Consider the following 66,175-nt stretch of genomic DNA (forward strand, 5'->3'; position numbering starts at 1 on the left):
TATTTGTTTGTTTGTCTGTTTGTTTTTATTTGAGAGAGAGAAAGAGACAGACAGACAGACAGACACATGGGGCTCGATGTGTGGCTCGATCCCACAGCCCTGTGATCATTACCCGAGTCAAAATCAAGAGTCTGGCCACTTAACCAATTGAGCCATCCAGGCGCCCCAATGTAAACTATGTTTTAAACGTAGTTTAAAAAGTGAAACAGCGACTTGAGACAACAAAAAACAATTGCTCCTGGTCGATTCCAGCAGTAAACATTTTCCATTCTTTTAGCTCTTCTTGTAATTGCCTCCATGTTTCTGTGATATACTGTTCTTTTTTTGACTCATCAGTTGCAGATGATATTCAGTGACTTCTTATGATGTATGAGAGTGTTTACTTTCTTACATCCCCTATCCAACTTCCAAATATAGTAAAATCACAATTTTTGCTCGGATCCACATTTCACATTTTGGTTACCATGACTATGTAAATATTGTTCAAGGCTGATCCAATAGTATACAATGATTTTACTTCATCTCTTGTAAGTCTGTTTAGTTTTCCTGGAATTAATAATTAACTCAGTTTTAAAATAAACATTTCTATGTTAGAACAGTTTTAGATTTACAGAACTATTGCAAAAATATAACAGAGAGATCCCATAAAGCCCTCACCTCGTTTCCTTTATTATTAACAACTTACATTACTTACACTAGGGTGTAGTTGTCACAATTAATGAATCAGTAATGATGCATTAAACTTAATATTCTATTCAGTGTTCCTCAGTTTTTCCCTAATTTTCTTTTTCTGTTCCAGAATCCTGTATCCTTGGACTTCTCCTGGTCCTAAGAGCTTCACAGACCCTCCTTTTTATGAGTTCGACAGTTTTGAGGAACGCTAGCCAGTATTTTGTAGAAAACCATCAGTTAAGATTTGTCTTATGTTTTTATGATTAGGCCGGGGTAATTTATTTTGGGGAAGAAGACCATTCTCATCACATCATGCCAAGAGTATGTTATCATCAAGCATATCATGTTATTGATATGTTGGCATTAACCTTGATCCCCTGGCTTAAGGGAATATTTACCAGCTTTACCGCTATAACATTAACTCTTCCCCCCGCCCCATTTCTATATTGTACTCTTTGGAAGGAAGTCACTATGTTCAGCCCACACTTAATGAATGAGGAGTTAGCTTTACATAAATTATTTGGAATTCTTCTATATGGGAGATGTATCTATTCTCCCCATTTATTCAATCATTTATTTGTACAGTATGGACTCACAGATATATATTTTAAGTTTATTTATTTGTTTTGAAAGAGCCAAGCAGGCTCCCTGCTGTCAGCACAGGGCCACAAACTGTGGGATCATGACCCGAGCCAATATCAAGTGTCAGATGTGTAACTGACTAAACCACCCAGGGCCCCGTGGATATATATTTTTTATACTTTGGGTTATAATCCATTACAAGTTTTTTTTTTTTTCATTATTGTTTAAATTGTCCCAGCTTGGCCATTGGGAGTTCTGTTGGGTACCACCTGCATTCCTTTGACATATCTCCATCGTAGCAGGATTTTTTTTTTTTTAAAGCATTCTCTTACTTTCTGGCACTAGAAAATGCTACAGGCTCATATTGTGTTTTTCCTGCTCCAGTTCTGGAATCAGTCGTTTCCCTAACGAGTCCCGGCTCCTTCTACTGGAGAATAGTATTAGAAGCCGAGATCTGGATGCTTGGTGTGCTCACTGCCACTGGGGTGTCTTGCTTCTAGGCCCTCTCAGCTGACAGAGATAGGAGATACACATGGTGTACTAAACCATGTATACATACATATCTATAAATATTTTTATATGTAGCTATATAAACATGAGTTCATACCTATATAAACATGAGTTCATACCATCTCCAACTCTACCCTGTTACCACAGGGATCATTCTAGTTCTTCCCTTTGCTTATCTGTAAGCTCCTATTCTGACAAGGACAACATAGCTCTCACTATCAGCCATCCACTTACCTGCTGGTTCAATTCCAACACACACACAGTTTTTTTCAGAATGATTAACCTGGGAAGCAATTAGTTTATGTACAGTTCCTTTTGTCTTTAGTTTTACAGACTGCACTCATTTCCAAAGGTACTTAGGTCAGATCTTCATTCTCCCACCACCTTCAGAGAAGTTGCTTCATATATTTGCAATATATTTAGAATCGTTTGTTAGATTCTGCATTTTGTACTGGGTTCCCTCAATCTCCTAAGTGATATTTAAAATTTGCATGCATTAAACTTTATACTCTTTATGCTATAAAGTTCTATGGGCTTTTGAGAAAGTTCTACAGGTTTTAATGTCTTATATTCACCATTAGAGTATCATACAGAACAGTTTCATCACCCTAATAGCTTCATTCCCCTCCTCCTGAGCCCCTGACAGCCACCAATCTGGTTATCATTTCTGTAGTTCTGTCTTTTCCAGAATGTCATATAAATGGAATCATACAGTATTTAGTGTTTCCAGACTGGTTTCTTTCCCTTCTCAGTATGCATTAAGACTCACCCATGTCTTTTCATAGCTCATTTCTTTTAATTGTAATTAAATTATCCCACTGTATAGGTACACCCATTGTATAGGTACACAAATCTCATTTTTCATGCACTTAAATTTCTCTGAACTTACCATTAAATCTTGTAATACTCCTCAGTATTGAAATGTTTCTTTTTCTTTTTTTTAAGTTTGTTTATTTATTTTTGAGAGAGAGACAGAGAGAGTGAGTGGGGGAGGGGCAGAGAGAGGGAGAGAGAGAATCCCAAGCAGGCTCTGCACTGTCAGCACGGAGCTCGATGTGGGGCTCGAACTCATAACCCTCGAGATCATGACCTGAGCTGAAACCAATAGTCGGATGCTTAACTGACTGAGCCACCAAGGCACACCTGAAATGTTTCAGTAGAAGTTTAACATGGTCAAGTTTTTTAGATGATCTGTCTGTTACTTTTTTCCTGTTAGAGACGCCACACCAGCAGTTTTCCAGTCCTGCTCCAATCTAAACTAGCTGTCCTCAAAAGAGCTGCAGAATTGTCCTCCTGGGTTTGTCCTCTGACATCATGCTGGAAATTCCTTTGTCTCTTTCTACATAAACTTCTTGTTTTCTGCAACCAATGTCTTCTTTTTTCTTGGTTTACTCCTTTTAGTGAAACATATCCTCCGGCACCTTGCTGAGAAATAATGAATGGAAGGTATATCACTGAAAATTCTGGCTTCACTCATGATCAAGAGTCTGGATGTGTAAAGAATTGAACGTTGAAAACAAATGTTTACTCAGAAACGTCAAGGAATTGTTCCATTGTTGTTGTTTTAGCTTCCAGTGTTGTTAATGAGAAATCTAATAATGTTCCGATTCAGGGCTTGGAGTGGGGGTAGGTGACCTGTTTTTTTGTTAAAAGCTTTTAGAATGTTTTATCTATAGGATTCTAAAATTTCACAATGATATAATTTGGTAAGAGTTTCCTTTTTGTTCATGGTGCTAGGCATTTGGTGGTCTCTATCCATTTGAAGACTCATACCTTTTAGTCTGGAAAATATTTTTGTACTATCTCAATAACATTCTCCCTACCATTTTGCCTTTTTGGGTGGGGGGAGGACACTCAGTAGTACTTTTTAACCTGCTTGAATTCTCTGATTTTCTTACCTTTTCTCTCCTTATTGTCATCTATTTGTTTTTCTAGTTTCTGAGAGGTCTCCTTGATTTTATCTCTCAATTCTTCTGTTTTGTTTCTTTTTCTTCTTCTTTTTTTTAATGTTTGAGAGAGGGAGGGAGAGATTCAGAGTGTAAGTAGGGGAGGGGAAGAGAGAGGGAGACAGAGAATCTGAAGCAGGCTCCAGGCTCCGAGCTGTCAGCACAGAGCCTGACGCAGGGCTTGAACTTGTGAACCATGAGATCATGACCTGAGCAGAAGTCAGATACTTAACCGACTGAGCCACCCAGGTGCCCCATGTTTTGTTTCTTTAATTCTTACTATCATACTTTGAAGTTTCAAGAGTGTTCCTTTCTTAGGCGCCTGGGTAGCTCAGTCAGTTAGCTGCCACACTCTTGATCTCAGCTCATGTCTTGATCTCAGGGTCATGAGTTCAAGCCCCATGTTGGGCTCTGTGCTGGGCATGAAGCCTACTTAAAAAAAAAAAAAAAAAGTGTTCCTTTCCATGATTGTTTCATATATACACCATATATACATGCATGATCTCCTTCTTTCCTATTTATTTTCTTTAGTCTCCCTCTTTCTTGTTGGACATTTTCTTTAAACATCTGGCAGTTCTTGAAAGAATATCCAATGGAAAAAAGACAGTCTCTTTAACAAATGGTGCTAGGAGAACTGGACAGCAACATGCAGAAAAATGAAATTAGACTACTTTATTACACCACTCACAAAAATAAATTCAAAATGGATGAAGGACCTGAATGTGAGACAGGAAACCATCAAAACCCTAGAGGAGAAAGCAGGAATAAACCTCTCTGACCTCAGCCGCAGCAATTTCTTACTTGACACATTCCCAAAGGCAAGGGAATTAAAAGCAAAAATGAACTGTTGGGACCTCATCAAGATAAAAAGCTTCTGCACTGCAAAGGAAACAATCAACAAAACTAAAAGGCAACCGACGGAATGGGAAAAGATATTTGCAAATGACACATTGGACAAAGGGCTAGTAACCAAAATCTATAAAGAACTCACCAGCTCCACACCCGAAAAACAAATAATCCAGTGAAGAAATGGGCAGAAGGCATGGACAGACACTTTTCTAAAGAAGACATCCAGATGGCCAACAGGCACATGAAAACATGCTCAATGTCGTTCCTCATCAGGGAAATACAAATCAAAACCACACTCAGATACCACCTCACACCAGTCAGAGTGGCTAAAATGAACAAATCAGGAGACTATAGATGCTGGAGAGGATGTGGAGAAAGGGAACCCTCTTGCACTGCTGGTGGGAATGCAAACGGGTGCAGCCGCTCTGGAAAACAGTGTGGAGGTTCCTCAAAAAATTAAAAATAGATCTACCCTATGACCCAGCAATAGCACTGGTAGGAATTTACCCAAGGGACACAGGAATGCTGATGCATAGGGGCACTTGTACCCCAATGTTTATAGCAGCACTTTCAACAATAGCCAAATTAGGGTAAGAGCCTAAATGTCCATCAACTGACGAATGGATAAAGAAGATGTGGTTTACATATACAATGGAATACTACTTGGCAATGAGAAAGAATGAAATCTGGCCATTTGTAGCAACATGGATGGAACTGGAGAGTGTTATGCTAAGTGAAATAAGTCAAGCAGAGAAAGACAGATACCATATGTTTTCACTCTTATGTGGATCCTGAGAAACTCAACAGAAGACCAGGGGGGAGGAGAAGGGGGGGAAAAAAGTTACAGAGAGGGAAGGAGGCAAACCATAAGAGACTCTTAAATACTGAGAATAAACTGAGGGTTGATGGGGGGGGGGGTGGAGAGGAGGGGAAAGTGAGTGATGGGCATTGAGGAAGGCACCTGTTGGGATGAGCACTGGGTGTTGTATGGAAACCAATTTGACAATAAATTTCATATTAAAAGATAAATAAAAATAAATAAATAAACAAATAAACAAACAAACATCTGGGAGTTCTTGACTGGCCATTCATATTTATAAGTAGGCACCACATAGTTGACTGAAAGCAGCATATATATGGGTAGGACTTGACCGTAGGAAGAACTGGCTACAATTCTTCTGCTTTTGGTCAAATTGAAATTTTCCAGAGATTCTATCATGGTGTCAGCCTCTACCACCTACGAACATGGTACCCTGTTTCTCTTTCATGGGTTGTGTGAGGGAGTTTGGCTTGTGGTTCAGGTGCTTAGGTTTGCCCTTCTGGGACTCTACCAGTCTGCTGAGTCATCTACTGCCCCCTTCCATTTTCTATTTTCTACTTTTCCCACTTTCTACTTCCCTGGATGGCTTAAGGCCTCAGATGTCTTGTACGTTTTATCCAAGACTGATCTTGTATTTGGTCTTTATCCTCATGTTTTTTGAGATGAGAATGGGACCGAAATGTCCATACTGTACCGTCTGAAAATCTGGAGTCTTCTGGAATCCTGCTTGTTTAGAAAGGTTTAATATTTATGATTTTAATCTGAAAAGTTGAAGAGAATTTGGTTAATTTTCTACATGGAATTGTATAATTATTGGGTTGGTAAGGAGTGTTACGTTAGGAAATTTTGTTTTGTATTAGATTTTCATGATGGCCATAAGTGGCATATATGGGTACCATTCCCATCACACTTCTGCACCCAGGGTTCTGGGTTCAATGAATTATATCAATTAGATGTCCTGAAGCCCTAATACAACAAACCGTAAAACTTTCTGCTACAGACAACCATCTATTATCTAAACATCTATTATCAGCAGCAAAATAGCTACATAGTAATGTCCACACTGAAGGTCTCTGACCAGTTGCCAATGGAAATGATCCAGCTCTTCTCTCCCACTTCAATAATACTTACTGCACATGCTCAGTTGCTTATGGTTGGCATACCAGAAATTAAGCTGAAGGAGATGGAAGATTGGGATAATCAGTCAAAGCCAAGACATCAAAATGACAGTATCAAATGTCAATATACTGAATACCCAAGCATCAGTGTGTATTTACTGGGCAACCTCTTTGTGCCTGTGCTGCAGGCTGAAAAGAAGAAGGCATGACACCTTTCCTTTTGAGGGTTTCAATTTACTAGAAGGATCACGACCGACCCCTGAGTGACAACGACCAAGTAAGACAGAAGATAGAAGTGTGGCAAGGTCCATCTTCCTAATAGACACTTTGCAGTGTGTAGTGCTGGTAAAATCTGAGGTTGCCAGTGTCCAGTCTCTAGCTTCTCGAGTGTTGAGAAGCAGTTGCATCAGTGTCAGTCAGATAGCACAATTCAGTGACAAGGCAATGTGGTGGTGGCTACTATGACTTCCGAATGGCATCCTAGGCAGCATGCTGGATTTTTTGTGTCTCAGTAGTTCAGGTTCTGGCCTCCTCGTCTCCGCTTTCCTGATTGTGGCGGGGGAAGCAACATTCTTGATGGGTTCTGCAATGCTCGGGGAATCACACCAAGAGGTATGCCTTGAACCCACTCCTCCATTGCTCCCAACAATTTTGCAAGTACCTAATTTCCTGTATTTAACCCCTTTCTGCTTAAAACACCCAGAGTGTTTCAGTTTTCTGCACTGAATCCTAACTGATGTAGGAGTAACATTAGGAATCTGAAGGGTTGGAGAGAATCAGTTAGATTAAATATGTAATTACTTTAATTTCTTTAATGTTTTCTTTATTCTTGAGAGAGAATGTGTGAGTAGGGGAGGGGAAGAGAGAGAGGAAACAGAGAATCCCAAGCAGGGTCCACACTGTCAGCACAGAGCCCGACGTGGGGCTTGAACTCACAAACCATGAGATCATGACCTGAGCCAAAGCTGGACGCTCAGCTGACTGAGCCACCCAGGCACCTCGATATATAATTACTTTAAAAGTTGATGAACTACTTATTTAGCATGCAAAATGTTGAGGATTTTATCTTTTAAATATAAATATTAATTGAATGTTAGTCATAGAATAAGTAAAAATAATGGATGTTATCAACCTAAGGTTGATCTTAAAGACTCAAGAAAAACTAAACTTTGAAACTTAAGAATTTTGGGGGGCGCCTGCATGGCTCAGTCAGGTAAGCGTCCGACTTCGGCTCAGGTCATGATCTTACACTTCATGGGTTTGAGTCCCACATTGGGCTGTATGCTGACAGCTCGGAGCCTGGAGCCTGCTTGGGATTCCATCTCCCTCTGTCTCTACCCCTCCCCTGCTCACGCTCTGTCTTTCTCTCCCTCAAATAAACATTAAAAACATTTAAAAATAAAAAAATAAGGGGCGCCTGGGTGGCTCAGTCGGTCAAGCGTCCGACTTCAGCTCAGGTCATGATCTCATGGTCCGTGAGTTGGAGCCCCGCGTCGGGCTCTGTGCTCTCAGTTCAGAGCCTGGAGCTTGCTTCGGAGTCTGTCTCCCTCTCTCTCTGCCCCTCCCCCAGTCACTCTCAGTCTCTATCAAAAAATGAATAAATGGTAAAAAATATATATATATTAAAAATTAAAAAAACTTAAGAATTTTAATATGTTGAATATCAACTGAAACGTAAGTGAGTATGAATAGTAACCCCTTCCAACAGAAATCTCCCCTCAGATGTTAAAAACAACATTTAGCACTATCTCTCCGGTCCCTCAGAATCTAATATTGGAGAGTGTTCAATGAAATCTGTTGAGAGAATAAACGAGCAACAATAACATGATACAGATTTCATCGCCACGATTTTCATGATGAAGAAAGTGAAGTTCAACTATGTCTCTTCCTCTGTGGGCTCAAACCTAGTTTGTGGGGACAGGGCTAAACGCACCAAGAAGGTCGGAATCACTGGTAAATACGGGCCCTGTTACGGTGTCTCCCTCGCAAGGGAAAATGGTGAAGAAGAATGAAATAGCATAGCTATTGCTATAGCAATAGCTATAGCACAGCATAGCAGAGCATAGCTCGTTCTGCGCCAAAACCAAGGTGAAAAGTTGAGCTGCAGGGACCTGGCATTGTGGTTCCTGTATTAAAATGGTAGCCAGTGGGGCCTGGACCTACCCCGCTACTACTGCCGTCACAGTCAAGTCCCCCATCAGAGGACTGAAGGCACTGAAAGGCCAGTAGAAGCTGCACCACTTGAAGCACTTCTAGCCTACAGTAAATGGGTTCGTTTATGTAACAACAACAACAACAAAAAGTGAGGTTCAGAAAAGTTTATCACTAGACCAGTAGCCTTTATATTTGGGTGTATGCACCCAGACAGTATGTGATAAAATACTGTATTTAAAAAAATTTTTTTTAATGTTTATTCATTTTCGAGAGAGAGAGACAGAGCACGAGTGGGGGAAGGTCAGAGAGAGGGAGGGAGACATGGAATCCAAAGCAGGCTCCAGGCTCCGAGCTGTCAGCACAGAGCCCCACGCGGGGCTCGAACTCACAAACTGTGATATCATGACCTGAGCCGAAATCGGACACTTGACCAACTGAGCCACCCAGGCGGCCCAGTACTGTATGTTTTTTAATCAAATGTCTTATTATGTACACAATAGTGTAAAAGTCATGCATATAATATATAAAAACATACATACGTGAGAGATTTGTGCTCAAAAATGTTTTAATGATGGTGTGAGTGGTCAGGAAACTTTGTAGCCGTGGTAGACCAAAGGCACACTGTCAGGATAAGTGTCATGTACCCCTGAAGTCCAGCCTCGGGCCTGACAGAGTAAGGGTGTTCCATAAGTGTTCAGAATGAGAATGAATCCACGAACAGATGAATAAGTGAACAAAAGGACATTTATTTATTAGTCCAGATAATACAACTAGTAAGTGAAAGCGTCAGGATTCAAATTCAAATCTGCTCACCTCCAAAGTCCGTACTGTTATAAGAACATGTCACTGCTCAGAAACTGATCAGCAAGGACAAACCGAAGATGTTTTTCCAACTAGTTAGTTTTAAAACACACACACACATTGGGGCGCCTGGGTGGCTCAGTCGGTTAAGCATCCGACTTCAGCTCAGGTCACGATCTCGCGGTCCGTGAGTTCGAGCCCTGCGTCGGGCTCTGGGCTGATGGCTCAGAGCCTGGAGCCTGCTTCCGATTCTGTGTCTCCCTCTCTCTCTGCCCCTCCCCCATTCATGCTCTGTCTCTCTCTGTCCCAAAAATAAATAAACGTTTAAACAAAACAAAACAAAAAAAAAAAAAAAAACAAAACACACACACACACATACAAGCCCCGAGCAACAGAGAAAAGCATTACGTTAATCAGGAGGTTTTTATCATCCTGTCAGCTTTTCCACAAGGGAGACATTCTTCAGAAACATAGAAAGGCAAAAGAGCTACATCACATTCCCTCCAGTTATATATTTGGTTAGCACTAGAGGCTACATCCTGCATCTGACTAGAGGCCAGGGACACTTTTGTTTCCCTATGTGATATGTGGAGGGAATTTCAGAACTTTTTTTTTCCCCCCACAGGATAGGCCATATCTCCCCCCTGAAAACAAACAGAGAAATTTAATTAAGACAAGAACTTCAACCTACTTTCCACTAAGCTATATACCCACAATATCAAGTTAGTTGCAAAACAGAGTTGAGTTTCACTTATTCCTTCCCCAAAGAATAGTACAGGGGATCACCAACTGAACCACAAATGGTGATAATCCAAGGGCATAGGTCTTCAGAGCCTGAATAAGAACCCTGTAAAATTAGTGGGAACTTCTGTGTGAAGGGCATTCTACTGCTAGTTGACTTCTACATGCTATCACATTTAATCTTTACATCGACGCTGGGAAGTACTATTATTATCCCCATTTTATAGATGAAGAAACAGAGGCTTATGTTAAGGGACTTGTGCAAAATCACACAGCTAGTAAATAGTACAGGGGATTTCAACAGAAGCCCATCTTTCCACCACGCCAGAGTCCTGGATTCCAGAATAGGACACAGAGAGTAATACCACTGCCTGCCCATGGTTGCCATTACATAACAAGTGAGACCTTGGTTATTTTGTTAAGCCACTGAAATTTCTGGGACCGTTGTATTACTGCAGCCTTACCAAACAGAAGTTGGTTGAAGCATGTTTATTTACTGTTTGTTTATAGTGGTGTAAACTTTGGAAACTGATTTAATAACTTGGTACTGTGCAAATCATGCTTAGTGAGAGCCTCTGTTACTTTATACTATCCCCAAGTACCTCCTTTGATTTAGGAGAAAGGCTCAAAAATGATCGGCACTCCACAGGGAAGACTGAATCTGTGGCAGTATGGCTTTGGCATTCAAATAGTTGAATATAAATTGCTGCATCAACATCTAGATAAATAAATTGTTTGAAGGGCAATTAGAGTATTTGAAGAATACATTGTCACATGGAATTGTAACTGGAGCCCCAAATATTCCTATGTGTACTTGCAAACTAAGAGTTTATAAGAAACTTTCTGGAACTGTGACTTGAGAAAACAGTATTAGAAGAAATGCCTAGGGGCACCTGGGTGGCTCAGTCAGTAGAGCATAAGACTCTTGATCTCAGGGTTAAAGTTCAAGCTCCATGCTGGGTGTAGAAATTCCTTAGAAATAAACTTTTTTAAAGAAATTTCTACAATTTTTTTAAAACCTGGATTTAGTTGAGGCTTAAAAAAACCACGTTAGAGTGATAAGCAGTTATTGTATCCAAAAAGGTGAAAGATCTGAGTAATCTTTTAGACTGTTTCTTTTGTGTTAAGAAGCCTACCTAATGGGGCTTTCTAGTTGCACCAATTTAAAGCAACACCCACTTGCTCATTTTGAGAAAAACTATAAAGAAAGCTTTTTTCTAAATGCAGATATTTTAGACTGAGAAGCTGAAAATACTGCTTGGGCATATAAATTGTTTTCGGTGAATTCGTGCCATGCCTCTATAAAATTATTATACAGGCTTAGGAACGTATGGATAGAAATACTTCTTACCTCATTACTAATGTAGATATATTTTTGTGGGGATGGCTTGTTTAAGCTGTTGCTTGCACTGTCCAAACTGAGATCCAAAAGGTTACATAAAGGCTATTGAGACCTGTTTTTCAGCTCTTATTAGAGGAACCGGAAAAGGAAAAATGTACTGGACTATGTTGGGCTGGCAAGGTTCGTCCTTGCCTATGTACTGAGAGTGTCCTACATGTGGTTTAAATTGTGAACAATCCAGACTTCAGAAAATACATCAATGTCAGCCCATTATGACCTGATCAAATTTTCTGGTGGAGTTGGAGGGAGAGGTTATATTTCTGCAGAAAAGAGAGGAAGTTCCTCTAAAGGCAAACATTCTCATTCTCAATCATCTTATATAAAGACAGATTCCAAGACAGGAAATGCAGACTCTGAGCCAAGGGAAAGAATTTTTCTCCCCTGGAGTCTGGATTCTATGGAGAGTAGACAGTAACTTGGAAGAAATCGCAGCTGGTGAGGCAGAGTGGCTCCTGGACACATGCAAGCAGGTGTGAGCCAGACAAGGAAGAACCTCATGGGCATGGGTCTAGATTATAGACTACCCAGAAGTCCAGCATGATGGTACCAACACCAGCCTAAAAGCCGGTGGGATCCTAGAACTGTAGAAGACGATCTGCAACTTTTAGAAATTTCATCTGCAAACCCCACAGTGAGTGGACATTAACAGATACTTCCTTAGACCAAAGCCTGTTATGAACTCTTTGCAGGTCACATTACTTCCATGCAAGAATGGTTCCAAAGACCTGCACTCTTGCACTGGCAATCCTGAGTCCACTAGGCTACAAAAGAATGTAGCCCAAAGAAGCAGAGCAACAGCTCCTCTTCAAAGCTGGTCCAAATGGCAGGGCAGTTGGTTGCCAGCAGGTCTTGGTACCCTATCCCTAAACTGCAGTAATGGCTGATGAAGCGTGAGTAAACAATGAGTCACTTGAAAAGCGTACTACTTATGTTTACAAATATTAGCAATGTAAGTAAGATATTACCCATGACAAAAACACTATAGAGAGAGGGAGAGAGAGAGAGAGAGAGAGAGACCATGACAAAACTGAATTTTTGAATTAGGTTTAAGTATTAAAAAAAATAACAAAAGCAGGTTATTTTTCCTCTCAGTCAGAGGTTGGCAAACTTTTTCTGTAAAGAACCACATGGTAAATATTTTAGGCTTGTGGGCCACGGAGTCTATGTTGCAACTACTCCACTCTGCAAGTCTAGAAAAGTAATTCTAAGAGTTTTCAGCTAACCTGGAATATCTTTTAAAACAATAAAGAAAAAATAGTCATACTCTCAAAACTTCAAATAAAAAATTTTATTGAAATTATTTCAGGGCGCCTCGGTGGCTCCATCTGGTAAGCGTCCAACTTCAGCCCAGGTCATGATCTCATGTTTCATGGGTTTGAGCCCCACGTCAGGTTCTATGCTGACATCTCAGAGCCTGGAGCCCACCTTCAGATTCTGTGTCTCCCTCTCTCTCTCTCTCTCTCTCTCTCTCTGCCCCTCTCCCACTGGTGCTCTCTCAAAAATAAATAAATACACATTTTTTAAAAAGATACATTTTGGGGCACCTGGGTGGCTCAGTTAAACGTCCAACTTTGGCTCAGGTCATGATCTCAGGGTTTGTGAGTTTGAGCCCCACACTGGGTCTTGTTGACAGCTCAGACCCTGGAGCCTGCTTCGGATTCTGTGTCTCCCTCTCTCTCTGCCCCTCCCCAGCTCCCACTCTGTCTGTCTCTCTCTCAAAAATAAATATTAAAAAGAAATTTTAAAAAGAAATTATTTCCAATGCTTGGCAGCATTAACATATACTACTACTATTACTACTAATAATCATAGCTAATATTTACATAGGACTCACACTATTTGTCAAAAAAGGGTAGCATTTCTACCAAATAAAGCATATCTGCTATTTTTTAAAAGATTTTTTTACGTTTATTTATTTTGAGAGTGAGTGAGCAGGGGGAGGGGTAGAGAGAGAGGGAGAGAGAATCCTAATCAGGCTCAACCCCATCCGCACAGATGTGGGGCTTGAACCCATGAACCATGAGATCGTGACCTGAGCTGAAATCAAGAGCTGGACGCTTAACTGATTGAGCCACCCAGGTGCCCCTGAAGATTTTATTTTTAAGTAATCTCTATATCCAACACGGGGCTCAAACTCACAACCCCCAAATCAAGAATTGTGTGCTCTACCAACTGAGCAAGCCAGGTGCCCGTCGCCATATTTTTTTAACAAAATTCCTTAAAGAGCCAATTACCCCAATTAGGGAATGTACAACATGAATAGAGTTTTAATTTTTAAGAGAAAGAACTAAGCAGGAAAAGGGAGTAATAATAGTAACAGGAAGAAGAAGACGTGGTGAAAATATATCTTTGTAACAGACAATTTTAAGAGCTGTTTTCTGGCAAAATCATATTCTATTGTTATTAATAATGGGACCTTAAAGATGGGAAGAATTAGCCAAAAACAAAACAAGAAGAATCAAAGAATAAGGGAAGCCAGTCCTAAAATAAGATTACCAAGGGGCACCTGGGTGGCTCAATCAGTTAAGCACCAGACTTCGGCTCAGGTCAAGATCTCACGGCTCATGAGTTGAAGCCCCGTGTTGGGCTCTATGCTGACAGCTCAGAGCCTGGAGCCTCCTTCAGATTCTGTTCTCCCTCTCTCTTTGCTCCTCCCCAGCTTGCATTCTGTCTCTCTCTGTCTCTCAAGAATAATAAAAAATAAACAATTTTTTAAAAAAATAAGATTACCAAGACTGTATTATTAGATGACTTATTTGGGCCTGTAAAGTGGCCATCATTATTATGCTGTGAAATGAAAAATAATGCTTGTACCCATTGGGTCTACCCACTGGTAGCAACATGACGAGGTTTCCATAGAAACCTTCTCATCTAATTCTGCTCATCTAATGCCCCACCTCTTTCAAAAAGCAGTCAGCAAATGGTCAGTAATATTCATTTTAACAGAGATTTTACTGGTAGGAAGTTATAGTAGAAATCTGTCCTCAATATAGTTTATTAAAGAGGAGACAAATATAAATGAAATAAAAAGATATATACTATTTCTTCCTTTTTCAGAGAATATTTTTAATCACTGAAACAAGCGGAACAAGGGAAAAGAGTCATGCAAATGAACTGTTCCTGGAGGGAACTCCTATACACAGCAGAATCAAGTGCTCCTAATCTTTGGGTCTCTTCGCCCAGAAAAATAACAGTTATCCCCAAGGAAGACAGTAGGGATTGACACGTGTGTATGGAAAACAGGATTTCCAGATTTGGAAAGACGTATTTCAGTGCAAATTACTCTAGAACACTCCTAATCCCCAATGCCCTTAGAGAAATGGTACTAAAAAACTAAAAATGGTATTAAAAAAACACAATTTTATTGAGTTATAATTTACATACTATACAATTCATTTGCTTTGTGTACAATTCAATTATTTCTAGTATGTTTACAGAGTTTCATAACTATCACCATAGGTATAGAGATTTAAGTGTTTGGCAAATCACTGAAAACCTGCGTCTTGTAATTTCAACTTTCATGGTAATTAACTCTTTGAATTTTTCTTTTTTTTTTTCAAGTAATTATTTCCAGAATAAAATATAGTGCTGACGCTAGTATATACTTACTAAATTGAATCAAAAGGCTTGAAAATTTTTTGAGGAAGTTTTCATAAATAGCAACAGTGCTGAAAATAAGGCAGTTTCTGAGAATTAAGCTAGTAAAATCTATACTTAGTAGATTAGTTGGTTGTGGGAGCAATCCATAAAACTGCCAGTGAATGTGTAAGTGAGGAGTTTACAAACACTCTGAATCCTTAATTAAAATGAAGATGGGGGTGCCTGGGTGGCCCAACTCTTGATCTCAGCTCAGTCCATGATCTCAGGGTCCTGAGTTCAAGCCCCACACTGAGCTCTGCGCTGGGCATGAAGCCTACTTGAAAACAAACAAACAAAAAAGATGAGGATATAATCTCAGGAGGCAAGGTGGAAGTGGCTGTAATTTGGTCCACAGAAATCTAATCAATTGTCTAGTATACTGTTTAGACAAAGTTTATGTGCAGATTAGCCTACAGAAAGAGAATTGCCAATCTTTACCCAGCATTGTCCAGGAAACAGACCCACAAAACCCATGGGGGTATGAGTTTTCCTGTCTTTGAAGAGGCATACTCTGAGATGGGGCAGGGATTTTTTCAGGCCTCGCCATTGTCTGAATGAAATCTCTCAAAACAATTCGTCTCATTTTGCTTTGATTCCTCATTTACTAAGCAACTGTCTGATATGCTTTCCAGACCCGCCAAAACAGTTATCTTTGGTTTGTATAATTTGAGCATCCTGGCTACCAAAAATTAATCTGTCCCCAACAAATGAACAAATGACTTGGTTTATTTTCTTATTTTTTGCTCTTGTGGACTAAAATATGTTAATCAACTCTGGGACACTGATATTACTATCACACCCTGAACTGTAATAATCACCAAACTAATGTCATCCTGGGAAATCTCGATAAACGGCCAGACTTTTCCTGCTACATCCTGAACTCATCATGGACCCCAGAACCTATAATTTGGTTACGTTCAAATACAATAAAAGGAGCCAACAGAGGAACAAGAATGTCTCATTCACTCTATATTAAATTCTACTTGGGGCGCCTGGGTTGGCTCAGTCGGTTAAGCGTCAGGGTCATGTTCGGCTGGGGTCATGTCTCACCGTTTGCGGGTTCGGCCCCGCGTTGGGCTCTGTGCTGACAACTCGGAGCTTGGAGCCTGCTTTGGATTCTGTGTCTCCCTCTCTGTCTGCCCCTCCCCCACTCACACTCCGTGTCTCTCAAAAATAAATAAAATTTTTTAAAATTAAAAAAAAAAAATTCTACTTGTATTCCTCTGAACTGAACAAAATCAGAAATGACTGCATTAAATTGGAAAAGAATAAATCAAAGCCAATTCACAATTTTCTTATTTTTCTGGAACAAAAATGTCTTGAAATTAAAAGCAACTATGTTTAAATCACTTCAGTTATCATTAACATTATTCAACAGATGAACTTGAATAACTCTTAAGTGGAGGTATAAAATAACAAAGTGTGCTAACTAAATAACTATTGAACGAACCAATCAATACATGATATGCCTGCAACTTTTTAAAAAACTCTCATCTCTTCTGCTACTAACTGAATAGGACAGGGCTAGAAACTGAATCAATTTGTTGAAATAGTGTCTTTTTTGGTCAGCTTCTCATTTTAAAAACGATCAGGTTCTTTTGTTTTTATTAAAAGCTCACTGTCAAAAAATATCATTGAAGGATACTCAGTGAAGGATGCTCTGAAAGATAATCTGTCCTTCCCTCTAAAATTTTCAGAGGTTTCTTTTTCCCCTGTGAGAATCTAGACACCCCTTTAAGAATCTGATTACAATTTCAAATCCTCTTTGAAGAAAAAGTACATGCACATATACACAGAATTTTGGAAACCATCACAGAGAGTTCAAACACAACCAGAGATCCTCTATGGGTCCGTTGAGGATCAAATTGAATTTGTATTTTGGGATCACTCAGACGTTTGTAAAATGCACTGTCAACTTTTAGAACTAAGAAAACATGCCATTCTCCTAAACAACCTATTTATTTTCTAATTTCAAAGGCATTTAGACTTTTGAATATACTTGTGTTCCCTTCTTTATCATGACTTCCGGAATGAGCGGAGTGAGACTTGCAGTGCATCTTTAGGAACCGATCAGGATATTACTGCTGGCATTTTGTGTAGTAACCTCACCCTGATTTCACCTTAATCCCTCCCTGCTTATTTTCCCATTCGCCCTGAGTTCTTGGTCCAGTTCTAATAATGTGTTATGGTATCTCTGTAAATTGCCTCACACACATCCTTGGGGACTGTTGCAAACAAATACAGAATATGAAGAAAATCATCCTTACACACAGGGTGCAGATGTTTTAGCATATTTATGACTGCAGAGTTTTCTTAAAAATTGAACTCATTACTAATATTTTAAAATCCCAACACTTCACATAAAAATCCAGACTTCAGAGGTCTCTCTAAAAAAGTTCCTAACTCCCTGGGCCAGCAGGCAAGAGGGCTCAGTCCTGAGCAGCAACAGTGGTCTCCAGTGGTCACAGTTCTCACACATCCATTTTGCTCGTTTATATTACCTGAGAGGCCCGGAAGGAGTTCATAAAAGGGAACAAACTTCAAGATTTTGCATACACACACACGCTTTTCTCGTTCTTTCAAAGGGCTGGATACATAACAGGCACGTCACTCTTCAAGCCTTCACTGGACCTCTCCTCTGCGGTAGGGCTAGGCAATTAAAGAGAAGCTGAGGTCTGAGTCCTGGCTGACTGAATACAGCTCAAACCACCGCCACTACATCAAGGTGTGTTGAACTGAGCCATACAAAGTTAAGTTTTAAACCGACGGTGGAACGGTACTTGGTGCAAAGTATTTACCAAGGAGTCTAAGCTGGGTTGCCCTAAATTAGACGCTTATCTACGCAGCTCACCGCCTGAGCGCAGGAGAAGGGGCGGGAATACAAAGTCAAGCCTCGGCTCCTGATTGAATCACAAGCCTGAATCACAAGCGGCGGAACTCCTGGACTGGCCGCACTCTCCGAGAATGTCCGCGTTTCCGGAGCAACGGCCAGGTCCCTTCCCCTTTAACTCCGCCCCCGGCAGTCTTTCCCGCCAAAGGCCGTTAACGCCGCAGAGCATTGTGGGACACAGCTCAAGGCTAGGTTTCACCAAAGGCTTTCAAGGCGCGGACTTGTTTTTAAAAGGGACTCATTCCTGGGAAGGTTGACTATCCTTTAAGACTCGTCAGGGATTAGTAGCCCGTTTACCGATGGATCTGTGTTTAATTCTTACCAAACGACTGGTCACTTCACTGGCAAGCCACTCCGCAAATCGGGAACGCGGGGAACTTTTTTCTCCCTTCGCGCGGAGGGTGACGTCGCACGTGCGTGAGCGTACCTATCGCAGTACCCGTTACGCTCTTGCGCGTGCGTACTGAGATCGAATAGCTGCTTCCTCCCGCTTCTCTTCCTCCCTCCCCCCATATCCGTGCGCCGAGCTGATAAAGGCGCCATTTTGGAGGGGCCGCGGGAGACGTGGTGTCGCTGCGGGCTCGCTCTGCCGTGCGCTAGGCTTGGTGGGAAGGCCTGTTCTCGAGTCCGCGCTTTTCGTCGCCGCCATGTCGGGAGGTGGTGTGATTCGTGGCCCGGCAGGGAACAACGATTGCCGCATCTACGTGGGTAACTTACCTCCAGACATCCGAACCAAGGACATTGAGGACGTGTTCTACAAATACGGTGCTATCCGTGACATCGATCTCAAGAATCGCCGCGGAGGACCGCCCTTCGCCTTCGTTGAGTTCGAGGACCCTCGGTGAGGCGGCCCGGGGCTTGCGGCCTTGAGGCAATAAGTTGGGAGTAGTTGGGAAAGGCCTTGATACAAAGAATGGGGAGGTGGGCTCTTAGGTTGGGGGTAAGACGATGTCGCCCATGCAGGAGTCGAGTAAGGAGCCGAGTCGCTGTGGCTTCTCTGGTGACTGGGCCCATGGACGTCCCCAGAGCGGACTTTCGGTCTCGGAGCGGGAAACTGAGGCGCTGAGGGCTGGTGTAGTGGTCGGGAACCTGGCGTGCTTCTGGGTGGGGGAGGGGCCATTCCTATTATGCAGCGCATGTGGGCTCTTCCATGCTGGGTGCGCATGTGCGGGGGGCCGCTAGTTCCCGACTGAGTTAGCTGCCCCTCCCGGTCCTTTTTCTTACGCCTTTTGCTTTCTATGATCACGCAGAGACGCGGAAGACGCGGTATATGGTCGCGACGGCTATGATTACGATGGATACCGTCTGCGGGTGGAGTTTCCTCGAAGCGGCCGTGGCACCGGCCGAGGCGGCGGCGGGGGTGGAGGTGGCGGGGCTCCCCGAGGCCGCTATGGCCCCCCATCCAGGCGTTCTGAAAACAGAGTGGTTGTCTCTGGTGAGTTTACTGTTCGTGTGGGTTGTTGAGAAGGGACAGAAACCACTTTTAAGTTTTTCCTTGCGTGAGCAGTGTTGACAAATGCAAGTTTTTGTGATAGGTCTTAAATTAGTTGCTCGGGTAAATTTAGTAACAAGGAACACTGTAGTGGAGATATACCTGTTACCACGTAGTTATTTACTATTAGGTTGAGTACCTAGAATATGAAGATCTTTGCTTTGCAAGTAAGTTTGGACTCTGGATTCCAGGATCTTAGCAGCTCTTAACCTAGGATCTTGAGTCTAATTAATTTTAAAGTAGTTTTTGTTCTAGTGTAAATTTCAAGTTTAATGTGAAATATAGAGTGAGTGGTGTTGAAAAAATACCTTTTTAGGACTGCCTCCAAGTGGAAGCTGGCAGGATCTGAAGGATCACATGCGTGAAGCAGGTGATGTATGTTATGCTGATGTTTACCGAGATGGCACTGGTGTCGTGGAGTTTGTACGGAAAGAAGATATGACCTATGCAGTTCGAAAACTGGATAACACTAAGTTTAGATCCCATGAGGTAGGTTTTTTACACTTACTCTTTTCTTTGGCCAGAATTGGAAACAGTGGTCTTAACAGTGGAATTTGAAGGTAAGATTCAGGCAAGGGTGTCCAAGTAAAGTACCAGATTTCTGGTTTTAGTTACATTGTATTCGTTCAGCATGCCTGAAGACAGGTGAAAGCTTAGATCTTTCAATCGAAAGTTCTGTCTATTCAATAGGGAGAAACTGCCTACATCCGGGTTAAAGTTGATGGGCCCAGAAGTCCAAGTTATGGAAGATCACGATCTCGAAGCCGTAGTCGTAGCAGAAGCCGTAGCAGAAGCAACAGCAGGAGTCGCAGTTATTCCCCAAGGAGAAGCAGAGGATCACCACGCTATTCTCCCCGTCATAGCAGATCTCGCTCTCGTACATAAGATGATTGGTGACACTTTTTGTAGAACCCATGTTGTATACAGTTTTCCTTTACTCAGTACAATCTTTTCATTTTTTAATTCAAACTGTTTTGTTCAGAATGGGCTAAAGTGTTGAATTGCATTCTTGTGTAATATCCCCTTGCTCCTAACATCTACATTCCCCTCATGTCTGATAAAATGTATTTTAAGTGATGTCATAGACAGGATTGTTTAAATTTAGTTAACTCTCCATGCTCTTCAGACTGTGATATTGTGTAAATGTCTATTCTGCTCTGGTTTGTGTGAACTGGGGATGTTGGGGGGTGTTTGTGGTTATCTTACCTGGGGAAGTTCTTATGTTTATCTTGCTTTTCATGTGTCTTTCTGTAGACATATCTGAAGAGATGGATTAAGAATGCTTTGGATTAAGGATTGTGGAGCACATTTCAATCATTTTAGGATTGTCAAAAGGAGGATTGAGGAGGATCAGATCAATAATGGAGGCAATGGTATGACTCCAAGTGCTATTGTCACAGATGAAATTGGCAGTATTGACCTTATACTAAAAGGCAAGGGTTTAAAGTGATTATATACATCTACCTTAAAACACTTGCAAACATCTTATGCAGTTATCTTTAGCTACAATTGCTTTGCTCTTTAAACCTTGGCAATTGTGGCAAATGTTACATTGCCCATTTTGTAACAATTTATTTTGCTCCCTTCCCCCTTTTTTTGTTTTAATAGGGACTAATGTGGGAAGAACTGGCTAATTTGTCACAGTGCTTAGTTACAACTGTTAATGTGTGACCTGCTGTTGGTGTACATGTGGGTACAGGGTGTCTTTAATTCCAACCAGATAGAGTATAATATCAATACTGCTAAATCTGCATGTCCTCTGTGTGACTGATATAGCGTTGCTATTTCATTTTTTTAAGACAAAATGAAAGCAAAATAGAGAATTCCAATGTATTGGTGTAGATAATCTAGTTGGGAATACTTTTTAAGTCTCACCTTCCCCTTTTAACTAATATTCATAATTGACTCGTTTAAAACACTTTAATTTACAAATTAAATTGCAGATGGGAGCATTAGGTTTAGTTTAGACTTAGGGTGGGTAGCAATACCAGTAAACTTTTCAACTACATAACTTTTTGCAACCACAAAACCTGTAATACGCTGTACAGTAACAAGTGTTGGCATTATCAGTTGAACTGTAAATATAAAATGCTTCTTCCAATTAGTCTCTATGATGATTAAGTTTCTAAATTTATCTGAACACCATTCAGAAACTTGTTTTGGGGAATTTGATAGTTATTGATGTACATCTGTTAAACTGATGACAGACATAACTCATCATTCCCCAGAAACCTTTTTTGATTACAGTATCTAACATTTTGCCTCCTCTTTTTTGGTTTTGCTGGTTATAAAGGTTTGGATTGGAGAGGGCTCACTGGATCCCAATCCTTGGAGCTGGATCATTGGATTCAAATCATAATGTGGATAGGATAGGGAGGATGAATTACAAGGATTCATGGAGCGGGATCAGATTACCAGGAACATAGGAGTGGATTCCTGCCCCAACCAAACCGCATTCGTGTGGATTTTTTTTTTTTTTTTTTTTTATTCAACTTAATTGGCTATTCCAAAGATTTTTTTTTTTCCTATTTTTGACGATTGGAGCCCTTAAGATGCACGATGGAATTGTGTTTTGCATTTTTTGGTAAAAGGAGCAAAGCGAGGACCTGGAGATAATACGCTGGAGCAATCTCCTTGGAAGGATTCAGCACGAGTAGATGGTAAACATTTAAAGGGGAAAGGGGGGGTTTGTTTAAAATAGTAAATCAGTAAGTCACTTCTAAATTTAAAGAACAAAATTGGAGTTGAAGAATAAGTAGGTTTCCAATTGGCTATTGCCGTTTTTCTTTGAAAAAAAAATAAACATTTTTTAAAAAACTATGCATGGTTGTCCTTTTTCCTCTTCATGTAAAATTTTAAGTGGGTGACTATCCGTTAATACTTTGATAAGATACTGATTCTTGTGTTATGTATTAGTAAATTAAAGCTTCTTGAAAGGTAATCTCTAATAAATGGTATTAGCCATCTCTTAATGTTAATTGTGAAAGTCTTCAGGGAGATAAGAAGGAATTTGGTGTATATAATATGGTAAATGGGATGATCTAGTTTCTGAAAGATAAGTTTCCCGTACTTTGACAAAAATGATTAGAAATTTATAGATGTTTATTTTTTGGTGATAATCTAGACAGCATAGGTTTTTGTGCAAAATTTGGGTAGTGACTAGTTAATGTTAACTTGGGGATAGTGTTGGAGATTGTCAAGCTCTTCTCAAAAATTGGTAAGTATTAAATGTTCAATTCACGGATTAAAAACAAATTACTTTGTTTTGAAATGTGAATACTACACTAGAATATTAACTGCTTATATTTGAGTGAATTATTGTTAATAAAAAGCTGGGCTTTAAAATTTTGCCTGTGAACCCTTGTCAACCATAAGATTATTCTGTATCCAAAACCTACCAAAGCAGTGATTTATAGCTTAGTCTGCTATTTCTTGTATCTTTTTACTTGACAGCCCCTTGGTGCTAAATTTTCAGTGAATTGGGGAAGTAGATTTTTAGTTAAAATCCCTTATCTTTTTCTTTTGATTTCCTCATAGCTAGTCAAAAACCATCAAAACACATTTTTTGCACCCAAAAGAAATAACTAAATCTTAACATTTGCCTTGGATGCTAATCAGAGTTGGAAGCTGAATTTAAGACCACTATGCAGGTGACATAATTTCAGACCTAGAAAAAACTAGACCTGATCTTGGTGGTAGAGGAAATGGGCCCCGAGAGAGATTTGCATAAGGGCACCTAACCAAAACAAGTAGATGAGCCTTGTGGAATGTAGGGAGGAAGGGAAGGGATCTTAAGTTCAAAACAGATTCTTTATTTAAGTAAAGAACTTGGTATAGACTAAGAAAATTACTAGTTCTTATGCAAGAATTTAAAATCCAATGTTCAAGAAGTGGAAAGATTTTTACTATTAAAACTGACAAGTTCTGTTTTATGTGTAGAATATAAGTATTTTAAACAACTAATTTTGGGAAGGTTAATGTGAGCTAGGCTTAAGCCTGTGTTCATTGAATGTGTTGGAAATCAGACCAAGATGAAAATGCCTTCACTCAAGATTGAGTGCATTAAACCTGAGTTGAAAGATGTACTCTACTAAAAATCGTGGTAGTTCCAACCTCAGAATTGAAGTGAGATGAGAAATGTGTCATAAATAGGCTGTCTGAAGATGAGAGAACTTGACTGCATATTTATGAAAGATAGAGGGGTGTGGGTCCAGACCGCTGGAAGCTGTGAGGGGAGATGTAGGCTTTGTTGTTTTTGTTTTGTTTTGTTTTTTCCAGTCTTAGGAAATGAGTCCTAAACCTCTCCTGTTTTGGCAGCTACTAGAAGAAAGTCCTATTGTTTTAGAACTAAAAAAGCTGCCCTGTATTGTTCCCCTTTTCTCTCCCTATTTGTGTCTCCTTAGAATAGTGTAGGGAACCTATAATTAGTTTGTTATTTTCTAACCAAGGAAAAACTCCTCTAAGTCTTTCTAAGAAGCAATTATTTTTCATAACGTCAGATTGAATAACCCACCTTGCTGTTCAGCCCACATCCTTCTGGAAACAAAAGGTAAGAAACCCATTTTCTGATTCGTAATTGTTTGGGATCTGAATTTTATTTTAAAATTTTGTTCAATAATTTTTTTTAATTTTGTATAACGGAATTTCCTCATTTAAAATGTTTTTTCTCCTAAGTTTTATACTTTTATAAATTTTGAGTGTTCCCATGGACACTCATTGTAGTGTTTAAGTTGAATAAGATTGATTTAGAATTTCAGCTTTCTCAGTTTTATCTTTGAAACATCTTGCTCATTAGGGCTGACGGGTTTTTTGTTTTTTTTCAAGTTTTCTGTGTAGATGAACTGCGTCTTTTCACTTTGTACATGAAGCGCTGAAATTACAAATTAAGTTATATGTATGTATTTTTCATAAGTAGTAGTAAAAGCTATTAGGCTGAAGTTCTGTTGTTACATAACCATCCTTTGGTTTCACTTAGTTTTATCCCGGTATAGAGTGCAAAGGCAGAAAACAGGTTCACAATCTCTTATCCAAAAAACTCTGAAAACAAAATTTGTTGTTGAATGTAAAACCTGACCAGAATTGATGGCTTCATTTTGCACTTTCTGGGGCTATGCTGTCTTCTGCAGAAATATTGGTGTTTTGTTACACAGTTGCCATAGGCTTTGCTGAGGGTGTTACATGATACAGGGGCTATATACCATATATTTTAATATTATAAAGTGAAAATGACTCTAAATTTCAAATACATTTGCCTCCACAAGTTTGGGTAAGAGATTGTAGAGCTAATAGAATGAAGAGCTAAACCTGTATAACTTTGAGCTTGTGAGTGAAAAACCTGTTAAGTGTGGATCCTTTATTGAGATGTAAGTTCCCCATCTTTTTAGGCTGAAGCAGCCACGAGAAAAAAGGTATGACCCACATTTCTTTATATTCTGTCGCTGTTGTGGACTCAACAATTGTACTCCACTGAAGGAAATTCTGCCATCCTAGTGTATGTAGTGGTACATTTTATTCTTGGGGGGTAATTTTTTTCAGTACTTTACAGGACTTTATATTGATCAGTCTGATCCTATAGGAGAAGCTGGGATTGGCATGAAGTAATGAGATTATAAGGAAGCATCTGTTCATTGTGTTCATTTTGATTGCATATTGAACAAATAGCAATCCTGGCAAAAAAAAGAGGCCCAGGAAGTTAGACTTATTCCCGTGATTGAGGACTTTGGGGATGCTTCTTGATTAACTTCAAAAGCTATACCTGACAGGCTTACATTAAAGGTGGTTGTGATTTTGTAGGAATCGAATTTTTGTTACAAAAAGCACTTGATGTTTCTGAAAAAATAAATTGAATAAATTAGTCTTTGTCATGTAGAAGTTAATTTAGGCAGAAATAACCTCATAATAAACATTCTAATAAGTTCTGCAGCTGGGTTATTGGGGAGAGAAAATTTACACTTAACGCATACCTTTGCATAAGGTGGTTGCAGTTGTAGGTAGGTGTGCAAAACAGATAGATGAAACAATACTTAAGATCTTGAGTTCTGCAGATCCTGGGTGTTTGTCTTTATCTCTTAAGCACAAAGGAGTTAACGGTCAACAAAGTTAAATGTCTTAACTCCTATAATTTAGGACTGTAATCTGTCAACTATTGATAGAACTATCGGTGTGAAGATAGTGGAAATTGAGAGCCTCTATAGAATGCTATATTCATCTTCACCAAATATGAACAAAACCACTTGTAGGGATGCCAGATGTCTAATTTTCTTTCTTTCTTTTTTTTTTTTTAAATATTCCACTCCTGTTTGAATAAATGCTAGGGAAAACCGTATGGCCACTAGAGGGGGCTATTACACAAAATCAACCAGGAAATTAATCCCTACTGTAAAACATCCCAAAGCAAGGTGGAAAGCAACTGCCTTAATCCTATTAGCTTCAAAGTTAAGTGGGGTTTTTTGAGTAAGTTTCCTTACTATAACTTTACCTTTTGCCTTCCCATCTGTTGAGTAGGAATCCATTTAGGTCTTGAATAGAGATTTACTAGTACTGAACGAACCTATAAAGAAAAATATGTCTAGGTTTGGGGACTTAGGAGAAAACGCTGTAGATGTGAATTTGCTTGTTTTCCCTTGTACACCTACAGGTATAGATCAGTAAGGCCAGAAGTATAAGAATTGGATACAGGAGTAGATGTGCTACACAAAGCAATCTAGGCATAAAATTGGTCCTATACTAGGAAAAACAAATATGTATTCTGGGACCTTTATTGCTTGTTTATATGGCGTGAAACAGGTTTCTGGAATCTTCTTTCTTAGCATTACTGAAAGACTTAATGAATATTAGTGTGTCTTAAAATCCTGCTTATTCATCAGGTTAACTGTTTACATTTGTCTGTTCTCTAGGCTTTGCTTAACTAGACACAATATCTTGTGACCATAAAGTCTGTACACATAGTTCTCTTGTCATGTTTACTTAATGCCATTTTATATTAAGAAAGCTTAAATTTCAGCATTTGTCATTCCCATCATTCCCCTCTCTATAACCTTATATTGCAAAAAAACTCAAAGGACACAAACTTAACTCTTGTTTAAATTCACTATAAAAATACTGTTAAAAATTTTTAGGTCCAGTCGATGATACAGTTTACTCAAGAAAATGGGTATGGGAGCACACACCTTAAAACATTGATGTTAGAAACTTGTATGCTTTGAAGAATAAGATTCTAAAAGAGCAAATAAAAGTATTTTTCAAGAGAGAGCAGAATCAAGTTTACACAGAGGTTGCCTGCTTAACTAACATTTTATGTGGCAAGTGTAGCCACAGAAGGTGGTTGCTGACTAGCAGGCTTGGTGCAGGTTGGGTTGAGAGGACTCTAGGTTGATTATGCCTGTGTCTTTAATCTTAGCAGTGTTAGCTATGGGGTCTCCTTAGCCGAACTTGTGAAGAAGCACTCTGAAACCAAAATTGTACAATTGGAACTCCAGAATTGACTTTGTAAAAGAAAAAAGCTGAACTTGGAGATTGTAAATTGCCAGAGGCATGGTAGAATTATGTCCTGAGGTGCTATTAGGGAAGCCTTAACACATAAAGTTTGGGATAAGTTTTCAAGTTGTGGCAACGATTAAGGTGTAAAACTTAGGAATGGACTGCTGTATGGGTCAAAAGACAACCGACAGCCTTTAAATAGGACTTGGAAGTACTGGGCTGAATCTCTCCTGCCCTTAAAGTGGCTTACTTGGAAATTTGAGTTAACAACATCTACTGTATGGTCAGTGAATTGTAAGTGTGGTTAGAATTTCATTAGTATCCTCACCGCAAGCCCCAACTGTCCACCAGCCACTGTTGGTAGGGTGATTTTTTTTTTTTTTTTTTTTTTTTTTTTTTTAATGAAAAATTTATCCTGTCACTCCCTACTAGAGTATTTTGAAACCTCATTGCTTGGAGGTTAGTCTTAGAAATAAGGCACCTGAGGCCCTTGGTAACCTAGCCCCCAGCCTACCTTTATAGCTTCATCTCTAGCCCTCCCCTGATAACGCTCCATATCCCAGGACGTGGCGTTCCCTAGCATTTCTTGCATTTGGTCCTAGTGGTTTTTTTCTCCTGCAGTGCCTTCCATCTCTTCATTTAGAAAGATTTAACATTGGATAGTATGTCAAAAATCACCTCCTGGAAACTTAATGCCCGTCATACGGACAGAATCATTCCTTTGTGTGTGGACACAGACTTGTGTGTGTGTGTACCTTGAGTTTAGCTAGGTCACCTAGCTTGCTTGCACTATCCAGCCATCTACTTCAACTTCCTTGTTTCATGAATTTTAATTTCCTGAGGAACCAAGGTGGTGTCTGGCACGATAGTCACTAAATAAACTTATTTGAATGAGCACTATTGGTCCTTCCCCTGTTCCCACAGAGTATTTCTACTGTATCTTAACTTTTGCCATTCTGTCTTGATTATCAGTGAGTTGTTTATGTATCTGTCTTTTCTAACAGGTCATAACCTTTCTTCCTCCCCCTTCCAGGTATAGCACAAAATAGCTATGCACTGAATAGACACTCAAGATAATCATTCAATTGCTTTGGAAGAGAAACCTAGAAATTTGAATGATTTCCCATTCTGAGTATCTTGAATAAGTAATCAGTAAATATAGGTTTATATTTTTTCTGTGTCTAAGTTGGGAATAAATCTTTGTTATTGATTGTGTAGTAGTAGAAGCTAAATATTTGTATGTAACATTAAAATATCATTTTCCATTCTGTGACCTCCTGGAGTGTTTCTAATTATTTTTGGAGACTTTTTTTTTTTTTTTTTTTTTTTGAGTTATAAAATAAACCAAAAGTGACATCCACGTTTTAAGGCGTGAAATGTTGGCTGGCACTAAAACAAAGACAACTGAAAATGGTTCCTTTGTCCTCTAAAACTAGGTAGTAGAATTGCATACCACTTTCTGTGTAACCAGTTTTTAGCCCAGTACCATTGTACCTACAACTTGAACTAGAGCTTATTTGCCAGATAAGTTCAAAATGCTGTTCAGTTTTGTGTTCCATCTCCATTTGCCATACCAGCATCCTTATCTATACACCCAAATTCATTACTGAAGTGTTTTAGCTGATTTCATGTCAACTCCCTTAATACGAATCAACAATAGGTCTACCTTTCCAATTTATCACTATTCTCAGTCACATCTTCCCTTGCTCTGGTTGATTTGGTAAATAACGGACCATGCTTGTTTTTACTTTTGTGTGTTTGTAGACCTTTCTCCTTCCCTCCCCATTAGTCACCCTGAAGCTTCCAAGTCCTGATCATCCTCTGTTAAACTTCATTCCTGAAACTATAAACTTCACATTTCTTCTCTGTGATGCATTTAATCTCACAAATTTATTTTATTACTATTGGAAGTTTTGTGGTTTTTTAGTACCCAGTGAGGTTTCTGTAGAAGTATTTGTATCTCCCATTCAGCCAAATGCAGTGCTGAAAGTGCTGAAAGAACTTTTATTCCTTAGAAGCAACACACTATAGAAGTCTATTTCACAAGCTTGGGTTAACTGGTTGGATTGAGAAAACTATTGTGTTCTTAACACTGCATCAAATAATGGCTCCTCAAATGTGAAACTAGGAAATTCAAATTTAACTTCTAATCCAAGTAACTTTTCCCATTATAATGTTGCCCCAAGATCAGTCTTATAAAGTCCAGAAGAAAGTTGTTTTTGTTTTTGTTTTTTTGGTAAGCTGTGCACACTCTGAGAATAGATCATCAAGAATTGATGCTGTTGTCTCCCTAAGGGTAGAATGGTTCCCTCCTGGTGCTTCTTCCTGTGTCTCCTTTTTACATCATTCTTAGTCATGATTCTTAACAGAAGAAGCTTTAAATTACTTCCAGACTTTGTGGTCATACCTCAATGAGAATTCCTGCAGATTTCCCTTTGGGGTTGGATTCTTTTGGTGGTTATTTATCCAAAAAGGCATTCATATGTGAAGATTTATATAGAATTTAGGAAATGGGTAATATATTTCCTTGGTTTGGGAGAATCTTAACATGACTTCGGGACCCTGCCCTGGTTAATTGTCTCAAAGCCAAGAGACTCAACAAACCTCTCCTTCACTACCAGCATCCCCGTTCCTTTTGCCTCTAATTCAACCACCCCTTCGTGATCAGCTAAAGACTTAAGCATTCTTGGACTAATTGCACTATAATTCTGCTTTGCTTTTCTTCACATTTATATATTGTTGCATATGATGTATGCGCTTGCATGTTGCTTTTAATCTGTTGTATAATTGTTTTGTGTACATATATTTCCCCTGGCTACATAGTAAACTGAGCAAGCACTGTTAACTTTTTGACACTTCCAAGATGCTCATATTGCTAATGCCTTAATGTTTATGAATAAATCTGTTCATAAAATCCTATACAGGTGCACTGCATGGCTTAAGTGGTATGGTCCTCTAATCAGATTGGGCTTATTTCCAAAGTAGTGACTTCAAGGGTTCATGCCCTTGCTACCTTTTTTAAAGGAAAAATGCAAAGGCATTAAATACCTTATTCTCAATGAAAGTAGTAGTTAACTATGCCATTAAATACTTTGATTCATTTTAATCTTGGAGTGGTATTAGCCTCATTTTGCAGTTGAGATAATAGGCTGAAAGATACTAAAAGTGACAGGCCCAGAACTTGAATCTTGTGAAAATTTGTTCATTTTACTACCACATTGCTTTTTTTTTTTTTTTTTTTTTAAAGCTAGCCTGCCTTTTTCTGTGGTGGTTTCTAGGGGCTTAAGTGAAAATCACCTGTAATATCCACCTGACGCCACCAGGGTGTCCCATGGTGCTGTCTTTGATCCATGTTTTAGTCTTCCGTGGCTGTGGCCCAGAGCTCAGCAGCAGGAAGGTCAGGTGATCCCTGACTTTCTAGTATGCAGTGCAAAGCCAGCATCAGAAATGCCCTTGCCCTCTTTTAACTCCTACTAGTCAGGCTGGCCTCAGGGCACAACCAGGGCTTGGCTAGCCACTCCTAACTGGGGGCAGGCCACAAAGGACAGTAAGATAGAAAAGACCCTGTGAATGGGTAAATGTCCACAAACATGCATTTGTTCTAGTAGCTGAATATACACTTAACACAAATTTGTATTAGTGAAAGAGATCCACTATAGAAAGATTGAATTGCTTTACTACTCGGGGTAGATGAATTTTAAAAGCCAATGTATGGCGACTTCAGTAATAGTCTGCATTACACTTAGCCCTGAGTATGTATACAACTTCTTAGGCATCCATGTTGATATTTAACAATCCTTTATGATGATCTTTGGTGTTAAAGCTATAATTTATGTGAGAACTAATGAGGTGAAGTCTAGTAGTAAAGAAATCAAATGCTTAAAAATTTTTTTTTCCTTCCAATCCTTTTTAAGCACTTCATACAAATGTCTGTGATTCTTTTCAAGTTTTAATTTTCTCTACTGGGAGGAGCTCCATAAAAGTATGTGCCCAGTGACTAGTACAGTTCCAGACATTTAATAGGTGCTCAATTAATACTTATATATTGAAATAGCAAAACTTCCATAATAGCTATGGGATGGTTATACATGAGCCATTTCTGTAAGGAGAGAGTTAGTGAGCACTTTGATTTGTCTTTAAGCTGATTACAACCCTTTATGAAGTGGGAAAGTAGTCCCTGAGAGGTCCTGGACTGCCTTGCAAAATATGAATGAAATAAGTCATTCTGGGTAGAAATTAGCACAGCCTGAATTTGACCTTAACCATGCAATATCTCTAAGATTAGGTGTTCACCAGGGCTCTTAGAGCTACCGGGATAGGCTTACTAAGTTAAACATTACTGATGGCAGATGTTGGGTTGGTAGTGCCCTTTTCCCTTACTGCTGCCTGTCTTCCCAGTGTGTCCCCATCCCCAAATTCTTGTGGTTTTAAGGAAATCACTGGAATAAATCCTAAACCTATCTGTAGTAGTCCAGCACCCTTTTCAGTTTTCTCATGTCTTTGGTGAGAGGCTAATCACAGATTACTGTACCAATTTGGACCCTTCTGTCTGCTTTGCCTAAGTGATCAGAATAACTGAGCTAAATTAACATATCAAACATATGGGGGCTTCCTCAAGCTTCATGAGTTTTTCTGAGTGTACTGTGTAGGGGACTGGATGAATAATTGGGAATAAAAGTTACTAGTTCCAGTGTTCCTGAGAAGCATCACTAAAGGATTTTTTTCATCCCTTAATTATAATTCTATAAATGCATTAATAGATTGTTCTGAAGATGCACTTCCATATATGAAGAGTAAGTATATTGCCTTTCCTATCTAAAGTGCAAACTACTAAAAGGCAGAAATGTGTATCCTAACCCCCAGAATGCCTGTTTCTGGGATTACTTTATACCTACCTGATGCTCCCAGAAAGTTTTTCACCGGCTTAGATTGACTATTTGTGATTAAGTGTTGAATGAAAGGTGAGAGAAAGTGAAAGGAGAGGTGGGGCAGGCAGAGTAAGCTGGAAAAACGATGAAATAGCTGGGAGCTGAAGGGGGGTGGGGGGTACTTATGTAAGGTCAGTAAAACAAAAAGAAGAGGACAGGGTCAGGCCTTGGGGCTAGAGAGCTAATTCTGTCAACTAGTAGAGATTTGTATGCTTTGTTGAAAAGATAACTTCAGGAGAAAAATCTAGATTCTCCCATCTTCCCTGTTTACCAGAGTAAATTGTTCATCAAGTCAACCTACACTGTCTTCTAGGGATTCTGGTCCTCTTCAATTCTAGCAAAGAGCTTGTTGTCTCTGCTCAGGCAATCAAGGATACAATGTTTCGAGTAGTATTTGTGGATAGCTGTAAGCTTGATGTTTTATTCACAGCTTAAGGAGCAACTGTGGAGTACAGCTGTTGTCCCTATGTTGAGCTTTAACAGCTTGCCAGGTTCTTGCACCTGCTTGTAGGCCTGGACCCAATGACTGAGCTTTAGGCAGTGTCTAGTTCAGGGACTGCTCAGGGTCAAGAAACATCTTTAAAGGAGTGAATTCCCTCCTTAGCCAGATGTTATGCTGTCGTGGCCTTGTGTTGCCATCTCTTGGCTTACTTTCTAGAGTGGAGCAGCCTTCCTAAAGCTTAGTCTAGCTAGTCTTGTGATGCCGCTTCAGTGTCTTAGGTCACCACTGCTCACTTCCCTCATGCAGGGAACATAATACATCAGTTCCTCAACACCTGTTTCATTATTCCCTGTTCCCTTTTTTACCAGGAATGGAGGGATCTACAGCAGAACATCAGATTGACCCGATGAGGCTTTTTCTTAATTCTAGGTCCATGAAAGGGAGAGGAAGGACTACGGACTCAGAAAGAGGGAACCATAAGATCCGCCTGTATTAATTAATATGCTAACTCTTTGGAGATTTCTGAGAAACAATCCTTCCTGAATTCTGGACTACTAAATCTGGTGTGAAGAAATTATCAATGAGGTGTGTCTATCAGGGTTCGGGTTAAAGAATATTCATTTGATTTATCTGTTTTTGCTCCGCCCCTACTCTTCACGACATTTGGACAGGCATTAATAAGTAGTGATCTCTTGTTGCAAATGAATAGTGTTTTTCTGGTAATGCAGATGAAACAGCACAATGCTGTTCAGTTTCATTACATCCATCTTTTAACTAGTGGAATGTGTGTGGGGTGGAGGCTAAAGCCACTGAAAAGAGTTTTACCTCTGTACCAGAATAGCTTCATGTAAGGATTTAATTTATGTTTTTGACTATTAGCATGATGATGTAACTGAGCTAAGCTTTTAGTTGGGTTTAGGCCCACCAAGTTTGTGTGACTTGTTAGGTATCAACTTTTTTCCAAGCTGAGCCATTACCCGGGGCTTGGGGCATCTGAGGGCAGGGAGGAACAGGTGGCCAAAGGAGAAATGTTTGGTGCCTGAGAGTATGTTTTCCAGTTGTATTGAATTTCTTACTTGGTGTATTTTTGACCTGTCTTACTTTCTTTCCTTCTTATGTGCTATGCTATTTTGCTGGCTATTTGTTAGATGTTCTCTGTCATTTAGGAGTTGTGAAACGGAAGTTAGCTTTTCTACTTAAATGCTTTGTGGATGGAACTGATAGGTTTAACATTGATTTCTGGTAGCTTCTTTCTAGAAGAGTTAAACTGATAAATGTGTTTCTATGGCTTTGGACTTGTTTTTGGCATCTTGGGGATGAGACCCTTCTTAGAAACAAGTGTTTTAGAACCCTCAACTACTAGCTGAACTAAATGTCTACCAGGAAAATGAGTGGATTTATTTCCTTTACCTTTGTTCTCTGTGATTGTCTAGCTGTCAAGGAACTTAAATAGGTATTCAGAGAAAAAAATTCTCCCTTGTTTCCCCTTCCTCACCTTACCAGTTAAAGCAGAAATAACTAGTGATGACACTTTAGGTGGTAGAATTGAAACACAAACCCAGCTTCTGACCACATGGGCCACAGGCAATTGGCTTAAGCCCTTAGTGTGGTTATGAAGTTGGGGTGGACTGGAAGGGGGTGGGGAGATTACTTCTGCTTTCCTCCTGAGAAGCTTGGCTGGGTGTTGTTGTTTTGGTTTGGTTTGGAGGAGGGGGGCGGGGTGCTTCCTTTGGTAAAATGTTCTTCCTTTCCTCCTTGATTGCATTGAGGCTGGTAATGAAAGGTAAACACTTCTCTCTGGCCAATGTTTTTTTGGTATTTGCAAATATTCCATTCTTGGCTTTTCCTAGATTTGTTGTCAGTTCTAGCTTTTTTGCATGAAGAATAAGTCCATTAACTTGACAGATTTGAAGCCTCTTCTAACTTCTTTGGAGTAGATATTCCCTACTGAAAGTTTTGGATTTGATTTGTTTTCAATTTGCTGAGAAGTCTTACTTGGGGACAGGTAATTGACAACAGCAGAGATGTTTCCTATTCCTGGGATTCTAAATCTAATTATAACCCCAATGTACTCACAGGATTTTAAAATTCTCTCTGAAATAGGAAGGAAATATCCTGTTACTTTCTAATGTTTGCTAAAAGTTGTCTTTAGAAAAGCTGATCTAAGTTTTCAAGTAATCTCTACCCCCAACGTGGGGCTCAAACCTATGGCCCCCACATCAAGAGTCACATGCTCCTCCAACTGAACCAGCCAGGCACCCCCTAGAAAAGCTGATCTTAATAGGTATATTCCTTTGTCATGTGTCATTAGCCTTTTGTCAACTTACATTAGAGCTCTTAAAAAGAGAGAGGGATGAGGCATGGTGAAAAACCTGTTACTTTGAAAGAAAGTGAGAGGAATAATTAACTGTTTTTGTGGAGTTCACAGCCCCAAAATTAATCTAGAACCAACTAATAGCACCAATAAAAATATTTACTTAGGACTTCTTATATTACAGGAAATGTTCTAAGCATTTTACATACATTTCTCATTTAATTCATGAGTCATCACTGTGAGATAACGCATTTATCTTGTCCTCATTTTCCAGATGAGGAAATAAATCCCTGGAAGGTTAAATGATGGGTTATATAAGCTGGGGCAGAGGAAGTGGGAAAGAAGAACCTGAATAAGATGAGGAGGAGGGGATCTTGAGTTTTATTTGGGTGGATGTAGGCACACTTTTTTTTCTTTTTTTGCTTAGACACCAAACATTTCAGTTATCATATTCGAAGGTAACACCACTGATTCACCCACTGAAAGTTGTTCACAGTAATCAGGATGAATTTACTCTTTAGACATCCTTAGTCTTTTCACTTTCTCCAGTACTGTCTGTGGAAGCTGGTTTGAGGAGAGGCTCATTTGTTTGTGGTTAAGGATATTGTCTGTCCTAAGGGTAGAAATGCCCCTTCTAGGGATGGAGTCTTTAATCTTACTGGTTAACCTCCTTATATTCCTCAAAACATTTGGACCTGATTGTTTTTGAGTAATTGTTCCAAACTTTTGGATATTTTCCCTCTGGAAAATATCCTAAGGTTTAAAATTTCATCTGAATTTAAAAAGTTGTTAAATTTTCTTTTTAAGGGAGGGTTTGGGGAGCAATCAGGAATTTGGGTTTCCTCTCATGGATAGAGATAAAATTAGCCATTTTCCTCAAGAAAAGTGATACATCTGAATCCCAGCTCTTCATTAATGAGAACTGGACTGTTTTCACTTGACCTCTACTTCCTGTTGGTGGGAAACAGAGGTGCTGTGAGAAAGATTGCTGGAGAAGGGTTTCTAGATCTCAGAATAAGTTCAAGAGTCTGGCAATATTGTCATTAGAATAATGGTCTTCATAAGCACTAGTTTTCATGATCCTAAAGCTTCATTTTTAACACCCTTTGAAAGGCTATAAAGTAGGAAAGGCTAAACTGGGGAGGAGGAAAACTTAGTAGATAAATTACATAGACCTTGAGGTGAATCTGTGCTCAAGAAGCAGAGACGTGGAGTCACTGAATGAAAGAACAGGCAGTGTCTACGGTCAGAACTGAAAGGTTTTAGTTTACCTAGTTAATTCCTTAGATTTACATCTTAGTTTCCTCCTTATCTTGCATGTGCATATAAACTTAGGCTTACTGAGCCGTTTTCTTTTTCTCCCCAAATAAGACTAATTTTATAGGAGACATAGGGGCCACTGCAGCAGCTTAGCTGAGGAACGTATGAGAAACTGTTCATTTTCTGTCCCCTCCTGTCTTAGGCTGATCTGTCCCTTGATGTGCTACCTGCTTCTGCTACCGACCCATACTGCAGACTTCTCATTCATCCCCAAGGCCTCCAAGCAATGTCCAATAGGGAATCGACTCTAAAAGGAACCAGACCAGACCAGACCAGACCAAAAAGGTGTGCAGCCCTTTCATTGTGGTGACTGAGGGAAGGAAAGAATGGGAGGGGGTATACGTGTGTAGTGGATGGAAGGGAAACACAGACTGTCAAATTACTATCTCTCTTCAGTTTCTTTTAGAATAGAATTCTGCAACCATACTATCACTATTGTGTCAATATAGGGGAAGTTCAAGATGGTGACCTTGATTAGAATATGTCTGGAGAGGAATAAATGGAGTGTGTGAGATAAGAGACCGTTGGTTATGAAGGATGTTGAAGTCCTGAAATAATGTGACCATCTGAGGAATTTTTTTAAGCCAGAGTTTATAAAAATATCACCAATACAGCCTGCCCCCTCACTGCCCGCCACCGGAGACTTCTCGGACTGGAGACATTTGTTTAATAATAGCTTGTCTCTGATATTCCCAGTAGCTACCTCTCTGAGGAGGGGATAGCAAACGTTCAGGACACCATCCTACAAAGTTCCAGCAGCAGTGACGCCTACACGGAAGACTTGGAACTGCAAACAGAGGCTGGGGTCACCTCAGTGACATCTGACGCCGTCCAACCACAAGTTCGGTTTTTGTTCTGTGGGGCGAGAAAGACTGTACTAAAAGACAAAAATAATTTCTTATCTATACTTCCTCACTTGTTTTTGTTTATTTTTTTGGCGGGAGAGGGGGATGTTCGGGCAAAATTTCCTATCCTCTCTGGCGTTAAGGGGAGGATGGGAAAGCTCAGCCCTTCGCCCAAGAATAAGCCAGTAATGACATCTCTACGCGTGGGAAGTGTTTCCCTCAGCTGGGAGGATCTGAGGCTGCACCCCAGTGGGATTCCTTGCTAGAGCTGGAGGGCCGCTCCGAGGTAGATGCACATCGTAAGCAGGAGTGCGGAGGGGTTAGCGCGCTGGGGATGAAATACCAGACGGGAGAGACACTCCAAGTCCTGGGGGCTTCCCCCAATTTGGAGGCACGGTAGTGCGGCGCATACGGGACTGAAGAGCCAGGTGACCGCCGTGGCCTGCGCCTGCCGCCGAGGGTCTGACAGGGACGCGACGCTGCTGGGCACCGCGTTGGAGTCCCGGGAGACGGCGCCGCAGTGCCCAGCGAGTCCGCGCCAGACCCTGGCGTCCTCCATCTTCTCTCCTGCGCTCCCCCTGCTCCGGCTGCCTGAGCCGCGGACCGCAGCACCACACACCCCCGCGGGGGGGGACGCCGCGCCCCATCCCCGCCCCCGGCCCCACCCCAGCCCCCCCGCGGAGGCCCTGACCCCACCGCCGGCGGGCGCTGGCTGAGCTCCGAGGCGGCGAGTCTGCGGCGGGGACGCCCAGAAGGGGTCCGGGCGGCTGGGGGCGGCGGCGGCCGGGTCGGGGCTCCCCCCCCGCCCGCGCTCGCCGCGGCGGTGGTGCGTCCCGGAGGTTACCGGAAGTGGCCGCGCTCGGCGCTGCCATGTTGAGGAGCCGCCGCTGCCGCTGCCGCCGCCGCCGCCGCCGCCGCTTTGTTGTCGCCTCCTCCGGCTGAGGAGGCTCCCCGAGCGGGGGGAGTGGGGAGGAGGGGGGTCGGCCGCCGCAGCCATGGAGGCCAACTGGACCGCGTTCCTGTTCCAGGTACTGGGGGCCCCCCCGGGGGGGGCACGGGGGGGACAGGGGGGCCGGGCCCCGGGCTGGCGGGCGGGCGGGCGCTCCTCCTCCCCTCCCTCCCGGCTCCGCTCTCCGGCCCGGCCTTAATCCCCCTTTGTTTTTCCGCCCGCCCGCCCCGGCGGAGCGGGGCTGCTGAGGTGAAAGGAGGCGGCCTCACGGGGTGCGGGGGAGAGAGCAGGCCTCGGGGTGAACCCCGGGCCCCCCCTAACACACTCACGCACACGCACACACCCTTCCCTCCCGCCCTGAAGGGGAAGGGAGGAGGCCGGTCGCTGTCACCACCCGCGGCCCAGAGAAAGGAGGGCGCCGGGCCGCTGGATAGCGCGGGCCGCTTGGCCACCGCGCGCTCCGCCCGGGCCCGCACCGTGGGGTGAGGGGGGGGTCCCCAGGTCCTACTCTGAGACACCCCCCCACACACACACACACTTCATCCATCTTTCGCTGTCCTGCCGTTTAACCTCCCTCTCCTCTTTTTGTGTGTGTGTTGACTTTCTGACCCCCCCATCCCCGCGAATAGCGGGTATCCCTGGGTTCCCCGCCACTCCCCCTTCCCGCCCCCCCCCCGTGTTTACCCTGTTGGGGGGTGTTCTGAGTGAGTCTCCCCTCCCCAAACTTTTTCACTGGATTACATTTTTTCTCTCGCAAGCCTTTGCCGAACCTTGGCAGCTGACACCCTCTCCCTCTGTCCAGCTCTCCCGCCGTCCCATTCAGCCCGGGGAATCCCCCAGCCGGGCCGGGGCGGGGGGAGCGGTGGGGGCCGGGACTCCAGGAGGCCCGACCTTCTCTCCCGGAGCGCTTTTCCCTCTCGTCCCACCTCGAACGTTTCCTCCTACCGAGTGGGGGAGACGGAAAGTGGAGACAGCAAACAAAGTCCGCTTACAAAGCCCCCAGATGAGTCATTCGTTGGGGTGTTGGTCTACACTTTCTGCAAGAAACTTAAAAGTGACTGTAGCCGATACGTTGGCACTCCTCTTGCCCGCCTGTTTTAGGTGGGGGACCCCTGTTGGGAAGACCTAGGCTGGAACTTATTTTTTCCCTGCCTCATTTCTATTTGCAAACGAATCACTTAGTGGGCAGTAGTGATGAGCTCACGGGAAAACTTCGGAACCGGAGGAGGTTAAGAAGCTTGTCACTTTAAATGCGTTCTTCCCGCCTCTCTGGGTTATTTTCCTTCTTTGAATAACTTTGTGAAATCCCAAACGCCTTGCTTGGGCGCTGGAGACCTTTGAAACTAACCAGGAATGGATGCAGAATTCTCAAAAAATCATCCCAGCCACTGGACCCATCCCAGTGGAGATGATATAGGGAATTGGATAATTCAGACATTACCTATTGTGTAGAGCTGGTATATTGTTTTCAAACATATTTTCTTTCAAATGTGAGTAAATTTGATTTTTAAGTAGTTATTGAAATATATTCGGGCTTCTTAAAATTGAAGATACACAAAATTTGTCAAACTTCTTTTCTCATCCTGATCTAGTATTGTTTTATCATGCTTTAAGTCTACCTAAAAAATGCATTGGGGAAGATATGATGTATAACTACCTGGCATCCAGATTGGTGTAAAGGTGGCAAATGCCCTCTCTAGAAAACGCTTTCAAATGGTCTTTTTAAAACATGGGATTAATGGGCCACCTAAGTGATTTTCATTTGAAGAATGCTTTTGATTTACCATATTAAATCTGCTGTATGTAAACTTAATGGTGATTGAAAAAAAGGAGAGTTCTTTATGTAAAGGAAAAACCTATAACTAATTTTTGGAAAGCTAGTTGAACATTTTTTTGGAATACTTTTATTCTTTTCCTGGATAAGACAAATGCCAATCATTTATTGATCAACTTGTTACTTAGACTTTATATTATTGAATTTTTTTTTTCAGCAATTAAAATCTTTTTCTCCACCTGATGGAGAAGTGTGAAAGCTAATATTTGATCCTGGGCTTGGCAATGTGTGCAGTGAAAATTGTTGGAAAAATAATTTAGAGCCAAAGACAGTGGAATGGGTTAAGAGAATATTTCAGTCTTTTCTATAGAAAGGTATGAATAGACTTATTCAGTTTCAGTTTTAAGTAATTTTCCCTGGGGAAATGGGAGAGTTAAACTCTCTCGTTTGTTTCCTAGAGCATACTGTGGAATTTATATTTTAAAACAGTTTAATACCTGCTTGCTTTCCAGATAACCTGGTGGAAAGTGAAAGCCATAGCTGTTAAGATGTTTGATGGATGATTCTCCTAACAGGGCATTCAAGATATGACTCACTGATGCTAATTTGTTTCAGTACAAAATTTTTTGCCCTCTGGCACTGGAGATTTCATGGTGCTATATCCTACCACCCTGGGTGATGAAATAACATTTCTGTTTTGTTTTTTGCCAACCCCAGAAAAAGGAAAGCTTGGGCAGGGTTAAAAAAGCCTTCAAGTTGAAAGAGATGGGAGATAAAATGAAAGCTTTGGTTTGATGATACTAGTCAAATAAAAGTCTACCCAGAATTTTTTTTTTTTTTTTTTTTTTTTTTTTTTAATCACTTAACTGAAGGCAGGCCATGGTGGTTATTTTACTCTGTCTCTCCCTCAGTGAACAAGTTGGGGGAATCCAGTTCCCCTCTTAGAAGGCTTCATGTAGAAGTGTGGGGACCCTAGGAATCCTCAGAGAGTGATTCCCATAGTGGTCGAGGCATTCTACAGCATTTCACCCAAGAAGCAGGGACCTGGTGTGACCTCGTGTGAGAGTGAGCTTCAGCAATGCTGTAAAAATACTTTATGTTGCCACAGACATCTGAATTGGTAAAATGGCAGTAAGTGCTTTTAGTACTCCATCGAACTAATGGTTGTTCAGAATTGAAAAATGCCTCTAAACACTATAAGTCTGAACTTTGGCCAGAAGATTTGCATTCTCTATTATCTGATCTGTTAGCCTTTGAAATTGTATATCGTGAGCTATCTTCAGCTATTAACTGTTTGTATACTGTATGGAAACTTGGGTATACAGGTTGGAAAGGGGGTAAGATTTGCATCCAAATTCTGTAAAGTTTCTACTAATGTCTCCTGGGCAGACCCTGACATTTACAGTAGCTCCATAAATTAAATTAAAAGTGGACTGTAATTCAGTATGATCCCTGAGTCCAGAAAGATACTCATAAGTAAGCACACAATTTCTGTATTTCCAGGACTGAAAGGGTGATTCAACCAAAATTATTAAATTGAAACTGGTAGCTGTGGATACCACACTTCCTAATGATTTGGGGAGACTGGTTCCAGGCTTAGCTGCTGTGCTGCCATCACGTAAATATTACAGCTATGTGCGATAGACACTCTTATCCATCAGGGGAGAAGCGCTGAGCATGTGTGTCTGTCTCCTTGTTATTTTCTTCTTAATCAAGTTAACTGTAGGATTTGTGATTATAGAGTGAGAAGGGTAAATAAGTGGCTAGGGTGTCTAAGATGATGGGATGGGCCCTCCTAGGATGTTGTATGCTTAAGATATTTGGAACTCCTGCCTTCGAATGCATGTATCCTTTTAGGATTACAAAACTCAAGCATAGGGGCTTGAGCCCACTATCAAAAGTTGCAAAAATAATGGTGGTAAAAAGTACAACGTATCAGGAAGAACTATTTCAGGAATTTTCCCCATCATTTCCTAATTGTTTATCAGTATGGAGAATTTTAAAAGAAGCAAAACCAAGAGAGTAACTACTCATAAATACCAAGAACATGATCCACGACGAAATTTTGGTTTCAGTGCAGCTAAAGAAAATTTCTAGACAGCGTCCAGTTCTGGAGTGGAGAAGCACATTATAACAGCAAATGTCTAATACTTTAACGAAACATCCAAGTGCTGGAAGAAGATGAAAATGAAAGGAATTTTAATTATTTACGGTTTGTGTTCTCTTGCTAGTCTGTCTTTGAGAGTTTCAGGTTTGAACAACTAGTGTTGTTAAAGGATGCAGATTTCTAGCGTAAGAGTAAATGAACTGGGAAACAACTGACAGGTGTTTTGCTGTGGGCTACCTTCACACATGCCTTCCAGGCTGATTAATAGCAGGTTTAATTTCAGTCAATCTTTTAGTAATAAAGTAAAGTAAAAACTTTAAAAGGAAACTTACCAAACCGCGTATGTATTCAGAGAGCTAGATTCCTGTTATCACTTAGCAACAGCCTCCTTCCTCCAGCACTAAGTTTTCTGATGGAAAGGGAGAGACAGTGCCTTTCTTTTACTAGGTAAAATAGACAAATAGATGATTATGTGTATACATGTGTATGTATATGAATGTGTTGTGTGTGTGTTACTGCAGTAAGGTACTCGTAGATACTTAGTCTGGAGTGTGACTTTTTTTTTTTTTTTTTTTTTTTGGACAAGTTATTTAAACTTGGTTTCAGCACTGACAGACTAATGCAAACTGATTCCCTCCGCTGGTATGTCCCTTGTGAACCAGGGTGGTGTGTAGTCAGCTGTTTGAAAGCAAGATCACTGTCAGCAACTTAGTCGTACAAGTTTTGTGTCTGCACAGTGATTTTAATGCTTTGTACTGGAAGCTCTAAGGGTCACTAGGTGGTTGCTGGCTCACTGCTGCAGGGAGTAGCTTACAGGCTCTTTGATTGTTTCTTCTGGTCTCTGTTGTCTGTGGGACATGTTGAATTTTGAAGGCCATTGTGAGAGGCTGAGTTTCTGAAGTGTAAATGTTTGGTTTTAGGCCCATGAAGCCTCCCATCACCAACAGCAGGCAGCACAGAACAGCTTGCTGCCCCTCCTGAGCTCTGCTGTGGAACCCCCTGATCAGAAACCATTGCTTCCAATACCAATAACTCAGAAACCTCAAGCGGCACCAGAAACATTAAAGGATGCCATTGGGATTAAAAAAGAAAAACCCAAAACTTCATTTGTGTGCACTTACTGCAGTAAAGCTTTCAGGGACAGCTATCACCTGAGGCGCCACGAGTCCTGCCACACAGGGATCAAGTTGGTGTCCCGGTCAAAGAAAACTCCCACTACGGTGGTTCCCCTCATCTCCACCATCGCTGGGGACAGCAGCAGAACTTCGTTGGTCTCAACCATTGCTGGCATCTTATCAACAGTCACTACATCTTCCTCGGGCACCAACCCCAGCAGCAGTGCCAGCACCACAGCTATGCCCGTGACCCAGTCTGTCAAGAAACCCAGTAAGCCTGTCAAGAAGAACCATGCCTGCGAGATGTGTGGGAAGGCCTTCCGAGACGTGTACCACCTCAACCGGCACAAGCTCTCCCATTCGGACGAAAAGCCCTTCGAGTGTCCTGTTTGTAATCAGCGCTTCAAGAGGAAGGACCGGATGACTTACCATGTGAGGTCTCACGAAGGAGGCATCACCAAACCCTATACTTGCAGTGTTTGTGGGAAAGGCTTCTCGAGGTACTGCATTTTGCTTTGCTTTGCTTTCATTATGGTATCAGTGAACTTCAGTTTTGTCTCTTTGCCATCTAGAAGGTTTATGTGAGAATAGCTGTGGGCAGGCCTGTGTTATTAGAGGAGATTGGTGATAGATAAAGTATTACACCTCCAGGTCTCATTTCAGTGTGGTGTGGTTGGCAAGCGATGACACAGTGATTAGCTTAATATTTCATCTGAGAAGTGCCTTGGTGGACTGGGGTCTTCATTTGGCACATCAGTAATTCTTGTCACTGCAAAACCACCAGTTTCCAATTCAGTCGGGTGACTAGATATGAGGTTCACTGTGCAAATCAAAGAAACTTATTTCCTGGAAGTTGGGATGACCTTGGATACTCTTAGTAAAAGTTGTAGGAGGACGTTTTTCCGTGTATCTGTGGTTACTAACATTTCACTAATTTTCATTTTCAAGGCTTTTAAAGTTAATAGAGTAGTAGCTGTCTCTGGCAAGTGTTAGGACTAAAACTTTGGGTATTTTATAATTTAAAGAACCAAGACCTAACATGATTTGATGTTGACTAGGAGAGAAAAATTAACAGGTAAAGGACTAAGACTTTTGTTTGTGGTAAGAGAGGTAAGGAGGCTTGCACTGGGGGGAGGGGGAGTTGGTAATTCGGCTAGCTTTCTTTAAAATGCCCCCCACCCAAAGCTGCCAAGCATGTAAACATCACAGTGAGTAGCATTTCTCAATGTGTGTTCCATTACATCTTCTGTTGAAACTCTCTCTTTCACAGGCCTGACCACTTAAGCTGTCACGTAAAACATGTCCATTCAACAGAAAGACCCTTCAAATGCCAAGTAAGAGTTAAAATGACTTATCCTTAGTGTAGCACTTAATGCACATTATCCAAAAGGTCTGAGCCAATCAAATCTCACCGTTCTTGAATAGTCTTAAAATCACTGACTTGAGTAAATGTGGTCCATTTGAATTCTGGTTTTATACGAGATAAATGACAGCTTCTATTTCTGTGAGGCAAGAGCATTTAAAAATGTAAATGTGTTGTTTTTGTTAAGCTACATTTCCCTTTCCTTAGGCAACAGTATTTATTGTTATAAGAAAAAAATTTATAGTCTGGCAAAGGTCATTATGTGTTTGGAATGAATGAAATAAATGAATGAAATGCTTTAAATTATTTGCCGGGTTGATGATTGAGGTTGTTTTAACTGTAATAGAAGAAAACTAGGAATTTTCTCCCAAATGTTATCACTTACCGGATGTTTGTCTGCCAAATTGGGGTATTTTCTAGTTGTTTGAAAATCTGTTGATTTTATTTCACATAAGTTGTGATAATGAAAAGGTTAGGAATCTTGCTAAATCAAATGACTTTTTTAGACCTCAGTAATTTTAGTTTGTTGTTGGAAGTCTTTTTGTGCTCCTTTCAGTTAAATGTGTTAATGACTGACTTTATTAAGTAAATGATTTGAACTGTAAGAAAAATCCAATTCGAGGAAGGAAGCTAGTGTCATTTGAATGAGTGCCTGCTATGTGCGAGGCCTCGGGCCAGTCTCTTAATCCCACCAATAAATTTGTGAGGTAGGTATTATTTACCTTCATTTTACAGATGAAGAAACACATTCAGATAGGTTAACTAATTTGCTCAGTGTTACCTTGTCGTGAATCAAGGAGCTGGATTTAAATCCAGGTTTAACTGACTCTACGGCTCACATCTTTTCAGTACTTACTCTGTGTTGATATTTTTTCTTCCCTCAAAACGTAAGGGTCTAAAATTCATCGAGTGTTTTGTCATGATGGCGATTCTAGGTAACACATGCAGTTCAGATTCAACTCAGTCTGCTTGCGGACATGGATAGGGTAATGCCTAGAATATAACGTACTTTAAAATGAGTAGAACAGGATAGTCTATATTTAAAAAAAGTTTTCCTCCCTCATGCAGACGTGCACTGCTGCCTTTGCCACCAAAGACAGACTGCGGACACACATGGTGCGCCACGAAGGCAAGGTATCGTGTAACATCTGTGGGAAGCTTCTGAGTGCAGCGTACATCACCAGCCACTTAAAGACACACGGGCAGAGCCAAAGTATCAACTGTAATACATGTAAACAAGGCATCAGTAAAAGTAGGTGACACTTCAAATTATATTTCTGTCGCATTTGAGATTGGTGAAATCTGAGTGTTTTGATAATGTATTGAAGGTATTTTCACTGTGCTGTCAGTACATTCACGTTCATCTTACATGTTCCCTCCCATCACCAAAGCGCGTAAACACACGTCAATGGAGAGTAGATACTGATGTTAGAAACAGACCTCACCTGCATATATACAATACAGACAGCACTGACAAGCCCTCCGCTAATTTTGCTTTCAGTCCTGTGCTTGTCTACTAACGACACCCAAGTTAGAAAAGCATAATTTTCCCGTAGCTGTTTTTCAATGCGTCCCTTCTTCTATGGAGTTTGACTAAAAGGCTCTAGTGTTTTAGAATTGCGGCAGCAGAAGCCACACTAGGAAGTTGCATCTTATGCTGGGCAATTTTGATTGTTTTTATTCAGTGTTAGGAAGATTCTCAAGCATCAATGTCTCCTAACTACTGATTGAGTTAATAACATGCCCTTAATAACCTTAAAGATGAAAGGAGTGTTATTAAGTTTGCTTTTCAGACCCAGATCTGTAGAGATAGGACATCCTACCCATTTGAAGGTGTAAGTGCTTTGCCCACCTTAAATTCAGAATTGAAAAGAGACTCTTTCAGGGACTTGTGGATAAAACTTGATACTTGTATCTACCCAGGCTTTTTCTTTGAGATTGCCCTAACCACCAGGAGAAAGTATATTTCTCATTCCGTATCCCATTATATATGTACTTTGTGCGGCAGAAACATTAAGTTCTCAAAATAGGTGGCCAAAAGTGAGTGGGAAAGAACGTTTATTGTGTTTTAATCTCATCCATTTTCCTTCTTTGTAAGTAAGTTGGGTTTATTATCTAGCATGTCACACTTTGTTAACTTTACAAAAACTTACTTCTAGTGCATGTTGTTGTGGTCAAGTAACCAACTATATTAGATATTTTGGTGAGTGTGAATTTGTCCATTCTAATGTTAACGAAGTTCCCTTCCAAAAGACACTTGCTTTTCAATATAGCAAAGAATTCTTTTTTTCTTTTATATTGATTTTCCCTAGTTTTCTAGATTCCTTTCTTAATTTATCTACTTTGACCAATATAGACAGAAGCAGCAAAAGAAGATGCTCTGTAGTAGAAACTATCAAGTCCAATGATAAAGGTCAGAGAAGCATGAGGAGTCTCTAAGTATCCAAGTTTGGGGTTTTGAAAAAAAATGGCTGCACTTTTTCAAGGTAAATGTAGCGTTTCTGGTTTGTCTTTGGAGTAGCATGCATGAGTGAAGAGACCAGCAACCAGAAGCAGCAGCAGCAGCAGCAACAGCAGCAGCAGCAGCAACATGTGACGAGCTGGCCAGGGAAGCAGGTGGAGACACTGAGACTGTGGGAAGAAGCTGTCAAAGCAAGAAAGAAAGGTAAGATGAGGCAGTCAGTGCTCCAAGTGTGGCTAAAGAAGTGTTTTCGTTCTGTAGTTTATTTTCTTAAAGCTTTGCTGTTTTCTGCTTTGTAGTGTTCTTTCTGTATTGTATTATTCATTACATGTTTCCGACTTTATAGTGCTGATAATCTTTTCTCTTGGTCTTATCCTTAATCTCATTCAGTCTGTCACTGGGGCTGGCATTAGCTTAACATATATGTACCAAGTTGTCAGGAACTTTAGTTGTTACTAAAATTGAGAATGGTTCCCTTTCCTTTCATGTATCTTCTAAAGAATCAGAGCATCACTTTTCAACATAGCTTTTTAACTTCATACCTATAGCTTTTGGCTTCTAGACTGTTGTGCAGCCATTTCAAATCAATCTTTTTGTCTATGTACCATCAGCCACGGGAGAGATTCCCGAAATTCCTCCTTTCCTTCCTGACCCCTACCATGTCTTATTCCTGTTTTATTTTAAATTCATAAGGAATCCCCTGGATGTAGGCTTCTTGTAATCCTTTGCTGTGTGGTTTTTTTCCCTCTTTCGCTTTCATGTAGTACGGCTGTTGCCTTGCACAGATCCCTTCTAAACACCCTGTACTTGGATAAAGATAAAAGGAATAGCCTCCTTTCTCATACATGTACTGGCATCGCAGCCAGATAGGCTTTCCACCCTTCCTCAGCTGCCACTTGCTCCTCTCTTGAAAATGAAAATTTGTCATTGTTCTAATAAAATGCTATATGGTTAGGAGAAGGGGTTGGGGGGTGGGGGGAATGTATACGTGCCATGACAATTGCCCAGTGAGTGAAAGAAAGCATGTTACGGAGGATGTTTTACTTAAAGGAGTTGAGAGTAAAATTGTTGAAGTCCTGGAAAAGGATGATGTCAGACTGAAAGGAAAATGTGCAGGGTTGGGAAAGTGGCGCATGTGAGGGTGAAAGCTCCCTCTTTGGTATAAACAAGAATATCCTTAGCAGTGCTACCATCACCTCAAAAGTGAGTTGGTTTTCTCTTTCTTTCTGCACTCTTCCATTTGGTGTTGTATTTCAGTTTGCTTGCACAATAAGACTTGATTGTTTAGCTCATCTTCTGACCTCCATGAAACAAAATGCTATTGTAGTCCCATTTGTAGCATGAATATCTCTGGAAACCACCACTGATGTTAGAAACTTCTATATTCATGTTAGTAAAATGCCACATTTGGGGGCAGAGGAGACTCCTGCCCTGAAAATGTAAACTTGAATCAACGTGTCTCTTTTTTAAATAAGATAATGTTAAGTTCCCAAACCTGAGTGACAATCAGATCACCATCTTGGGAACTTTTTAAAAATACAGATTTCCGGGTCGCCTGGGTGGCTCAGTGGGTTAAGCGTCCGGACTCTTGATTTTGGCTCAGGTCACGATCTTGAGGTTAGTGGAACTGAGCCCCATGTCGGGCTCTGTGCTGACATTGCAGAGCCTGCTTGGGATACTCTCTCTCCATCTCTCTCTGCCCCTCCCCTGCACACACACTTGTGTGTGTGTGCGCTCTCCCTCAAATAAACATTAAAAAAAAAAAAAACAAAAAAACCCAGATTTCCAAGATTCATGTAAATCTCACTATTGAATTTCCTGGGAGGCCTTTTTTTTCTTTGTTTCCTTCAAGCTCCCTAGATAAATGATTTTGATCATCAGCCAGGTTTGGGAATTCCTGACAGAGAGTATGGAGTTCCATCATACTGATCAAGGAAGGGCTGCATATTGACCCCAGGTTCCGTGTGAGGTGCTTTGACCCATATGTGTGGGAGTATGCAGACCTCCATCTTTAGTCTCAAATGTATTTCTCCATTTTGACAGCCAGGTTACACACAGCTAGCCCACCCACCTGTCTTCTTACTGCTGTTTTCTGACACACCAGCAGGTGGTGCTGAATTTTGTTGAGGGGTGGGGTAGGGGGGTCACCTCTGAGGCAAATTTTAAGAAATGACCAGGCATTGCTGGATAACAAGGACCAGGGTCCCCCAAATCACTGCAAGGGCTCCTTGCTTAATTATTCCTCCTTGATATGGTTGATTTATATATATGTGTGTGTGTGTGTGTGTGTATAGGCAATTAAATGACACTAGGCATAAAATTGTGTCAGCATCAGAAACACAAGAAATGGGAGTTTGGGAAGGAGAATATAAACCCATTGAGAGATATTTTGTCTTAACATAGTTAGGAAACCTAACCGGAAACAGGATTATTTAACTAAACAATTTTTCTAAGACTGAAATAAACATGATATTAAAATAGGCTTTTTACCAGTCCTACTTACAGATTTTTAAAACCTTAACAGAATGTAGCTTCACCTCTGAATCTTTAGAGTTCATAGCAGTGAGGACGCACAACTCTCTCCGCTAGTTACAGTGTGCCTTACCAGAAGATTTTTCTGATTACCTGTTCTTGTGTGACCATTGGCCCAGCGCTGTGTAAAACAGGCTCTTTCTCCTGGCCTGCCGATGGTTGGCTCTGCCTGCATGAAGCTGTAGTGAGAATACTAAGCCCTGCTTGCTATCTCTGCCCCCCAGAGTGCCTTGCAGAAATTAACTGATCTTCCCAGCATCACTGTGAGGTAGGTACATAAATCTAAACTTGAAACCAAAAGCACCAGGCTGAACAGGTTGCCCAAGTCCTTGTGGGAGGTACAGCATCAGAAAAGAGATTCAGGCACCCCGCCCCCCCAGTTCTGTGTTCAGAGAGCCTCCCTTCCTGATGACCACTTGGTAGAAAACTGTATTTTCATTCATAAAATGTGTGTCCTTTTAATTAAAAAAAGTTGATTCAGAAACTGTGAATTTTGTTCATTGCTTTGGGAGTCTAAAGGCCATTTTGTCTTCTTATTTTAGAAGCTGCTAACCTGTGCCAAACCTCCACGGCTGCTACGACACCTGTGACTCTCACTACTCCATTCAATATAACGTCCTCTGTGTCGTCTGGGACGATGTCAAACCCAGTCACAGTGGCAGCTGCAATGAGCATGAGAAGTCCAGTAAATGTTTCAAGTGCAGTTAACATAACCAGCCCAATGAACATAGGGCACCCTGTAACTATAACCAGTCCGTTATCCATGACCTCTCCTTTAACACTCACTACCCCAGTCAACCTTCCCACCCCTGTCACTGCTCCAGTGAATATAGCACACCCTGTCACGATCACATCTCCAATGAACCTGCCCACACCTATGACGTTAGCTGCCCCTCTCAATATAGCAATGAGGCCTGTAGAGAGCATGCCTTTCTTACCCCAAGCTTTGCCTACATCACCACCTTGGTAAACAGTATTATAAAATCAAAATATGGGTTAAAGTAAATATTTACCAGCAACTTACTTTTAGTTTATTAAAGCAAAAAGTAAACCATGAAATCGGGAGATTTTATTACATTAGTTAATAATAGTGTAGTAGCATTTTTCTCCAATTTGGCTGGGATTATTCAAAGTAGGGTGTGTATGTAACTTATCACTGGACCACTTTAGTCTAATCAGAAATTCCTTTTAGCTGACAGCATTGCTTAAACAGGATAGTAGTTGGCAAGATAAAATGCCAGAATTAAAACCAATCATAAAAAAGCAAAACCCATTTCAAAATAAAAAAACAGCATTATTGTTTCTAATCCCAAGAAATCATTTTATTCTAAACACTAGCAAAACTCTTCTCCCCATATAAAGTGGATGGGTGGATGGCTGATTTTAACCTGAAGTCCTAAATCCACAGATAGAGAGCTAGTGTAGAATTGTCTGTGTTTATTGTTTTTATGAGTAAATACATGCATTGTCATAATAAAATGCATTTCAGAGAATATGCATTTTACCTTTGGGAATATGTTAATTTCAGGCAGCATTCCCTATGGGAAAGGTGATACCAGCTCTGATATGCAAAGCATATGATAATTTATCATTCTAACTTCAACATATAATAGGGATTGTGACCTGATATTTGGAGATGTAAATATTGCTCAGCATATTAATCCTGATGGAATATAGCATTGTAGTTGACTTTTTAAAAAAAAAAAAAAATTAAAAAAACAACAACAACAACAACCAAAATATACAAATTGTGTTTTGGTAAGAAAAGGCCTCAACTGACAGCGGAGAAGTCAAGTGTGTGGACAGGCAGACTCCTAACAAACAGAGGCCAGTGGGACTCCTTTCAGGAGCCAAGGAGTACTTTGGAACAGTTAAAATATATCGCTTTAAATTGGAAGATGTTGGAGGCACTGGGATGTGATATGCCCCTCTCTCTCCCAATCAGAGCCTGTTGATGTTACAACAGGGAAAGATGTGTTAGTTGCTCACTAGAGTTTATGTCTTATATTAAATTGTATACAGTTTTTATTCTAACCACTAACTAGGTAGTATGCCCCTTCAGAACAGCAGAGTGTATCTTTTTTTTTTTTTTTAATTTCTCCTTCCGTTTCTTAATCAAGTATTGTGCAGATTTGTTCAACTTTGTAAATATGGACATCACTTTTTTTTTTTTCTTTGAAAAAACACTTGTATCAGCTTTGTGGTGTTTTCAGGGAGACAGCTATCTGTACTCCCTGTAGAAACCCAGCAATGATTGTGCACGTTAAGACATGTGCTTTTTATTTCTTAGCAGGATGTTTTATCTCTGTACATAAAGTAGAAACCAAAAGTTAGGGAAACAGATACTCTTTACACCATCATGCCACACATGTTTTGAAAGCATTGTGTTTAAAAAAAAAAAAGTTACTAAAACCAAGACGCTGTGATTTTTTTTAAGTTGCAATATGTTTTGGGTGTTTTTTTTTTTTTTCTTTTTTAATCTTGCAGTTAAGAGAAGTGGAATTTAGTTGTATTAATCTTGCAGAATGTTTGCAGGACTGACTATCAAACTGGATGACTTCCGTTTATACCCCACTGTGTCAGTTCAAGCATCAAACACCTTACATCTGAGGCAGACTTCCTACATCAGGGACAGGTATCTGTGTGTCATTATACAAAACAGTTCGAGGGGGTTGAACTACGTAGTAAAAAATAAAATAGTACTTAGTGTAAAATAATTTTATAAATGATCTTTTGTACTTTAGGACATTAAATTGTACAACTTTTGTATATATAAAAGCTTAGGAACTTTCTGTTTAGCAGGAAGGCAACACATTCCTACACTTTTAATGTATATGTTTGTTATAATGTCCATGTAAACATGCCCTATGTTTGTGCCTTTTAATTAGTTTGTCTCAATAAACAAAATGTAGAGAAAAATATGTAGCTATGACTTTGTTACAACTGTTCTATCCACAGTACAAAGATGGTTTGTTTTTAATCTGTAGAGCATTATGTGTGGACTACTGGAAGGACTTGTGTAGGGAAGGCCCATACGTGGCCCTGCTGAGGCCTGGATTGGGCAGGTAGTGGCCACATTTGGAGGAAGCCCAATTTCCTGGCATGCAGCCCCAGGACTGGGTTCTGGCTCTGCCTGCTGGGACCTGTCATCTCTTTGGCTGGGCTGGCAGTCACCGTCCACCGTGATTCAGACAGCCCAGGCTTTCTCCACAGTGGCCCAAGGAGCAGTCCTCAGTGGGGGCAGGTGTGGACCCTACCCCCAGGCTAGAGTGTGGTCGTCAGAACCCTGAAAGTATTAGTTCTTAAAAAAAAAAAAAAAAAAAAAAAAAAAAAAAAAGATATATACTAGAAATGATTGTTTTATCAATTCATTGTATAATAAACAGGAGTGAGACTTCATTGTATGAGTTCAGTTAAAATGCTATTTTGTATGCATTCTTTATTCACTTAAGAAGCTTGTCTGCAATAATAAAGCCACGTCGTGTCTTCTTTTGGGAGGGAGAGAGTTGGCAGGAAGGGGGTGGCGGCGGGCCACTGAAGGGGGGGTGGCGATAGGTTGTGTGGTAAGATTCTCCTGTGTCTTGGAACTGGAATTGAGTTATGATGCTGATGAACTGATTCAACCAAGTGTTGAAGGCACGACGGCCACCGCGCTACGAGAAAAACAGAGTTTATTTTTCCCTTCTGGTTGTAACCTGGTTGAGAGCTTCCCTTTATCAGATTGGCAGCTAAACAGTTGTATTAGATAATCCTCAAATCTGACATCAGCCTGTTATGCTCTAGGGCTCGCTGCTTGGCCTGCATTTGCCTTTTATTGTATACCCATTTCCCTCCTAAGGTGTGCTCCTAAACGAAGGTTTCTATGTAAGCAGATGATGATTTTTCCTGTCAATACCAGCACTGTATTACTAACATGCAAAATACTGCAGATTTATTTTGACAAATTAAAGTTAACCGGTCACAAATGTTATGGATTGCTTAATATCTCAGAAGCTTCACCGGTTCACCGTGATGGTAGAGCAATGTTGAAAGCACTTGCTTCTCCAGGTAGTACGCATCAGCACGGGGCTGGAGGAACGGGGAGGGACTGATGTCCGGCTGGTTGGTACCGAGCTCCTGCAGAGAAGGGAGGGTGGAAATGCACCAGACTGACCCCACAAGTACTGCCAGTCCGCCTGAGGAGAGTCTAGGCAGCCAGGCCTTGGGGCAGTGGCCCAGGCTTAGGCCCCTGTTCCACCCAAAAGAGAAAATGGATTTAGAACATTTCTCATGCTCTAGAAGCCAATTTCTTTACTTGTAAAGGGTCTTAGGCCCGTTTGTGTTCAACCAGATCCATCAGATGTCCGTTAGGTGCCAACAATGTGCCAGACACCATCCGGCACTAAAGGACAGTAAAGGTGGTTCCCATGTGGTTGCCACCTCGAAGGAGGCTGTTAAGAGAGATGACAAGTACTCCAGTGACAGTATCACCAGATAGCAAATCAAGATGAACCTGACACTTCATTTAATGAAAAAGTTTTGGGTACCTACACCCAAATTCTGTTTTATATAGAATTGAGGCTTTTCAAACTTTTTCTGACGATTGCTTTAGTCTCTGTGGACTCCGTGAAAACAGCTGGAGGAAAAGTGTTCCTGGTGTTTTTGTCCGGAAACAAGAAGTGTTATTTCACTGAGTTGCTAGTTAATCTTTACAGTCCTGGGTGTACAAGTCTCTCTGCTCTTCTTGAGGGACTCTGCAGTTTAGTCCTCTCCAAAGAGACCTGGGTGCAGGATGGAGAGGGGATAGTGAAGGTTTTCCCTGAAGTGTCCTCGCGGATCACTGGACTAAAAGTCCAGTGTGCTCATGGGATGTAATCACTTTCCCCTCCCTGCTCTAATAAATCTCGCCCTCAGTCCTGCAGCCTTTGCATTTCCTCCTTAAGGAGTCTCGTAGCCTGAACAAATGCCATTTGTCCCCATTTGGGCCTATAAATCTCCCCCACAGCTGGTCTGACCTTGACAGATTACTGGATAATCTCCCCCTGGTCTTGTAAAAATGGCGGGGGGGGGGGGGGGGGCGGGGGGGGGGGGGGCGGCAGGTCAGTGTAATGGTTCAGGGCTCAGTACTGACTGACTGGCTGACTGTGCATTGATCTGGACACCAGCTTCTCTTGGTTGCCCACTTTTGGGCAATCAGACCCATGTGGTTCCCAAGGAAGGAATGGAGAGAGGGTCAAGGGCTTTGCTTTGTTGGATTTTTCTGTAATCTAGCCCTCTCCTTGAGGCAACCCATCAGGGGTTGGCTCGTTAGATTTTCCCTTCCCAAAACAGGCACTTGACCCAGATCTTGGCCCTGGACCATGAGGGTCAAGTATACTTCACTTTACAAAAACTGCCATGTCATGGGAAGAGAAGGGATTTTCACACTTAAGAGTCTGTATCACCCCTGACTTGCATCATAATTTCAGAAATTTTCTTCATCCTTGATTATCTTAAATTGCCATCCCATCTCCTTCCCAATCCTAAATATCTCTTTGAAGAGGACGTAAAATAAGAATTTAAAATCACTCTTCTTATGGGAATGAATCCTTTCTGAGTGTGTACCTGCCAACCATGCAGGAGGAATTCTCTGGAGTATTTTGTAAATTTATATTCTTTATGGGTTTTTCTCAGAAGTGAGGTTCATATGCATTTGGCTGCATCAGCCTTGTTACCTGTATGTCACTTTTCCCTAAACACATCTAGAAAGGGCCTGGAGCAAGAACTACCAGGCTAAAGAGGGACATTTGAGGACAACATTGTGTTCTGCCAGTGAACTATTCCTTTGGCACGGGGGTGGGGGTGGGGGGGCGGTGCAGAAGCAAATGGAGAGGACAAGGAGACCAAGGGGGAATGGAAGGGACGTGCTGCCCATCATGCCCATCAGCTCTGTCTGAAAGTCAGTGCCAGGTCCAAGACTGGGAGCAGATGTACCAATTCTAGAGGCTGCTCATGGAGAGAGGAGCCAGCCTCAGAGACTGGGATGCAAATTTAAATCTCTGTCAATCTTAGGGGCAGTCAGGGGCCACCAAAGGCACAGTCTTTACAGAGTCCGCTTAATCCACTCAGAGATCTGACTTGGAGCCTGGATCCCCAAGGCCCTTGCTCAGGAGCCAAGGAATCCTCGCTTTGTTAGCGGGGAAAAGAGCCAGAGAGACATCGACTTTGCTTAGTGGGGGGAAGGGGAGAGGGAGGAAGGAAATGGGAGACTTGGAGGTTAGGAAGAGGCCCAGGGCGGGGAGAGAGATTTTGGAGAAAATGTCCTTGTGCTTCCTGTGGTGTAACCCTCACCCCGGTCCCCTCCCCTTTCCACTCATCTGCCCTGGGTTGGACATGATGACTCCGAGGCCTCAGAGACAGGCTGCTAGTCCAAGCCAGCTGTGATCATTTCAGCTTCAGTCAAGGGGCAGGAAAGATGTGTCTTCAGCCATAAAAAGGATGAAATCAGTAGCTGAAGAAACAGGCAAGTTTCAAGTGATTAGTATGGAATCCCCCTACGGTGGGGGTCCATGAGCCACTTCTAGCTGAAGAGGTGGGCATCCTTCCCGGAATGCCACAGCGTCATCCCAGGAGAGCAGGCCCTGACTCACGGTGGCCTGTCCAACACAAGAGAAGTTCTGCCACTTTGTCAACACCAGGAGCTCCGTGGCCATCAAGGATCGCTGAGGGAGAATGGGGCAAGGGTGGAGGTGGGGAAAGAGAGTCAAAGGAGGTGGAACCTTTCTATGTGCTGTTCCCTAGGCCTAGAACGGCCTCCCCACAAGCAACTTTCCCATTTCCTCCATTATGAACCCCTAGAGGTCTTGCAAAACCAATGTAAATGTGGCTCCCTCTGAAACCTCCCCTGTAACTTTAGGTGGTTGGCTCATTCCTCCTCAGTGTGACAGGAGAAGTTGGCAGATACCCAAATAAAGTAGAGGTAGGCGAGCACCCTCTGGTTTCTAAGTCCGACTGTGGGTTCCACATCCCCTAAATCTCTGGTTCCAAATTAGTGGGGCTGTGACAGCCTGTGGTTTTACTGACTTTGCCCTGTATCGATGAGTCCCAGTGTCCGGGAAGCCTGAAACACAGCAAAGAACCAAGTGCCAAGACCAGAAACAACAGCAACAGGTAAGTGTGGCCCCCAGAGGATCCAGTGGAGGGTGAGACCTGGCAGACCGTCCCTGAAATACAGGGTTGCAATCAAAAGCAGAGTTGGAATCTGACAGGCCTGGGTGTAAATCCAGGCTGTGCCACCTGGAGCTGTGTGATCTTGAGCAAGATACATAACCTCTCTGGCCTCCCTTTCCTCAGCTGTAGAATGACAGTAAGAATGGACCCCCCCCCCCCCCACCTGGTCCTCCTATTTTCCTATCCCAGGAACAGCAACATCACTTTGCTCAGAGACACTAACTGCATTCTCCCTAAGACCTACAAAGGAGCCGGGTGCTTTCCTGCATGGCTTCCCCACCTCAGACTCTCAGATTCTGAGGACTGGCATCCAGCATAGGAACCAGAGCCTCATGCAAGAATGAGACAGTTAGATGGAAGACGCATCTTCGGAAAAGCAGCTAACTGATGGCTGGCCGGAGATGTGGCAGACAGGGCTCAGGTTAGACCCAGGGAAGAACCTCCGGGCTGGGAGACCTGGAAAAGTGGTCATGACATGTGCCCAGCTGGGGACGGTGCATCCTGCTTCAGAGAAGTCTTTCCATCTCGCTTCCTGCCCCCACACGCACTACATCCACACAAGATCCGCGGTCCCACCTCCTGACCAGAGAGTGAGTTCTTCTTACAGTGGACTGCAAGTCTGGCTTGGGCCTGCCCTCCTGCCTTCTCAAGAAGAAAGGAAGCACCGCCTCCTGCCCAGGCAGGATGGGGGAGAGAAGCCTGACAGCTTCCTCACACCTGCTCGCTCCCGAGTCAGTCCCAGTCGGCTCCACCTGCTCTCTCGAAGGAAGGCGTCCCGGGGCTCACGCGCTCGGAGAGGGGGGGCCCCCCGCAGAGAGCGAGGCAAACGTGGGTTTTGCCAGGGCCGCATCGGTCAAGCTCCCGTGGTCCCCAAACTGCCATGCCTAGCGTCCGGTGCCCTCCACCGTTTGGCCCGATCTACTTTGCCGGCCTCCCCTCCGCGATCCCGCCCCCGGGCCGACCAGAGTTACCGCGGGGCTGCGGGGGAGCAGCTGCGAGCCACCAACCCGGGGCGTGACGGCCCGCCCCCACCGGAGCACCGCCGAGCCGGGATTGGTTGAAATCTCCTGCGTTCTGATTGGTCGAGTCAGGGTGTTCATTCACGCCGAGCCGTCCTCCTGCAGAAGTTTCTCCAGTGCTGCTTCACTTTCTTCTCCCCGCACGGTAGTTGTACGTTTTCTATGTAAATAGGTACAGTGCAGCTCTATGCTTCCGCAGGTGAAGTGCCGCCGAATAGCGTTGGCCCCTGAAGGATGGCCGGAGCTGTCACTTTATTGTAGCCAGCACCCAAATCACACAGGTGCGGCGAATCGGGAGAGGCTTGTGGGAAGCTGGGGGGACTGCGTTTTGCAGCCCTTGGGAAGGCCGCCGTTCATCCTGGGATGCCCTTTGCTGGGTGGCCTTTCAGAAGACTCGCTATTGCTAGAAAGCAGTCCGTTCTTCCGCCTGCGCTTACATTTCACATTTCATTGCCTTCTGTCATGCTGTTCCATATGCTAGGAATGCTTTTCTCACTCACTTTTTTTTTTTTTTTTTCTTCCAAATGTGGTTAAATATTCCTGCTCACCAGCATCCTCCGGAGAAAACCCTGATTGCAGGGCTTGGACACAGAAAACGTAAAGTGAGCTTGAAATATTTTTCAAACACTTTTTATTTGGAAATAATTTCAAAATTACAAAAAGTTGCAAAAATGAAAATAGTACAAGAAACACCTGTATACCCTTTACCCAGATTCACCTATTGCTAACATTTTATTCTGTGTTTAATTACATATAGGCTCTCTCTCTCTAATTTTTTAAAAACTATTGCAGGGTTTCATACATCACGGCCCTTATCCCTAAATACTTCTGTATGCATTTCCTAAACATGGATAATGCTCTTACACTCTTATACTCTGATTAACTTTATACACTTACATCTATATAATACTTTCATTTAATCTACCATCCATATTACAATTTCGTCAGATGGTCTAATTATATCCTTGACGGCACCCAGTATAAGGTCTAGTCTAGGGTCAGGTATTGTGTTTAGTTGTTGTGTTTTCTTTAGGCTCCTTAAAACTGGAACATTTATATGACTACCTTTATTCTTATTATTTTTTAAATTACAGACCCCTGCTTTTTTTTTTTTTTTTTTTTTTTTTTAATAGAACGTTCCTCTGGGTGCCTGGGTGACTCAGTCGTTTAAGCGTCCAACTCTTGGTTTTGCTCAGGTCATGATCTCACAGTGCATGAGTTCGAGGCCCGCATGGGGCTCTGCACTGACAGCACGAAGCCTGCCTCTGATTCTCTGTCTCCCTCTCTCTCTCCCCCTCACCTGCTTGCTCTCTATCTCTCTCTCAAAATAAATACATAAACATTAAAAAACAAGAAGACATTTTAAAAAACAGAACATTCCTCGTCTTGTGTTTATCTGATGTTTTCCCATGGTTAAATTGAGATAACGCATTCTCAGCAGGAATACTGCTGAGGCAATGTGTCCTCAGGATATCCTATCTGGAGACACATGATGTCCCTCTGTCCCCCATAGATGATGTTAATTTAGATCACCCAGTCAAGGTGTTGCCCAGTTTCTCCACTTATGATTACTTTTCTCCCCCTTGCAACTAATAAGCAGTCTATGGGAAAACACTTTAAGACCATTCAAATATCCTCCGCATCAAAATTTCCCCTAGATTTAGCATCCATTGATGGTCTAATTCGGGTTTACCATGGTGGTGTAAACATCTCTTTGCACAAGTTTGTAGAGATGGGAATGTATCAGATAAAATGGGAACATACTGAAAGAACACAGGAGCAAGGAAATGGCCAGAATCTGGAACAATCTAAGCATTGAAATAAATAATGATAATGAATTATAACATTGAAGGAAAGTAATAATCCACGAACCCACAGTAAACCAAGCCTGGGGTGGCTCAGTCTGTTGAGCATCCGACTTCAGCTCAGGTCGTGATCTCACAGTTTGTGAGTTCGAGCCCCACGTTGGGCTCTGTGCTGACAGCTCAGAGCCTGGAACCTGCTTTGGATTCTGTGTCCCCCCCTCTCTGTGTCTCCCCTCCTTGTGCTCTTTCTCTCAAAAATAAATAAACATTAAAAAAAAAAAACCAGCATAAATCTCAGTTTGGGCTTCCAGTGACCCCACCGTGCAGTGGTAGCTATGCCCCTCTATGCTACTATATTGCTGTGCCTCTCCTCTGACCTGCCACCATCACGTGACACTTTCCTAATTAGGAAACAGAGCTGAATTGAGCCCTGGCCTCTATCTCCTCCTGCCCCAAGGGAAGCAGGCCCTGCAGGATCAGGTATGGGACCTGGAGCTGAGGGTCTTGGACCCTGGAAACTGAGTCACAGCCTCAGGGTCCCCTTGTCCCAAGGGTTCAGCTCTGCCAGAGGGCTCTATTTTCCCTTTTAAAGAGACACCCAGTAGGGGCGGCTCGGTCAGTTGAGCATCCAACTCTTGATTTCTGCTCAGGTCATGATCTCCCGGTTTGTGGGATCGAGCCCCACGTTGGGGTTTGCACTGACAGCGTGGAGCCTGCTTGGGATTCTCTCTCTCCCTCTCTCACTGCCCCTCCCCTGCTCATTCACTCTAAATAAATAAATAAATAAATAAATAAATAAATAAATAAATATAAACTTAAAAAATAAAAGAGACACCCAGTAAGTGGAATCTCCCTCAAAGACATCACTCAGCCCTCTAGGGAGGGTCCCCTGCCCACCACCTTGGAACTGGCCGTGGTACAACCCCAGGGAAGCTCTTCTGCCAAAGAAGAAGATATTCCTGCCTTTCCACTAGCGCCCAGAGCCTCACTCAGGGGCCGATGATGTAGCGCCAGCTTCCTCTCTTTCCTTCCTTGGCCATTTACCGGCCCGCCCGAGGGGTCCTCCCCAGATGCTTCTTTACCTGTGGCTCTGCTCCCCAAATCCGACTCAGGAATATTCATCTTGCCCCATCCCCAACCCCCTCCATGAATCATTATTTCTGGGACGGACCAGATCTAACGTCTTAGACTAATTTGATTTCGGGCAGGCCTCTTTGAATTATAAGAATGACAGTAAGCAAAACAGGCATCATTGTCTAAGTGTATTACAGTGATGAGGAACGGACACTGCAGCCAGACCACCTCCTCCTGATCCCAACTGTGCAAAACAAATGTGCACAAGTTACTTAATCTCTCTGTGCCTCAGTTTCCTCATCTGTGAACAAGGCCTGATGGTAGTACCTACCTGAGGGCTGTTGAGGAGTAAATGAGGTAAGAATGTTAGTGTTGGGGAGCCTGGCTGGCTCAGGCAGTAGAGCGTGCAACTCTTGATCTCAGAGTCCTGAGTTCAAGCCCCAGATTGGGCATAGAGTTTAAACGTTTAAAAAAAATTTTTTTTAATTTTTTATTTATTTTGAGAGACAGAATCCCAAGCAGGCTCTGCACCATCAGCACAGAGCCGGATGCGGGGCTTGAACTCAAGAACGGTGAGATCGTGACCTGAGCCGAGATCAAGAGTCAGACACTTAACCGACTGCGTCACCCAGGAGCCCCTAAATTTTTTTTTTTAATTTTTTTAACGTTTATTTATTTTTGAGACAGAGAGAGACAGAGCATGAACGGGGGAGGGTCAGAGAGAGAGGGAGACACAGAATCTGAAACAGGCTCCAGGCTCTGAGCGGTCAGCACAGAGCCTGACGCGGGGCTCGAACTCACGGACAGCAAGATCATGACGGGAGCCGAAGTCGGACGCTCAACCGACTGAGCCACCCAGGCGCCCCTTTTTTTTTTAATTTTAGAGAGAGAGAGTGTGGGGGAGAGGGGCAGAGAGAGAGAATCTCAAGCAGGCTCCACACTCAGCATGGACTCGATCCCAGGACCCTGGGATCATGACCTGAGAGAAAATCAAAAGTCAGTGGCTCAACTGACTGAGCCACCAGGAGCCCTAGGGGTAGAGTTTAAAAATAATAAAAATAGGAGCGCCTGGGTGGCTCAGTTGGTTAAGTATCTGACTTTGGCTCAGGTCATGATCTCAGAGCTTGTGGGTTCAAGCCCTGCTTCAGGCTCTGTGCTGACAGCTCAGAACCTGGAGCCTGCTTCAGATTCTGTGTCTCCCTCTCTCTCTGCCCCTCCCCTGCTCGTGCTCTGTCTCTCTCAAAAATAAACATTAAAATAAATAAATTAATTAATAAAAAGACTTTTAAAAAACAATGTAAAGGTTAACTGGCACATAGTAAGCATCATGTGTTTGCTTTTATAATAATTGTAATTGTTAACTCCAGGAGTGTAGTGAAGGGTATGGACTCTGGAATCACAGGCTGGGTTTGTACCATGGTTCTCCCACTTATGGTTGGAATTTGGGCAAAGCTTTTGACCTCCCTCTGCCTCAGTTTCCACATCTGTGAAATAGGAGTGAAAAACAACTCTTGCCTTTTAGGGTGTTTCTGGATTAAATGAGGTAAAATGTGCCAAAGTGCTTAAAACAGGGTCAGACACATTGTAAATTGTTCAAAAAACTTTATCATTTACTATTATTATTTTTATTTCACTGTTTTTATTTTTAAGTAATCTCTACGCCCCATGTGGGGCTCAAACTCACAACCCCAAGATCAAGAGTCATATGCTCTACCGACTGAGCCATCCAGGTGCCCCACACCATTATTATTTTTAATCTAGTGAGGAAGACAGTGATATTCTTACTGTCGTTTTAGAGATGAGAAAACTGAGATTCAGGCTAAGTACCTCGCCAATAAGTAGTACAGCAGGGATTTACTTGTGCCCTGGTCTGACTGGCGCCAAGGTCTTGGTCACCACACTATGCGGACGGAGCAGGTTTAGAGGGAGTTTACGAGGAAGAGGGAATCTGCTGCTCCGAGCCAGGATTGAATGTCTAGCCTCGTGAAATATTTGTGCAGGCTCAAAAGCCACTTCGTCAAAGGCGCCCTCTCTGATCTCTCCCCCTTGACAATGAACCCCTTCCTCCCTAGGTCTGCTTACACCTTGACCTTCATGTCACACTCTGCCTTGTCTTGTTTGCCAGCTGCTCCACATCTACTTTCCCCTTAGACTTGGGAGGTGAGGTGAGGAAGGGCTAGACATTGTTCATTTTGGGGGTCTCAGTATGGGAAGTGGGCGAAAAAGGTCCTAGAACTGGCTTGAAATTGCCTAAGTTAAATGTAATTACGGAGGGAAAGGTATTTATGTTTAACTTTCCTCCTTCCAATCAAGGTGACCCTGAAAACTATCACAGACATATACATATATATGATTACAAAGGAATGTACATTCAACGTAGGAAATGTGGCAAGTCCAGAAAAGTATTAATTAATAATAATTATTAATAAAACAAAAGTTATCTGGGGTGCCTGGGTGGCTCAGTTGGGTAAGTGCCCGACTCTTGATTTCAGCTCAGGTCATGATCTCATAGTTCATGGGTTTGAGCCCCAAATGTGTTTGAGTGCTCTCTCTCTCTCAAAATAAATAAACTTAAAAAAAAAGATAAAATAAAAGTTATCTATAAAACTCTCATTCAACAATTGGTTAATATGTTGGCAAATTTTCTTCTATGCTTATAACTAAATAAATAAAAATAAATAAACGGGCTCATAATGCATAAGCTGTTTCATAGCCTCCCTTTTCCAAACACATTGTGAACATTTTTGTAGACATTAAATGTCCTTTTTGTTCGTTTGTTATTATTTGTTTATTTTGGGGAGAGTGCAAGCAGGGGAGGGGCAGAGAGAGGGAACAGAGGAGCCAAAGCGGGCTCTGTGCTGACGGCAGCAACCCAGACTCGAACTCACAAACCACGAGATCATGACCTGAGCTGAAGTCGGCTGCTCGACCCACTGAGCCACCTGAGGCCCCTGGATAAAGGTTACCTGAAATTCCATTTATGTATCCCTGATCTCCACCCCACTGCCTTGTAGAGGACAAGCTAGCAGACTTTGTACAGGAGGTCAGGACCCCTGCAGCCTTACAAACTGCTACCCGTGAAGGGAGGACATGTGGTTTTTGTAAGGGCAAACCAGACGCGTCTCACCCACCTGTCAGAAGTCAGTCCTTTGGCAAATAGTTACAGACAGTCCTTGCCTTTCAGTGGTCCAGTTTGTGATTTTTCGACTTTATGATGGTGCGAAGCACATACACATTCAGTAGAAACTCTACTTCGAATTGTGAATTTGGATCTTTTACCTTGAAACGTGAATTTGAATCTTTTCCCGGGCTCGTGATATACGAGGCTCTCCCGTGATGTCGGTGGCAGGACGAAGCTTCTAGTCAGCCCCAAGATCAGGAGGGTCACAACCCATACACTGATAACCATTCTGTACCCATACAACCGTTCTGTCCCTCACTTTCAGTACAGTATTCAATACGTGACATGAGACAGTCAGCACCTTATTATATAATTTTTTTTAACGTTTATTTATTTTTGAGACAGAGAGAGACAGAGCATGAACGGGGGAGGGTCAGAGAGAGAGTGGGACACAGAATCGGAAGCAGGCTCCAGGCTGTGAGCCATCAGCCCAGAGCCCGACTCGGGGCTCAAACTCACGGACCGCGAGATCGTGACCTGAGCTAAAGTCGGACGCTTAACCGACTGAGCCACCCAGGCGCCCCAGTCAGCACCTTATTATAAAATGGGCCCTGTGGTAGATGATTTTGCCTACCTGTAGGCTAATGTTAAGTGTTCCTAGCACAGGTCAGGCAGCCTGGGCGAAGCTGTGATGTTCAGCAGGTTAGATGTATTCGATGTGTTTTTGACTTATGACACTTTCAATTTAGGATGCGTTTGTCGGGACGTAGCTACTGTAAGTTGAGGGAGATGTGTACTCACTCATGGCGCTGCCAGGCTGGGTGGTGCAAGCACTGAGACAGAGGACACCCCCTGTCTCCCAGGAGCTCATGCGGAGAGCTACTACCTTACCCTGAGCTATATGTAGGCAGGATGGACAGAGGGACCGCTGGGGAGCAGCGGGCTACTCAAGAGAAGGAGAGTTCGCAGAAAGTGCTACAGGCATGACATTGGCATTGGTGCCCCGGGAAAGGGGTGAGGGGCCTGGGAATCCTTCTCTCAGTTGGAAGTCAGGTTGGCAATCCCACAGGTTTCCATCTAGTTACCATCCCGGGAGGGGAGGTGCGTACTCATTTATCTTGAGTAAAAAATGTTTCCCCTGTTTCCGTGTTTCTCTCATGTGTTCTTTCAAAACCCCCACGTGTTACTGCCAATTACTTGTCAGCGTCCTCTGAGTTTCCTGCTCAGATCGGTGAAGCTGGAGAAAGGGATAGGATTACCCCAGTTGTCTGGATGTTCGCACCACTTTCTTTTCCACCTTGGACCTGACTAAGCTTCAGTGATGCTAGAAGGCTTCTCTTTAGGGCAAGAGAATGGGCTGTTTCCCAAGCCGCAGCCACGTGTTCTTGTCCACGATTTGTGCCCCAGCTTTTGTCTGGGGCTGCGGAAATCCCAGAAGGGCAATGTCTGGTTTTCCCTGGGGTCCAGTTGGAACCCGCTCTTTCCAAGCCTGAGCCCCACAGCTCAGCCTCACCCTCATTGCAGAGGTGGGACACAGCGGATATGCTCCCACTTATCTGTGCTTAGTATAGCCACAGACTTGGCAAGAAGCTTTCCTCACCTTCCCATTTGCTCAGTGGGAACAGCAAGTGGTCTTGACTGTCCTAGCTTGGGGGTAAGGGGCAAGGACAGGAAAGGGGAGGGACTGGAGTGTAGGCGAAGGGCAGGCTGGGAAGGGCCTCCCGAAGGAGTTCAAATTTTATTCTCCAAGCAATGGGTTGTCATTCGTATCTTTTCAACAAGACAGAGACATCACCAGTCTAAGCTTTAGAAAATAACCTGCTAGCATCGAGAAGGACGGATTGAAAGTCAGGAGCCCTGGTGGCACCAGCAGAACAAGGGCAGAGCCGTGGGAATGCAGAGGGGGCACATTCCAGAGACATTCAGGAAGTAGAAAGCCCTGAATTCGCAGCATATGAACTTGGTAGCTCAGATGAATGGGAGGTGCCCTTCTTCAGGACAGAGAGTTCTGGCGAAGGAGGATGTGGAGTTCACGGCTTCCAGGCTTGCCACGCTGAAGGTGAGGTGGTTCTGCGCCAGGCTGTCCAATGGCAGTTACACATTCCAGGCAGGAGCTCAGGAGAGGGAGTGGGGACCCCAGAATGGGTCATCACCCCAGACAGCTGGCGGCAGACGCCGTGCTACTATCATCAGTAACGATGCTAGCCGTCACTGCACATTTTGATGTGCCAGGCAGTGGTGTGGGCGCTTCACATGCGTGGATTTGTGTAAACCTCACCCCGATCTTTGGAGGTAAGGCACTGTTGTGAGCTCCAAATTCAGGTGAGGAAAACAGGCCCAGAGAAAGTTCAGTAACTGGCCTAAAGTCATGCAGCACGCAAGTGGGGGGCAATCGGGGCTTGGTACCTGCTCCACTCTAGCCCCACTGGGAGAACATCTTGGGAGTTGTGGGATTTAAGGAAAAGGCAAGAGGACTGTACCCTGGAGAAGCTCCTGGGGCAGGCAGGGCTGAAGAAAGGAAGGAGCTGGTAGGAAAACAAAGGTGGGAAGCCACGGGGTGGGAGTCATTTCAGGGTGTTAACTGCCCCTGGAATGCTGGGGGCAGGGTCTCAACTGCAGGATCCAATGGGGATTGAGGGATTAGACAGCATGTCTGGTTTCTTTCTGGAGAAGTTTATTGAGCTATCGAGGAATGGGCAAGAGAGAACCAGGGCAATGGCCGG

At 42.3% G+C, this 66,175-nt stretch overlaps 2 protein-coding genes across 5 annotated transcripts; both read left to right on the forward strand.

Annotated features, from left to right (window-relative positions):
- The first annotated feature begins 18,640 nt into the window (after positions 1-18,640).
- SRSF1 (serine and arginine rich splicing factor 1) lies at positions 18,641-28,156 on the forward strand. Of its 3 annotated transcripts, none has more exons than XR_006196673.1 (6): positions 18,641-18,965; positions 19,375-19,559; positions 19,933-20,105; positions 20,307-20,493; positions 20,871-22,276; positions 24,116-28,156. XR_006196673.1 is itself a non-coding variant. In XM_042916981.1 (5 exons), exons 1-5 carry the CDS (start codon positions 18,772-18,774, stop codon positions 20,891-20,893), a joined length of 762 nt encoding a protein of 253 aa, XP_042772915.1. In that variant the 5' UTR covers positions 18,641-18,771; the 3' UTR covers positions 20,894-23,168. The 3 variants fall into 3 exon arrangements, 1 of the variants encoding a protein (XP_042772915.1); XR_006196674.1 differs by lacking the exon at positions 24,116-28,156 and having other exon boundaries at positions 20,871-20,989; positions 21,910-23,168; XM_042916981.1 differs by lacking the exon at positions 24,116-28,156 and having other exon boundaries at positions 20,871-23,168.
- A 9,637-nt stretch (positions 28,157-37,793) lies between these two features.
- On the forward strand, positions 37,794-52,164 carry VEZF1 (vascular endothelial zinc finger 1). Of its 2 annotated transcripts, none has more exons than XM_042916979.1 (6): positions 37,794-37,972; positions 42,695-43,389; positions 44,160-44,223; positions 45,303-45,504; positions 46,774-46,917; positions 49,788-52,164. In XM_042916979.1, the coding sequence occupies exons 1-6, from the start codon at positions 37,940-37,942 to the stop codon at positions 50,213-50,215; spliced, it is 1,566 nt and encodes a 521-aa protein (XP_042772913.1). In that variant the 5' UTR covers positions 37,794-37,939; the 3' UTR covers positions 50,216-52,164. The 2 variants fall into 2 exon arrangements, with proteins under 2 accessions (XP_042772913.1, XP_042772914.1); XM_042916980.1 differs by having other exon boundaries at positions 45,321-45,504.
- Positions 52,165-66,175: the final 14,011 nt, after the last annotated feature.

Source organism: Panthera leo, chromosome E1 (genome assembly GCF_018350215.1).
Source record: "Panthera leo isolate Ple1 chromosome E1, P.leo_Ple1_pat1.1, whole genome shotgun sequence".
NCBI classification, from domain to species: domain Eukaryota; kingdom Metazoa; phylum Chordata; class Mammalia; order Carnivora; family Felidae; genus Panthera; species Panthera leo.

Bases quoted from the DNA above. Each gene is read 5' to 3' on its own strand.
- VEZF1 (XM_042916979.1), top strand. From the start codon at position 37,940: ATGGAGGCCAACTGGACCGCGTTCCTGTTCCAG. The intron at 37,973-42,694 runs GTACTGGGGGCC...GTTTGGTTTTAG, and splicing joins GGACCGCGTTCCTGTTCCAG to GCCCATGAAGCCTCCCATCA. The intron at 46,918-49,787 runs GTAAGATGAGGC...TTCTTATTTTAG, and splicing joins TGTCAAAGCAAGAAAGAAAG to AAGCTGCTAACCTGTGCCAA.
- SRSF1 (XM_042916981.1), top strand. From the start codon at position 18,772: ATGTCGGGAGGTGGTGTGATTCGTGGCCCGGCAGGGAACAACGATTGC. The intron at 20,106-20,306 runs GTAGGTTTTTTA...TCTATTCAATAG, and splicing joins CTAAGTTTAGATCCCATGAG to GGAGAAACTGCCTACATCCG. The intron at 20,494-20,870 runs GTACATAAGATG...GTCTTTCTGTAG, and splicing joins TCATAGCAGATCTCGCTCTC to ACATATCTGAAGAGATGGAT.